At 42.4% G+C, this 72,089-nt stretch overlaps 1 protein-coding gene across 1 annotated transcript; it reads left to right on the top strand.

Moving 5' to 3' along the window:
• Positions 1-20,014: 20,014 nt before the first annotated feature.
• On the top strand, positions 20,015-53,272 carry LOC119721322 (homeobox protein unc-4 homolog). The gene is made up of 3 exons (XM_038191346.1): positions 20,015-20,910; positions 38,578-38,747; positions 50,075-53,272. Exons 1-3 carry the CDS (start codon positions 20,670-20,672, stop codon positions 50,978-50,980), a joined length of 1,317 nt encoding a protein of 438 aa, XP_038047274.1. The 5' UTR covers positions 20,015-20,669; the 3' UTR covers positions 50,981-53,272.
• The last annotated feature ends 18,817 nt before the right edge of the window (positions 53,273-72,089 follow it).

The raw sequence follows: 72,089 nt of genomic DNA on the forward strand, positions 1-72,089 counted from the left end.
TTTGAAAGTTGTGATTAAACATATCCTACTTTTAAACATATCCTACAACAAAAATTGAAAATTAGGCTTGGAACGCCTCCAATCATAAATAGTCTGGCACCATAGCATTCAACAGTTTCCAATTTATAAAATAGATTCAGGGAACACGATGGAAAATGGCTTCATCTTGAATGAAGTCTATTTGAAACGAAATGAACAAATTCTCGGTAATTAATATTATAAAACTTCAGTGTGTAAATACAACGATTAAAGCATACTCCCGTTTTCGAGATATCAACAGCGAGCAATGGTTTAATCAAGCTGGAGGCAACCACCCTCGCGAAGGCAAAAGCACCAACGCATTTTGACGCATAATTAGATGTATCTTTAAAATACATGATTACTTTAAGCCCAGGTCTGCACTGTCAGTCTAGGTCAACCTCGTTTCCTGGGATGGGTCCGAGCACCCTGGGGACGAGTCGCCCCGTCAGAGTTCGCTTCACCGCTGGCGAGCAAAAAGCAGCAAGCCGTGGTATAATTAAAACTTGCCGAAGCCGCCTTGTCAGCTTTAAAGCTGCCACAGCCCGTGCGCTGTTACTTTTTTTCTGCAACCCGGTATAGTTGCTAACTATAATGCGCATGCGTCAGCTGTGGTTTGTGGACTTTACTTCAGTTAACTTACAATAGTTGGTATCAGACCAATTTGGTCTAAGGGGGCCGTCTAACTATTTATCCGAGTCATTTTAGGGAGGGGTGCAATGCGAGGCTTATATATGTCTTATTTAAAAGTGACAGTCAGTCAGTCAGTCAGTGAGGTAGGTACAAAAAGGATTGAAGGCTTGCCTTTGGGACCAGCCAAGTCAGATTTTGGGCCAGGGGAGACTTATACGAGTCTAATTCACAAGTGACAGTCAGTCAGTGAGATAATGTACGATGAGGACTGTATAGGCTAGCCTGGCCTCGCGGGTCAGCAAAACTCCTCCAGAGCCGTGAATAAGGAAATGAATGTGTGCTTGATCGGTTTTAAACACTAATTGTTTGAGACTGGAGTCTGGATGCTGATAATGATCCAAACCGAAGGCTCGAGAGTAATTATTAGCATCCAGTCAACAGGTCTTAAACATAGTGTTTAAAACCGGCCAGTCACATATTTATTCCTATTCATAAATACCTTTTCTGACAAACAGTCAAAACAAGTCAACAATATACATTTCGAACAATTTTGTGCAAAAAGTTTACTTCAATTTTTCTTAAACACCACTGTATCTAAGTTATGGTGTGTGCCTCTCGCAAGAAGTCGTAAACAACTTCTTATATGGAGATTGGCGCGCGCGTTGCGCGTACTGCGCGATGTGACGCAGAACGCAGCTGTGCATTTCTAGTGTGAATTTAGGACTACGAAATACGTACTCATTTGGTAGTATTGCGCATGTCTAACCGAGGATTGTGAACGTTCAACCAATAAAAGGGTAAAAGGGACCGTTTTTCATAGGAGTCCAAATTTCATGTGACACTGGAAAAGTAGTTAAGACCAGTCAGCCGATGTTTTATCGACCGTTTAAGGCCGGCCACATGACGGGCTCTCGACCAATAGGAAAGGGTGAACTGACTGAGGTATTTATGAATAATTGGGGTTTTTTTGTCTTCCAGAAAAATACATAGAACACGGAGTTGCCTCGACTTGATTTGAATTCTAAACCTCTCAAAGCATGTGATATAATTGTTCCAATCACTGTTTCACACATGCGTCTTAGGGTAGGTGACTATACTTGGTTGCAGAAGAAAAATTCGGAGGAATTGCAGCACGACTTGGCTCCGTTCTCGATGTGGCGCGCTGGCTCGCTGATGTGGGTTTAGGGAATTACTGTTTGTGTATTAACATTAATAACGGTCTTGGTAGGGTTCCACACGTCACATGGCATCGCCAAGGCCGTTCTGTACTGCTGCCTCTACCACCGATGACAGTGCACCGTGACAGCTGATAGGGCTTAAAACAATAATTGCGAGACGGCCCACGTTAATTAATGGAATTCCCAAAGCCTTAATGGTTTCATTGTTTAGGCCTTTCGGGTACTTTGGGACTAATTAGAAAACGCGGATCGCAGGTTGCCCGTGTGCAGGTGATTAAAACATCCCTCTTCCTAATTTGCTGTTTAAAAAAATTATACTTTAGAAATAATTCATTTTCTTGAGGAGATGACACAAGAGTCAAGGTTGCTGATGTATGAGTAAGTCTGTTGTGTTTTGGACTTAATATTTAGGAAATACATGTATATATCTTTATTGGGTGGACACATTATTGTTCGTCGTTATTGGTCAAATGTAAGGGGAAAAAATATGTGCATTTGGCTAGGTTTATACCTTTTGTTGGTGATGTCTGTGGATGTCTGTGATTCTGAAATAGGGCGTGTTACTCAGACAAGTCGGCTTTTCTGTTTTAAATTATTTATTTTTTAATCGCATGAATTCACGGTTGAAACCTAGAAGTGGTATTAGAACAGCTAGATGGTAAAATCCAAAATCTTTCAGCAGTCCATGAGGCGCCCACGATGACTTCATTTTCAACCGAATATCGAGTCACTCCATTGGTTACTTCCTGATCTCGTGACACCCTGTGGGCGTGTCTCCTCGTTTGTCATGCAAATGAGTGGAGGTTATGCAAGCTCCTATTGACGGCTCCTGATCAATTTATGCAAACGGATGCCCGTCGTTGGTCAGTATTAAATGATCTTTCGATCCTCGCGGGTTGCTCTCTCCTCTCTCCCCTGACCCATGAAGCCGTCGGTAGATCCCGCCGACATTTCACAAGACGTGTCAGCGAGAATTAATTTTCGGGCTCAAATTATGACTTTTCGCCGGCCTCGTTTCGGCGTTCGGCTCCGGTGACCAGAGCCCATCAAAGGACCCCACTGCCACCCCGAATCCTTCGGGGGGAACCTGCGCCCCGCGCCCCGCCAAGCGTTTCCCTGCCGGCGCCTGTCCTGATGGCCAATTCTCATTTCTTTCTTTTTTAACTCGGGGGGAAAAAATGAAAGCCAAAAAAAAAAATCATGAAAACTTGAGCAAGAACAGTGGATGCCGTAATACGCTGGAATCCTAATAGCTCTCACGGGGTGCAGCCGCGCCGGGCTTGCTCGGCAATTTATCCCTTCTACTCATTTGGTTTATTGCTAGTTTTGTTGGGGTCCACTGGAGTGCGCCGTAAAAATCCATTCAATTATTGAGAAGTCGGGCTCATTATGACGAGTTTCCATTTCTGGCTATAGGTTTTATTTTGAAGTCCTATTATTTTTAAGTGCTCCCTCGGCTACTTTATTTGTCGTTATCTGTGCACCATTACCGTAAAAGGCTATTTAAGTGATGGGTTTAGGTTCAGGCTGACCGGGTGACCATTTAACTGGAAGGAGAAAAAAAAGTGTTTTCGTCTCTATTTGGAATTCATTGCCTTTATGTAACGGATGATCCGGGGGAAAATAAAGCAGCAATGTCATCGGTTTGGGAAATGCCTCACCTGCCATCCCAGTGTATATCTCAGTTATTGCCGCTCACCCCAAAAAGTAAATGTCGGTCAACTTTCATCTTACACAACGTTTGTAACAGTCCCTCTGCCTTTGGGGAAGTTCCTCCCCAAAGACAAAAAAATGTTGCCCAACAACTGAGATACAGTCTACCAAATTTCGGGTAGAATGGCAGTTACCTCTTCAGTAGGTATTTTGTGACACAAGACCCTCAATTTGTATGTTACTCAACAATAAGTGTGTAAAACAATACCCACGATCTTACTTTGCAGTTTAAAATCCCGATGTCCATTGTGAAATCCATTGAGACAATTCCAGGAGAAATAGGAAAAAAAATAAGATATTTGGCACTCTGAGATCAAAGCAGATTAGACTATGTGCTACTCATTATATTTTAAAACCCTGACTACGCAGAACAGTAATTATTTAGTGGCTCGTCATGTCATGCATGAGCCGATGCAGCGCGCAGTCATTAAGAGCGATTTCATGTGCTGCGTTCAATGACGCATTCAGTCGCCATTTTGGAGATCAAACAAAATTGGCTCCTTCGTTCCGATGCTAGCTCGGGATGTTTTCGAAACCCTGGTTTCGTCTAGGACTGTGGCTGCGGGAGGTTTCATTCACGAAATTCACATCGCATGGGCGTCAATCGGTGGGGAACCGGGGGTGGGGACATGCCCCCGTTCGTTTTAAAGTGGGTGATACCGTATCACATGCCCCCACACCCCCCCCCCCCCCCCAAAAAGAATTGGGCTATATTTGATTCAGGTTGCTTCATTTGCCGTTTCAATACTGCAGTTTAACGAAAATAACTCTCATCAAAAAATTTAAGGGGCCTAATACCTCAGCCCTATAGCAAGGCCTTCTTTAGAGGAAAAAATGTTTAAATTCTCTCAAAAGATATTTTAACGATGATCGAAACATCTGTGCTGAAGACCCACATTCAATGCCGAGGTCCAAAAGCTTTAAATTAATATTACTGATTGTTCTGTCGGCGTCATTCGGAAGGGGGACGGGGGAGCTTCCCCCCCCCCCCGAGAAGCGATCGACACCCATATCGAACCGTAATATGAGCCCAATAGACCTTTATCATACTGCCACCATTTCAGTCATGTTCCCTGTATCCAATAACACTATTGAATGATAATGTTTTTTTGTGCAAGAAGGAACCAGACTATTTTTCCTTCCAGCCTCGCTCAGGTTACGGTGATTTGAATGGGGGGAAATCAAGATGGCTGCAACATGATAATGGTCTATAGCTGGAATATTTCCATTTGATTTTGGCTTCTAATATTAGAAAGCCAGGGATGAGGCACAAGCTGGAGACGAGTGCGAGTTTGGCTTTGTTTTAATATCCGTAACAGCGCCCCTATTGAATCCCGTTGTCTCATGTTTTGAGACAATGATCACATATTTTTAACCCTTAAAGACCCCCCCCCCAAAAAAAAAAAACCCATCAATTATTGTCTGGCCCATTTTTGGACATGATTATAGTTCGTGTGAACTGTTAGAATTTTCGAACGCAAGACGTCATGAAATGTTAACCCTTTAAAATGTGAACCTTGGTTTGCAAATGCACACCGTTTACAAATGGACATCGATTCAAGGAACGATACAATTAATCTGAAGCTGAAAACCAACCTGTCGAAATTTCAGCTCAATAGACGCAAAGCATAAGTTTCCATAAAAGTTATACCCTCAAAATATTCTATATTAGAGAGTTTTGAGAGCCATAAAATTTGGGAATTTGAAGAGATATGGTAATGAACCTCTGGCCCGGACTTGGGGCTTCCAATTCTGAGCATTTTGGATGCTATTGGGCTCGAAAGTGGCGCTATTTTGCAATGTTTTGGAGGGATCGTTTTTCAAGATGGCAACTTTTCCGCTTTGGGGAAAAAAAGGGTCGTCTTCTTTGGGTGAGAATATCTCGAAAAGTCAATGGTCAGCCGACCAAAAATTTAAAAGAAAACGAAAGATGACATGTTGTTGATCATCATTTTTCTGTGCAGCTTGAATACCTGCGAGAGTTCTGAATATTTTTAAAAGAATTTTGAAGTATGCGCACTTAGCACTAGTATCTATGGGAATATTATTGCAGGTTGCAACTCTTGGTGTAGTCCTAACCATCGAAGGGAAATGATGGTAATTCGTCTTTTTCTCGAAAATGACAGCATACTAGGTGCAATGAATTCACAGGATGCATGATTTTATTTACTTACAATCAATTAGGATATGTCATGATGTAAAGTTTTTTTTTTTGAATGTTAGCAAACGGTGTCCATTGCCTTTAATTGACAGTGCAAAAAAGTGCTTATTTACGGACAAGCGTGTGAATTATTGATGGCAGTAATCGCAAATCCCAGCTTCGGTTGGATTGAATTTCTTTTAATTAAACATTGGGTTTTTTGTATGCTACCATTTTTCATTGGATGGCTGAGGGGAACAAATCCAAAGTCAGCGGTTGTGTAAAGTTATATAACTCTTTTAGAAATTAATCTAATTAACCTCGGAAGCTGCGGGCCAACGAATTCGTGTTCATGCATGAGTCACGTGATTGTGCCATGTAATTTCTGGAAGGAGTAGTGTTTTGAGTTTCAAAACAAAATCAGGCTTTTAACCCAAGTGACCCCATGATGACCTTTGACCCCAGTTTGGTCATGTGACATGTTGGGGCTGTGCTACTGATACTTTTGACAAGCTTAGGTTTGGTTGAAATCGGTTAAAATATTTAGGAACACTTGTTACTAACTAATGGACAAACGGAGAGACATGATAGTTTGTTGTGCTACTATCCCGCTGCTAAAATGTTGTGATGACTCAATAAGATAATTGATTTCTCTCTCTTTTTCCTTTTTTAATCTTCGTTAGCCTGATTGTGTGCACCTGAATTACCCCCCCCCCCCCCCCCAGCGGAACCACGGTTGGCTCAAGAGAACTTAAAAAAGTAACTGGATACAGCCTTCAATATCTGTGAGTATATTCCAATTGTTGCTTGTTACTTAATTAATTAAATATTTCACTGACTGGGACGCATGCAACGATTGCGCACAACTTGTAAATACTCTAGGGATTTTTGCGCCTAGTTGGTTTGGTAACAGCGCCCTCTAGTGATAAGCATATTCAGAGTGAGGTCGCGTCCAAATGGCCAGGTCTTAGCTGAGCTAACAGTAAACGTAGTCGTTGCTGTCAACACTCGGGTGTAAAAAAAAACCATATCCCACATCACAGCAGTCAACATTTCTAAAAGTATACGTGATGCAACACCTTATTTCCAGTGGCGTAGCCAGGAAATTTTCAGTTGGGGGGGGGGGGGGCTGGAACATTTCATGGGGGCGTCATGTAGATCAATGATAATTTTTTTAAAACTCAAAATCTCAGTGGGGGGCGACTGGGGGGCGACAAGGTTTTATGGGGCTGTCGCCCCCCCCCCCCCCCCCCCCCCCGTGGCTACGCCACTGCTTTTTTCTATAAGTGTCCGGATATAGAGTACACTTGTCGAAACGTTCATCCAATCAGCTTGTCAAACCTCGGGGCCAATATGTCTTTCTAAAAAAAAGGGGGGGGGGGTGCCTCTTCGCCTTTCAGTTCCCAAATCCCGTCTCTTCTCGCGTACATCTTCACCGTTTTGACTATTTTCTCCCTGGCCCCGTACTTTGCCTTTGTCCGTAATCTGACAGTTTCACTTCAGCCAGCGTCTTGATTCCCTCTAGGCCTACTCATCTGCATTATACTCCCCCCCCCCCCCCCCCCCTGCCTCACCCGTTCCATCATTCCAGCTTCACCCTTTGGACAATGAAACCTTAACTATAACCCACACATGTCGATTTCGTTAATACGCTATCTCCGTCAGAACGCCCATCTCCATTACGCGATGCTTTTTGGTTTTTAAGGCCCCGCACGGATCGTCTAATTCAATCAAAAACGCATTTACCGGTCCACATTTTCAATAATACAATCAACCGCGGGCTTCTCGCGATACTTATCCTTTTTTTTACATTTAGGAAATCCAAACCGAATTTTCTCCGTAATTTTTTGTTGTTCCTGTTCCCCCGACTTAACTCGCGTTAATTCCTCGGTGGACTGGAAACACCGGCGAACGCGGGTGGGTTTCTCCAATCTTTGAATAATAATATAACAAAATATTTTTATTATTCGTAACTTGCTCGAAACGGCGCTCAGATACAATGAAATACCGTCTGTTTTTGTCTGCAGTTTTTGACATTCATGTAATTTTAACATCTGGAAAACGGGGAGTTTTTTTTTTTGGACTTTCATCATTGTTTGTGGCACGTGACCGTTGCACGTGACTTCCATTATTCCACCGCGAAATGATGCGTTGACATGACCATGAAAACACGTCGCATTGTGATTGTGAACTGTGCAATCATATGTGGCAACAATGACATGACAACAATGAATGCAGAGTGTGTCAAACGGTCGATGATTAAAACAAAAGGTCTCCAAATGAAATGTTTTCCCAATGATTATTGCCCTTGATATTCCACCGTGACCAGCGCACTGCACAATGCATGCCCGGGTCGTTAAAATATAGGTCACGCCCTTCAGACGGACGGCCACGGACTACACCAATAACAGCGTTCGGTAGTCTGGTAACTTCATGTGCACTTTGTGACACTCTTGGCCAAAACACAGTCACGGCCGGTCCCCTTTGTTTCGTATTAAACTTGTCGAAACGTTCACCCAATCAGCTTGTCATACCTCAGGGCCAATATTTCTTTCCAGAAGATCAAAAAAGGGGGGATTGCCTACAACAATAACAACGTTCAGTAGTCTGGTAACTTCATGCGCACTTTGTGACAGTCTTGGCAAAATACAGTCAAGTCATTGTCCCCTTTGTTTCGTGTTAAACCGATTCCCCTGTTCACGATCAGTTGATGAGAAGGTGAAATCCGATTTGCGTTGTAAATTTGGGGTCAATTTTGCAACATTTTCAACTTGTTGTAAATGTTAGGCCTATACGTCTTTCATACAGGAAGGTGCATTATGGCATGTAGTTAAGACGTGCCGAGCAGTTTCAAAAAAGAGAATATCCCTCCCTCCCCCAAAAACCAGCAACAACAACAACAACAACAACAACAACATCAATATTGCACCCTCATCCAGCAATCTCTTCAATGTGCAGAAAAGTTCTCTCAACATCTCGCCGTCTTTTTAAAGTCCGCCAACAAGATTGATTGAAGTCAAGCATCTTTGTCTCAGATAGCACGGCTATTTTTTGGCAGAAAAAAAAGGATACAACTTGACCGTCAACAATTCTCCTTTCTGATTCATCATAATTACTGCACATATCGAAACATGCATTTGTTTTATCTAATTGTATTGTTATATTCTTAAATGTGCAAATGAAAACAAGATTTCTGTATATTTATGATGCGGACAATAACATAATGCAGCGCAGGGCCCATTGTATAAGGCGAAACATTGTTAAAATAATGCGACAACCATTCAATACTATCCGGAAACCAGTCATGCCAAATGTTTGTACGCGCATCATTCAAAAATAACAAATCTATATAATGTCACCTCTCAGTACAAAAACAACAATGCTGGGGGAACCATTGCAAGAAAGAGTGGCGCTGTTTTTAGCTTTTGTGTCTCACACGATTATTGTTCGAGCTTTCAGCGCGTATGAACATGAATACAAGGGGAAAAAACGGCTAGTCATTCATTAGGCCTACATGCTCGGCTAAACCCACCAGATAATAATTGCGCCGATGAATTTTGGCGCGCGCTGCATTTGCTCCCAGACCTCCGAAATGGTTTTTGTTCTGGGGGAAAAAAAAGTAACACGGTCAGGTCGTCCAAAGAAAAGAAAAGAAAACCCATTTCAAGGGGGCATCGAGGCCAAGAGGGAGGGGAGCTGGGGAGGGCAGAATGTAATGTTGACGTTTCGCAGCGGTGCAAAACAAACAAGGTCCGACACAATAAACGCAAAATCAATGCGGTTTTGTCCCCCAATAAAAATAGATAAACAAAACCTATCAATCGGCTGTCAAGCTGGGCGCGCGAGCGTGTTGTTCTTATTTCCCTCACGGGTGACTGGCCGGGCGGGAGTGGCCGGCGTATCCGCTCAACACCACTCCGAGTTCGGGGGAGAATAAAAAAACGTTATTGTCCGTGTACGCAATAGCTGTCTCTGAAACTAATCATGGGAAAGACATCATTGCAAATATGAAACGTTCGGTCGACCGTGGTATTTGCATAAGGGAGGATTTTATTCTAATCTTCAATATGTGTGTTATAAACCATACAGGGTTTTTCGTTGGCCAAAAGTAATAATCTTTTACCACCCCAATTGGAACTGAAAACTATAAACATTTTTTTTTTACTCAATTAGGTTATTGATGCTCATGTGTGAAACTTACATCTAATTATAGACGTTCAAAAACAGTTGAATACACATTTGTATACATTGTACGAATTCATGCAATATTGCTTGAGAAACTAAATTGACCTATAGATTGTTTGCATTAGAATATAGTTGTGAATGACTTGAGACCGTTTCTACGAGAGCATGGATACAACTGGCATCAGTGTAATCAAATATAAACTCAAGTATCCTGTACTACTAAGTTTGCTGCAAAATAAAACCTAAACAATACTGACAAGTTGTAGGATTCAAGGGTATAATTTTATTATATTATTGAACAGTACAGGACCCGCCTGCCTGACCCTAACCACGAGCCGTCTCCCCGCTGGAAACTGTTTTCACTTCAGCGCGCCCATTTACAATTCTGACAGAAGGGAACATAAATAATGGAATTAAGTCCCAATAACTATGGAAAGTGACTCAAGAATGTCCGGATTATATGGCTTAGTGACGTCAGCGGTTGGGCAAAGCGCGAGCGATTTGCAAGCGGCTTTGCCGGTAATGACAGTGCCGACTGAGGCCCCGCGCGCACCGCGGACACTTTTGGTTGACTTTCCCCGCACGGTAATTGTATTGTGGGGGGAAAGCTCGTCCAAGCCTCGGTGCGCGGCATTGTCATGTACGCTCAGCTCTCCCCATCTCAACCCTCCCACGGGGCGAATCGGTGCAGACTAATGGGCCCATCTAATGCCATTCGCTTCGATTTCTTGTCAGTGATTTCTTGCTCATCCCCCCTCCCTCTGTCTTCCTTTCTCCAAACTCGAGTCCTTCCTCGGTATAAAGGATGAAGGAAGACGCACACACACAAAAAGAGAGAAGAGGAAAGCCTCAACCAAAGTGATGCCAGAACTGACAACGGCTTTGCGTGTAATGAAATTATCAAGGCAAGAAATCCGCGCGGTGATGAAATATTAATCAAATTTGGTAGCGATATCCGTGCCCGGGCACAATGGAGGGAGAGCCGCGGTGAATCACCGTGCCACGGCCGCTAAAGCCCCCCGTCCGCGCCGGGGGAGTGCTTGAAAAGAAAAATTCAATTTTAAAGGAAATGACATTTGTCCGGGCACCCTAATTGATATTAGCCCTTCTAAAGTGGATTTGAACGGCGCAGGTACGGTGTAATCAGGGGGAGAAAATGCGTAGCCCGCAGGCGAGCTGTAATTTTTTTTTTTTTTTTCGCGCTACGGCTGCTTCGTGATAAGCCGTGGACAGGGGCCGAGGGCGGTTCGCTTTATCTGTCCCGATGAGGACAAGGCGAAGTTATCTCCGCTCACTAACGGCCCGCGAGTCAGCCAGCAAAATCCATTAAATTACCAGAATGTCAGCATTTCGCGGCAAAAACACATGCCCGCTGAGAGTGATTTGATTTCGCTTTTCCCTCTTCTTTTTTTCCCTTCCTCGCACGGTAATAGTGTCCATGCGTGGAGCAGACGCATAGGCATCGCGATCGCATTGATGGCTCTCTGATCCGTTCACCACACGCGTGTTGCCCATCTATCTCGTTAGTTTTGAACCATTACTGGAGCAAGGACAAACCTGTCTCTGCCCAAACAATTCTTGTGGGGTTTACGATTTCTTGGCTTCGTCTCTGTAGTTCGGCTCCACGCTCACAGCGTCATTGTTTCAGTCCCCTACCTTGCAGACTCCAATACAGTATTGGTCGCTTTTCTGCTATAGCGACACCGAATTCTGTCACAAGAACAGTGGTTGGTATATTTCCACTGGGTTTAACGTAGCAGGTTTCTACTGATGAATCTTTGGTTGGAGACGAAGGCGAAGCCGGCAACGAACCCGGAATTTCGGAAACTGTCTCTTTCCGAAAGCGTCTGCGATGACAATGAAACAAATACAATTTAACCAGATTAGTTCACGACTTCTTTGTTTTGAAGTCGTATGAAATGCATTTAAGATCAAGGGGAAGTGCTAAGTTGGTTTACTCGTTCCCTGGCAACGTCACTTGAGTTGCCTAGCAACGGGCATATCTCTGTCAAGGCTGTAGTTGCACACTTTCACGGTGCAGCATCCGCGTGCAGTGACAAGATGCCATTTTGAATTTGTGTAGGTCAAAGGTATCGTAACTGTAAAATGAGAGAGATGGAGAATTTCGATTTATTGCAGGAATCAATAGATTAAAATTGAGTCTTTGGCCCTGTGATTCATCTCGTATTGTCATACATTTCCTTTAGTTTGCATCGAGGATGCTATCACTATAGGATCCTATCCTATATTGTCCTATTATAGACAAATGGACGCGGAACGCGCACAATCTGAGACAAACACAACTTAACGTACAAAATTCGATAGGGTTGTCTAAGGGGCGTGGCTAACTCGCCAACGGCGATACGTCAATTACAAAGAACATCGGAAATATTCAATATCGCGATCGGATCGCACTAGGCAACTCACGATATCGATACGACGCTAGCTTTGGTTTTCCTAATATATACAGACGTTCTTTATACAAATAAGAGGAAAGTAGCTCTTTTCCCATTGAATTTTAATATTGCATTTTGGAGAAAAAAAAATTGTTTGTAAGTTCAACATGATCTGAACACAATCCAAATAACCGATTCCATTTGATGCAGCTATTGGCACATGAATGGACCGTCGCATTTTGTTCGTAGCAAATCAGATGTCCAGTCCAACATTTCATATGATGTTAATTTACACTCGGTGATTGACGCCGGTTTACAGTGACTACGTCTCCTAGTTGCTTAGTTATGTGCCTTGAATACGAACGTCTCAACAGGATACTAAATGTGGCCAAGGGCAAGCGCAACACCATGCGAGGTGTCAGTGTGCGGCTTTCATAAAGTCAACATTACAGTTGGAAATCACATACGATTTCGTATGCATGCCATAGGAGCACTAAGAGTATCAGGCAAGCTACTCTTATGTGGGTAATTCCACGGTAAATCGCGTTACGTTTGGAGGGGATCTTCCGTCAACTCTGTGCTGGTGTATTCTATCAAGTCAGAGCATTTAGGGTGGATTTTTCTCACAGAAGATCCTTTGAACTTAAGGAACTAAAGTGCGACAACTAAAAAAGGCCGACGAAATAAACTATGTTGGTTTAGCTATACGTTTTTGTATTGGTAACTCACGTTACACAAAAAGAACATGGACACAAGTTAAATCACTTGCACTTGTAAGTTTTCGTCATTCTGTGCACGGATTGGAAAAATGTTTTCAGTGCCCATATTCATATCAGTCATATTCTACCATAACAAATTATGATTATAAAAAATAATCGTAAAATCTCTAGAGGATATTTTCCGTAACTCACGTTGCGGTAACTCACGTTACAGTTTGTTCGCCCATCTGCGGTACAAGTTTAAACATTTAAGAACCTAATAATCTAACAAAAAAACTCTTTTGGCATAAAATATGAATCTTTTTCTTTTCCATAAAAACAGACACTCACAACAACACTTGCAATTTGCCTGGTTTTTATGACAAATAAAATACGCTTAACACTATTCCATGTCACTGGTACATCATTTATATGAAAGGTCTTGTTGTCCTCTTAAATTAGATACCACATTTGAGGTCATGGTGCTTGTAATTTTGAAGATTTCATAATTTTTCCAGTTTTCGGCCATGTCCATATTCTCATGAATTCCCCATGCCATTACTACAATTTGTCACTGCCAGTGTCGAGTATAACTACATTTCCTTGTGCTCAGAATGTCATGCATTATTTTGTTCAGAATATGTAGAGCTGAAAATTGACATGAAGTTCTCATCAGCTAATGCAGAAAGACTTGATTATACTCAACAGTCGAAATGTACATTATCATAATATTTTTTTTTCTGCTTTAAATTTACGTCTGCATGGTTTAGTTCATTTCCTTTTTTTTTTATTCCAATATCTGTAAGTCTCAGTCTGGCTTCTTGCAGTCACAGCTTGAAAATGACAATAAAGACGAAGGGTACGAAAAAGCGCAGCCGGTTTAATTGAATAAACACGACGGCATGCGGGCATGGGATGTGTAATTTGTTTCCACGGGATGGGGAATTAAGTAAGCTGGGCGTGCACGCCTGATAAAACCGCCTTCAATCAGCCGTCAACGCGCACGCACGTCTGAGTGCGCTCAGCCTTATTGCAGGGGACCGAGGCTGACGCGTCGCTGCGTGGCAGGACGCAATGAGGCGTCAACCTCGCAACCCGTCGTCGAGGAAAAAGTACAGGTGATTGATACCCCGGTAATCTCCCCCCCCCCCTTACATCCCCGTTTCTGAAAACTAAAAACAACACACATGGCTAATTGGCTTGTCACATTATCATAATTGTGATGTAGAGGCGTTCGTTCGACTTCCTTTTAGATAGCATAAAGTTGATTGAATTTGGTCTGGGGCAATGCTTAAAACTCATTTCATCAATGATGTGTCTATTTAGTTTATCATTTACTGTGAATGGTTGTCGTAGCCCACGAACAAAATCCGAGCCTGAACTATTTCCTTTAAGACATTTTAAGTTGCATATTTATTTTTCTTCTACTTGAAGCAAATGTTGCCAAGTCTTGCCCGAATAACCAATTCGTCATTGTCAAGTGTCTTCTCTGTAAATATCTCACTGACTGATTGACCACCAACGACTGACAGTCACTTATGATCCGGGCAGTGCTATCATATAGGATTATCATATACACCTTACCGCCAGTGAATGGGCTAAATTCGGCCCATTGTACAGACTAGAATGTACGAAAAGACTTCGGATTGATATAGGCCTAATCATGTGCACTCTGGGACCAGCTTTACTGATTTTTATTTATTTAATTTATTTATTTGTTTGTTTAATTCTTTCTGGTAATGAAACCAAGCATTCCTCAAAAGTACCCTTAGCACTGTAGCTCGAAAGCCTGAAGAAACCTGTGGAGAGAAGACAATGAGAAGAAATTACAGTTTTAGAGGTGGGAGGAAAGGCCCAGAAGAATATTCTGGGGAAAACCCACGGAATCAGGTAGGGACTGAAAACCCAATCCACATATTGGCCCGGGCGGGATTCGAACCCGGGTCACAGCGGTGGAAGGCGAGGAAAGAACCGCTACGCCAACCTGACTCCCCTACTAAAGGGGAGTCAGACCCCTTTAAAGACATTCTTCACTTGACTCTCAACTGATGTAAAAAAAACATACTCTTCATTTGCTGTTATTATTTATCATCTGGATTTACAATTTAATTGCATTACTCAGTGTAACCGCCTGTGTGAATATCACTTAAAACACAAAAAATCAATTCATATTCAGTTTAATTCATTCGTTCACCATATCAAAACGGTTCCTGTTGTCAAAGAAAGGTCAGATACCTTAGAATATAATAAGGAATAGAAAACAATAAAGTCGGTTTCCTGTTTCGATAATTCTAAGATGAATTTATTCAATTAAAACATGATTCATCGCTAAGCCTCCGCACAATCTCGTTAGCCCAGTTGTTTTTTGTTGGTGGTTAGTTCCCGCTCGATATATAACTCCCTAAGCTGGGAAAGATTAGAGACGAGAAAGACCACCGTTCAGCCGCTGTATACGTAAACCATTCATCAATTTATTTGTGAATTGTCAATCGTGTAGCATTATGATATTGTCGTATTAGCGGTGGCCCTCTTATGCAAATCGGGGTGTTTTTAGTGCGCAGTTTGGACTATCATAAATAAAAGTCTGGTTTCTGCTGCATGTCCCATGCGTATACGTTTAGGCGGCACTCAAAAAAACAATATCCAAGCCAGGACTTTAAACTAATGCATGTTGGTACGCCATGCCAGATTAAACCGAAATATAATCCTACTGGATTTGCATTGCTTATAGAGGGGGAAAACTCGCCTCAGATTTGGCGCGCATATTCCCCTTAATCCTCAGGATAGACTTTCCCGCCAAATCCAAGTCATGTTATGAATCACTCCCGATACTAATACCCCACTTGAATTTGAAAAGTAGGCCTATAATACTTTAAGACTCGCGTATAATGTATTCTCCTCAAACTTCACAATATATAGATTTCAAGGGGCTTTACTTTTGTGTAAGGTCGCATAGGGAGGGTTTGGGGTACCTTGGGGCGAGGTGGGTACAAGGGGCTTTACTTTTGTTGGTTAGAGGAGGGGTTTTGGGTACTGTGGGGTGAGGTTGGTACAAGGGGCTTTACTTTTGTTAATTAAGGCTGACGATAAGGAGTTTGGGGTACCGTGGGTGGGGTGGGTACAAAAAAATGTTTTTACTTTTGTGGTTTAAGGCTGTAGAGGAGGAATTTGGGGTACCATGGGGTGGAGTGGGTACAAGGGTTTTTCACTTTTGTTGTTTTAAGGCTGAAGGGGAGGAGTTTGGGGTACCGTGGGGTGACGTGGGTACAAGGGGCTTTACTTTTGTTAATTAAGGCTGAGGATGAGGAGTTTGGGGTACCATGGGGTGAGGTGTGTACTATAGGGGCTTTACTTTTGTTATTTGAGGCTGTAGAGGAGGAGTTTGGGATACCATGGGGTGGAGTGGGTACAAGGGTTTTTACTTTTGTTGTTTTAAGGCTGAAGGGGAGGAGTTTGGGGTACCGTGGGGTGGAGTGGGTATAAGGGTTTTTACTTTTGTGGTTTAAGGCTAAAGGGGAGGAGTTTGTGGCCCCGTCGGGTGAGGTGGCTATAAGGGGACTTTAGTTTTGTTATTTAAGGCTGAAGAGGAGTTTGTGGTACCGCGGGGTAAGGTGGGTACAGGGAGCTTTACTTTTTTGTTAATTAAGGCTGAAGATGAGGAGTTTGGGGTACCTTGGGGTGAGATGGGTACAAGGGTTTTTACTTTTGTTGTTTAAGGCTGAAGGGGAGGAGTTTTTGGTCCCGTATGGTGAGGTAGCTATAAGGGGACTTACTTTTGTTATTTAAGGTTGAAGGGGAGGAGTTTGTAGTACCGCGGGGTTAGGTGGGTACAGGGGGCTTTACTTTTCTTAATTAAGGCTGAAGATGAGGAGTTCGGGGTACCATGGGGTGAGGTGGGTACAAGGGTTTTTACTTTTGTGGTTTAAGGCTGAAGGGGAGGGGTTTGGGGAACCGTGGGTTGAGATGGGTACAAGGGTTTCTACTTTTGTTGTTTAGGGCTGAAGGGGAGGAGTTTAGGGTACCGTGGGATGAGGTGGGTACAAGGGGCTTTACTGTTGTTGTTTAAGGCTGAAGGGGAGGATTGTGTGGTCCCATTGGGTGAGGTGGCTACAAGCGGACCTACTTTTGTTATTGAAGGCTGAAGAGGAGGTTGTGGTACCGCGGGGTAAGATGGGTACAAGGCGATTTACTATCTTTACTTTGGGCTGAAGAAGAGGCGTACGGGAGTACCGTGGGGTAAGGTGGGTACCTCCCCAAGTCTTCAACCACTTGTTTGGCGCACCAACACTTAGGACAAGTTTTGTCATTTAAGTTCAGTGGCAATGAAACTGCAAGACGTCAAATCATGCGTTTCACAGAGGAGCAAAGACCTGCTCACAGATATGACGTCAGATGCAACAGATCTATACATTTAACCTGGGATATATTTGCAATTTCGACCGATCAGTTCTTCCTATTGCCTCTTCATTTAATATTGACTGGCGAAAGTCGATCTGGCCCTTCAGTGTGACGTCATTCCATCACAATCCACGCCCACTTTGCAGGGACTAGTTCCACATTATGCAGATCAGTGTTGTTGTAGTCATACTCGTACTCGTACACTCGATCGTACGCAAGTTTATTTTTTGTTACTCGTACTCGTTCTCATGAAAATGTACTCGTATTCGTACTCGCAAGACAAAAAATACCCGTACTCGCACTCGTACTCGTACTCATGACAAAGTACTCGTACTCATGACAAAGTACTCGTACTCATACTCATGCAAATGTTCTCCCACCGGCAAGAATTAAAAACTTTTTAAGAGCTACATGCAGGAAAAGATCCAGTTTTCTCATGTCTGAGAGGCTTCTGCTTTTGTTTAATGCCTAGTTTGACTGTCAAAAAGCCCCTGAAAACACGTGACACATTGTTATTTGTTCCTTTTTGCAGACTGACATGACTCGTGACTCGGGTCCCATTTTCAATGAATCGGACTCGGACTCGTACTGGTACTCGTATACTGCTACTCGTACTCGAGTACATTTTTTGGTACTCGTACTCGTACTAATGGAAACAAATTGCCTTGTACTCGTAAATACTCATGACAAAGCACTTGTTCTGATGGAAATATACTCGACGTACAACAACGATACGATTAAAACGTACTCTTCATCAATTCTGTACGTCAAATTGGAAAGGAAAACCACGACTTGCAGCAGTTTTAAGAAAAAGCACCTTTCGTTAGTTGAGAAAGTGATAGGAACCGTGATGAACTGCTCCTCAAAATAATTCTATGCAAAAATCCGTTATATCAGACTGCTTGGTTTGAGTGCACCTGTATGGGTGGACAGAGTTGCATTAGTGATTGTAAGGCGAGATTTAATATACTTTGCTTTGCACACACACATACTGAAATTTGTATCCTTGTGGAGTCATTTCTTTGTTCTCGTGTACTAAAGTTTTCGAGTTTGAAAGTGAACTTTCAAAATGCTCCTATTTTAACCAGAATTAATTTCCTGGGCTGAAATTCGGACTTAATATTAATCCCTTACATAAAATATTTCAATTTGCGACGGATCAACATACCTTGGAAATTCCTAGTTTTTGAGTAAAATCTATGTATCTATTTCGTGATAAACTTGTGGAGACGTATACAATATTTTGTTCCCTATTGTGCACATGTCTCCACAGAGTACCGTGTAACAGATCACATCAGCCAGCAGTTATTAGGTTGTCACCTTTGTCGGATAGTGCCAATTTCCTTATTACGGCAATAAGGAAGTCGTAGCAGTGATTGACCGTCCACATCAGTCTCGAATCACATCCTATGATCAATTAAAAGGCATTGTTCCTCCAAAGATATCAAGAGGGCGTCCTAAATATTGTGAACTTTGACCTACCAGACCGGAAGTGTTTGCTAACGTGATATTGCATTGTGTAATAAGTCTTGTGATTGGACTGCACGTACCAGACCGCTTTATGAGGTGATCTAAGCTAAATAGGCAATGTAATTCGCTCGTACCACCGCCTTATCCAGTCTGTGATGCTTGTAGTGGAAAGATTATGGCCCGGGGTCAACTTTTGCGCCTGCGCACGGAACGCACATGCGTTGATCAATGGTGGTAAGTTACCCACAATTCTTTGCGTTTGTGAAAGAGGTCATTAGCCAACGCCATTTGGAACAGCGAAGTTCGGTGTTATCCGTCAGGTCGAGAGAGGGCGTCTTAATGACTATCACTTGCACCTAATGGAAGAAAGACTAAAGTATAATAATCATGTAGGTCTACAGCTTTCAAACGCATGCGTTGTTGTGCCGCGCCTACGCATTATTGCTATTTTCCATGCTATATTTGTTGGAGGGCCGCTGTGTCTAGTCTGGTTCCCTGACTTGGCGATTCCTGACTAGACCGTAGGACAAGTACTGAGCCGTGACTTGAAAAAAAAATAAGAACATGACGTAGCAATGCAAGGGAAGCCCAGCAGTCGTCCGAACTTGATGCGAACTTGATGCACAACGCCAACAGGACTTAAAGACGCAGATAATGTGCAATACTCAGATCTGTATCATGAAAAAAAGTACAGGGCCTCCCCTGCCGTTCGTGACCTTTGACATAATACCGTGACGTCTTGCCGAATCAGAGCGGGTAAAGTTGAACATGTGTTTAACCACCACACGTATACACATTTGCGTACTGCTTAGCCTGCGTCTGCACTGTGCACAATGCATCTGCATTGTACATGTACACTACAAGTTATAAGATTCATAGTCCATCTTTCTCGGGCCAAAATTATGATCGGTGCGATTTGTAAGTGTCACTATTTATGATAGGACGCTTTGCAGAGAGCAGAAATTATAGAGAGCATGTTTTGAGTATGATTTTTGACTGGTAAATTACATTCATAATGATAAATGGATTGATGCTGTGCTCACACGCGCAGATGGAAATAAGGAGTGTCATTTTGGCCCATCAGCAGTTCTCAATTTCAAATGGAGTTTGTCTGCGTTTATTGTTGCATGAGTACCGTGAGCCATGCGCGATGCCCCGAAGACAAGAAGACGCACGCGTGCCCGGTACGGATCAGCCCCCGAGGTCCGTCATTGGCTAAGCGTGAATTGGATGTCACTCCCCCTCGGGAACAACACCGCGGCGGCGCTGTTACAATATCACCGCTACGTTCGCTGCGCCCGCCGTGGCCGTACCGCATACCGTCTGTATAGTAACGTGCGCACGTCCATGCGCCCCGTCAAAACGTGCAACTGCACAACAAACGATGTTTTTTTGGCGTGTATTAAACTGTGTTTGGTCACCGCGCCACGTTTCAATCAGCCGGGCAATTAAACCCTTAACAAAAGCAAGCAAGGACCCACCGCAGACCAGCAAGTAGTTATGTAGCAGTGGACCTTTTTTGTCAAGGGGTTGTACTGCATATGACCAGAAGAGTGCAAGACTATATGAAAAAAATTGCCAGCAACTGCTATTAAGGTGCGATAATATTCAACGCAGTGTTAAATTGGACCTGATGCCACACTGAGCGGTGGTACTCACAAGAGCAGATATTTTGCAGCATCACTGCTGATGCCTGCAATTTTGAACCACCGAGTCTTGAGCTAAAAACTCCTAAAGTCAGAAATAAATGTGTTGCTAAAAAATTCAACTGCGAGATAAACGCGGCATCGCAGGAGTTAGAGTTCACACAGACGGGGTTATCGGAGCTGCAAGCCCCGCTATGGATTCGTCTCTCGTCGGCGGACAGTTACCGCACTCGCTGGGACCGCTCGGACTGTACGCCTTCGGCTCGCCGGGGCTGGGGTTCCCAGGCTCCCGCGCCTTCGACTTCGGCCTGCCGGTCTCGGCCGCGTCGTCCGGGGCCTTTTCGCCAGACAGTTTCTTGGGCAAGAGCGATGTGTCGTCTTGTGGGTCCAGCATGTCCAAGGCCAAAGCCAGTCCCGGTGGAGATTCGATGCTTGGTGAGTGTGCAATCTTTCCCTCCTGTTAATAATTCTATTAGTATTCTCTTACTATTTTTATATTCTTTTTAGTATCATGCTAGTATATTTCTGTATTACAATGGTCTCCTGTTAGCATTTCTGTCTTTCCATTTCACTAGGCTTAATGGAGAAAACGCATGGGTTCAATCTGAGCTGAGCGAAGCGATTCTCCTGCAAGGTGTTTATCAAAAATGATTTATAATTCATATTCCGATAGAGAACCTCGACTTCGGTGCACAAGACAGTGTGAAATCGTAGGCCTATAGGATTCACATTGTAAACCCTTCGACAAAGGATTGGGAGATTGAAGACACATTTGATATAACGACAGAAATCAACAATTTAGTATCCTTATACACATTCTTTACAACAAGTATCGATGTGTTTGTATTAGTGGAAAAGAAAATATTTGGGAATATATTTTGGGTATTTTTAGAGGTATTTTCGAGCGAACGTGTGTCAGTCACCGACTGACTAGTCCAAACTATTTCAGCTATATATAGTCACAATAGAAGGAAGCAACTCGAGCGCAGAATAGTGATAAAATACGAGAAGAATAATTTGAAAATCGAAGACGCTCTACAGTTTGATATGGCGATGTTTTTTTCGCCGTCTTACGTCTTCATTTTCTTTGCTCCATAGTCGAAATCGGTAGTAGTTATAATCTCAGGCTTCTGCCGTGATATTCGTCTGACTTTCTTTAAGATTTATCACTCGCTGATATTTAATATAGCATTTTCAATTTTTCATGACAGTGACGCTATTTTATATCGTCCAAAAGTGCTAGTGAATCTTTTTTTATAAAAACAAAAAAAAATCACCACATTGAGGGAGAGTTTCCATGACGAAATTGGAGATATTTCTCAGAGTCACAACTGTTGTCTTAAGAAATGTTGTCGTCCGCAACCATTTTTGTCCAAGGCATGATGTCATGACAGTGACTCAACCTCTTCCCAGGCACCCTAAATCCTCTTAGTCTTACAAACAAAATCGTCTTAATCCCTTCTTTAGTTGAAATGCAAGTGCAGCGTATCAGTCTAATTAGTTAATAGCGGTTAATTCGGCTGTCTTTTTTGTGTGGAGCAAACTGCACCGCCCTGTGCGACCCTTGCAAATGATTGGCGCCTCCGGGATTCTTAAAACGGAGATCAATCGTAATTGGACCGACTGCAATCTCATGATTCCTTATCTCGCAATTGTCAGGATCTTTTTCGAGATCCTCCTTGAATATAATCACAGCTTAAAACCATTACAATGCCTGGTGTAAATTGAGTGATTTCCACCGCTTTGTGACCAAAGCGACAAATCAAAAAGTCGCGATGTGAGAGAGGGGACTAATGCACGCGTGAGAGCAGTGGTAAAAAGAAAAGATGTTTTAAACGATGGTTCGTACACTGCAAAAACTGCAGTGTTAAATTTACACCATTGGTATCTATATAGGACCATCTGGTGTTAAATTTTACTGGTGTTGTCCTATATAGATACCGAATGGTGTTAAATTAACACTACAGTTTTTGCAGTGTATAGCATTAAACAAAATCACTGGCTTATTGAAAATGCCTTGACACTGCATGTGTAAATTGAGTATAATATGTATTGACATGTAGTCATTGTGTACGAGATGTCTACGTTGGCAGGTAGCGAATGGATTTTAAAATAATAACAGTCGCCTGCCGTACTGAGCATGTCCTTCATGCCTTAAAGGCATATAGGATAATTTGCTTTTCATGCATTTTGTTCGTTTCCAATAATTACACCACTCAAAATCCAAAGCAGAGTTATCCAAACCTAACCTGTTGAAGTTTCAGCTCAGTGGATATTACAAGTTTTCAAGAAAACAGTGTAAAACCATGCACAACCTTTTGATCACGAAACGCGATTTCGTCAATAGTCCTCTTGATTTCCAAAAATCAGTGAGCTGACTGATCGTTGGAAATCACCTACATTTCTTGATTTCTTGTAAATGACAGCAAGCCAGACGGAATAATTTCACGGGGTGTTTAGTACCAGTTCGATCTTTCATTCAAGCAGGCCTAAGGATTTCATTATTCGGTAGGTTACGTTTGAGATAAATGCAAATGATCCCATACACATTTAAACACATTTTTTTAGTTACCAGTGTTTTAAGTTCTCATTTGCACAATGTAACTAAGCCAGAATTGGAGGAAACGACGTAATTAACGCTCCTAATGAATTTATTGTTAAGGAAACGGTTAAACCAATACAATTATCCTTGGACTTTGCTCCCCTGAGATAGCTTGTTGTTTAAAGTGTCAACTAGGTGTTGTCTAATTAGGCGGTCATCACACGCCTCTTTGTGTCAGCTTATTTAATTTAATTGGATTTAATGCGGTCGTGCCTCTTTAATGATCGGTTCTCCTGCTGGGATTTCTCTGCATGTTGACCGTGCGATGACGAGGACTGAACATGCATGCTATATTCAGACCAAGGAGATTTGAATCGGCTACGCAACGCTAAGTCTGTGGTTCAATTATAGCTAAACCTGTGTAATGTAGGCATAATGGCATAGGTTCGACTCCCGACCCATGGGTTTCTATAATACTACTACTAATAATTTGAACAACAATACAGAAAATGTATAATGCGCCAGATCCATCGAAATGAGATGCTCAAGGCGCAGATAAACAATAACTAAGAACAACACAAAATGGATCATCAATTCATCATGGAACAATTAGATGCACACACATAGAGTACGTAAAGATGATACAACAATACAGCGTGAGGATCAAACGAAGGATTTATTAGAATGCCGCTTGACAAAAAAAACCCAGAATCACACACGCTCAATCGTCTCCAAGTGCCAGGCTTGTGTGTTTGTTGCACAGAAAGGTAGATTAGACACATGCACTTGCAAGCTGAATGGCCTGGGTTCAAATCCCCACTGAGCTGCATGTTATTTACCGATACGCGACGCAGCTGGCGTCCCGGCAAATTGGCAAGCGGTTACAGGTGATCGCTTCATGTTGATTTCAACAATTGTGGAGATAGGCCTGTGGTAACTCCAACATGAAAGAAGAAGAAACAAAAACAGTTTCGTTTCGTTTAGTCTGCGTTTCGCTCCGTAACCTTTCGTTAAAGTAATTACGTGATTATGAACATGGGGCTTCTATCACCGTTATTTTTTTCGGGGAGTTTTCGTTTCAGATCTCATTCCAAAACCGATTTGCACCAAAACTGATTTGATACCGGACCCATTTCCCCACTAGCTAACCCATCCACTGACTTCTTCTCCACGAACTGCTGTCCCAGACAGACAGCCAGAGACGAAGCTGCAAGCCAGAAGTCATATGACAGGCCCAGCTAATTGCGTCCCGTCTAGCGTTCCTCAAGATTCTTTTTAACCAAGTTCTTCCCCCCGCAAGGAAGAACTGTCCAGGCAGAGTCGACGGCAGGCGGTACAACCGATGACATCCCCGTGCGCAATACACACACACACGCTTACAGATAAACACAAAGCCCGCCATCAACCTACAAAAAAAACCCAGAGACGGTTAAAAAAAAAAGGTAGCAGAAAAAGAGAGTCAGTAAGAGAGAAAAAGGACTTGTTTCCCCGGAAATTAATAGAAAAATCTGCCCGCAGGTCTGTTAGAGAACCTCTCGCCTTCCACCGTCAAGCTCGCACTGACGAAGGCAAGGAATTGTCATATTAATTGAACCAAATCTGTTGCTTTCTGATACAATTTGTTTACTTTGGCCGCGGGGGGTGAGGGCAATTTTCCGCCGTCGACAGCCGGATAGCAATACCGCGCCAACATCGGAAAACAAGAAAAAAATCCCAGTAACGGTGAATGTCTACCAGCAACCCCCCCCCCCCCCTTCCTCCTTAAACCTGTTTTAAGATTCTCATGGACTTGTTATCACTGTCGCGTATATATGCACGGTTGTCTGAGATGCGTATACTGCTCGAAGCCTCTGTGTGTTAAGCACATCTATGAGCGAGAGTCTGGTGATCAGGGAAAGCTACAGTGTCTGTGGTTTTCTGTGGCCATATGTCGTCAGTGGGGACCAGGGCTCTGAATGAAATCCCCCTAGCGGGCAACTCTCTCTCTCACACACTCTGTCTGTCTCTCTTTCCGTCTTTCCTCTCGCTCTGATAGCTTGTATACCGAGCGGCTGCCAGACGATCTAGCTCTCCTCAGATGCATATATTCCGAGGAGATTGCGGCCTGAGTCCTCCGTTTGTGGTCGCAGGAGATAGAGAGGGGGGCCCGAGCCCCTCACCCGAGGGGACGGCCCGGGGGACACGAAGCCATTCAGAACCCCGGTGATGAAAATGCATGAGGGGGGAGAAGGTGGACAAAAAAAATGTTCCCTGTCTCCGTCACCGTGTCGAGGAAGTTGCCTCGGAATCGTCGAGTATCCAATTTAGAGCGCGAGGCAGAGGCGCTAGAAAGATGAGAGCCAGTCCGTTTGCATTCAATCATCCACTTTCAACCCCGGCAATGATTAGACGATTACTGCTCAAATTCCCAAACCAAAAAAAAAGGAACTCAGAGAGAGAGAAAAAAAAAGAATACCAAGAAAAAAAAAACCTCACATGTCAGAAGAATTATGAACAATGGAATTCAATCTGCCTTCCTCTCCTAACAAGTCGGCTTAATAATCCAAAATTGGATTTAGCGGGGAGCTTGTGTCAGGTAAATTTATCATTTAAGGCTCACTTGACGGAGATTAGGCGGGGAATATTCCGGCGGACTGTCAGCGGTTTATTACGCCGCCCCCGGGCGGGTAAACCATCCTAGGCGCGCGCCGCGCGTACATAGATACTGAACAAAGAAGTACATGTATGGCCCACGGCCATCGGGCTTTTTTTCTCTTCTTCCCCTCATTTTCCGTGTTTTTTTGCATCGGTGGTCGTTGCTCCCTTTCAACTAGGAATTGAAAGAAGGTAGTGGATTCGGTCGAATTCTCTATTTCAGTCAAATTCGCTATTCTCGTCACATCCAAAAGATGTTTTCCCCTATTTTATAATTGCTTGCATTTTTTTGTATCAAGCCTAAATTTTGCACTCTTTATGATTATGTCTATAGGGCCTACTCGTATCTGTATAGGATGTTATGGTTTTAAAAGGATGGGACTCATGGTTTTAAAAACGAATGCCTTTTGGGTAGCGCATTTCGGCCGTCATTCTGACTTGAGCTTTTTTACCACGCTTGCATAAGTCGGTTGAACAATTTCTTGACAATGATTGAAGTTTTCACTGCATTTTGTTTCATCAAGCCTGACTTTTGCACTCTTCATGATTATGTATAACTCGTAATATTTATATAGGATGTGAGAACTCATGGTTAAAAAAAAAAAAAATTCGCATTTCGATCGTCATTCTGACTTCAGATTTTCACCACGCTTGCATATTATAGGTGCTCTCGGTTAAACAATTCTTGACAACGATTGAAGTTTTCACTGGCCTGACTTGTTGGAGATTGTTTGAATTTAAAAAGACGCATAAAATGGGTAACCACTCTCAATGACAAAGTAAAGGTTGTTCTCCATTCACATTTGTTAAACTATCTAGGCCTATATAATAGTGTAAAATGTAGCCTATGTCAGTTTGCATGTTTTAATGTTTTTGTTTTTGTAACTTGCAAACTGTTTTTGTAACTTGCACGTTCGAGCATGCCCACGTAAGGTAAAACACAAGGGAAAGGAAACCATTACACATAAAATCGTATAAACAAGTTTTAATTGATAATATCTGACGATTTTAAGATCCACATTTTGTTCTAAAATTTCATGGGACGTAATGTATTCTAATCTTGAAACCCAAATCTACAGCATTACATTTCTTACCACCGCGTCCCTTTAAGGTGCCATATCGCACTGCGACCCGGCTAGCAAAAATATTACTTGTATCAATAAAAACCCGTGTCCACATAGAAAAAAAAATGCCTAATTCCGCGTTTAAGGTTTCTCATGTAACCTCATACCCTGGGATCAGTGCCGTCGAGCGCGTCTACTCGCCCGCACGGCTCGCCCCGGCTTAGCCGCTAAATCTCCCCGCGTCACCCTTACGTGACATGCAAGCCAAAAGCCCCTTCCGTCCCTTCCACCTTGATATTGAAATGCACCTAAAATGCGTCTTACAGTCAACAAAGTACATATTTCTGTACTCCAGGAAGCATGCTTTAGGGCCTTTTTCAACTTTCACTTTTTGTTAGTTTTGTTTTAAAGATTGCTGAGCCTCATGTTTTACTGTCAGTGGCGATAATCTTTGACCTAATTGTATTACTGGATTCTGATTACTCCCACGTTCCCATATTAATTTATCCCATCACTATCGGCCTCTGGGGCTGTACTTTTCCTCAAGTACGATTTAAGTTGTAAAATTACAGAGGCTTTTTTTCCGCTCGAAGAAGATAATTTAACTAGTCTGAAGCAGTAGATTTACTGATATATAATACTGATAAATTGCATTAAGGGAAACACATTTGAAATTAGGTTGTATGCCTCATGTTTCATAGGCCTGCCATAGCTTATCTTGCATGTTCGCCTAAATTCTAAGGATTCAAAAATGCAAAAAGAGAGCAGCGTCTATAACTTGCTAAAAAAATTTTGTCTCATCTGTGTTTTCCTGAGTAGCAAGTCCAGGACGTCTGTCGAACTCAATTAAGCATTCATTAAATATGCATCAAATTACAATTTCAGATAATCTTGAAACAAAGTACCATTTTCATAATGTATCTCTTTCGATTGACTTTTTTTTTAAACTACCGATGAGGCACTTAAATGGCTTTTTTTTGTTTCACAGACATTTGTCATATAGGCGTGGACGCCAAAATGGCATTGGAATGAATAAATGATTCCACCTCAGATGAGTTGAAATATTAAATTAGTTCAATTATTGTCGAGTAATTGCGCCCTTGGTCGGTTCACGGTCGGCCCATAAAGTGCAGTTGTACCGACAGGTTCTCCGTCTTTGTCTAACCCGCGACCTTGTTGATTCTATACCAAAAGTTGCCGAGCCCAGCGGTCTGCAAGATGTCCTCACAATTCCTGAGGAAAAAAAGACATTCGTCGATGTGTTCTGCTCGCCCTAACAACTGTATAGTTTCATGATGCTGACCAATACCCTTTGTGTCTTTCTTGCATGTAACTGCGGCGTTTGGGCTGTGACACTTGCGTTTTTTTCCTGATTCTTTGCACCTATAGTCAGCCCCACTGTGTGGTGTATGTCATTTTTCATTTGGACTTACATAACGAAAGCGCCGATGCATCGAGAATGCCACAAGTTTTAGTGACGATGCAGCAAAACCGATGCAGACTTCACTGAAGCTGGCGAAATAGCTGGCTTATACCTCTGCGGTTAAAAAGAGAATAATGTAATTTTTGATATAACGGTAGGGGCACATAACTCAGTTATTTCTGATAATGGCTGTAATCGGGTCGACTTTAGAAGGGGAAAAAATCGGCTCAAACTGAAACCGGAAAAGTGAGATGCTTTTATTTCAGTAGCCATCAAAATGACATACTACAAGGTATAAATATTCACGAATTCATTTTACAATTTTGTTTTTCAAAACTTCTATATTACAGTGTCAAAAATGATATGATTCAAGCGTAGCAAGATAGCGAAAGTAAGCATTGGTTAAAACACTAACACTGTAATCGTCTGGGGAAAAAAACTCAAGAGTAACCAAATGAAGTCTGTATAGCAATTGAAAATACCTTAGCTAGAAGTAACTATAGTCAAAACTATACAAACCATTTGAAATACCTCTGCTTACAGGAAGATGGAGGTAATTCTATACTATGCATGATAGTGACCAAGTCAAGTCTGCAAACCATACTTCAGCTAGTTGACTAATAACCAAGTATAATCTGCCGCCCAGTAGCCAAAAGTTACTAAAGTCAAAGCTATAAACCATATAGGAAATACCTCAGTATAATAATAACAAAGCCAAGTCTTATCTAGTCATAACCAAGTCAAGTCTGCAAACCATACTTACCTTTAGTAATAACCAAGTCAACTCTGCAAACCATACTCATCTAGTAATAGCCAAGTCAAGTCTGCAGACCACTGGATAAACAAATATTAGCATAGTCAAGCCTTAAACCCTTGGCAATAGTAACGAATTAAAGCTAGCAGATCATTCAAAATACTTCAACCATTAGCAACCAAGTCAAGTCTGCAGATCATTGACAACACAATTAGGTTTGCATAGCTTAGTCAAGGTTCACCTCATTAAATGTATCGTATTCCCACACAAGGTGATTAGACAGAAGTTCCCGCACACTTTACTCTTTTTTTTTTCATAAAAAATTTAACGACCATAGAGGGACTCTTTCAAAAAGAAAGAAAGATACGTGCTCTTCTGAAATATACAGCAGCAATTAGAGGATCTCTGGGGCCAAAGTAGACATAGATAGAGTGCACCTAGTTTTTTAATCACTTACGCTAGTGTCATAATGCAGGCATTTAATGTACCTCTGCATAATTAATTCCAAATGGGGCAAATTGTTTTGCCCGCTAGCCAAGGAGGCCTGAGGCACTTACAGCACCGCGGCAGTGTCACGGCCTCGTGCATAATTCATGAGGAGGCGATTAATTATGCAAGGATGCGCGGGGATAATAACGAAATTAGCCGTGCAATGAAAAGCGAGGCTTGTGAATAATTCAGCGACATCGTTATAGCCCCCTGCCTCGTAATGAATACAGTGCGCGCCAGGTTCCAAACATAACAAAATTAAGTATGAAGTTGCCGCAGCGATAGCTTTTAAGTTACACAACAATTTATAGCTTTAAAGTTATCTTTAAAGTCTTTAAAGATTAAACTTAACATGAATTATTTGAGATTTCAAATTTTCTTGTCATGTCATGTATATCAAAATAAAACACTATGGTACCGGTCTTAAGATCCAACAAGTGTGAAAATCACATTATAATTTTTTTTAAATACAAATTACCGCTAGACTTCATTTCGTACGATCGGTTCACCAGTGGTTGTCGCATTTTGACATTTCTGGCTTTTTAGAACCGAAAATTCCGGTCCAGTGAAAGATGCATCGCGTGTGTTTGTTTAAAGGGAACGTAACCGATCCCACTTACAACTCCGCCCGTTATGGTCTCCGCCGAAATGGCAAGTGGATTCATTGTGAGGTCTCATTAACGGTGCTTTGCGAAAAATACGACTTTTTGGTCATTCAGATCTGTGGCGCCAAATAACTGCGTTGATATTGTACTGAAGTTAAGTGTGGGCAGTGAATGTGCACCTATATTGTGCTGAGATACTTTCTTCTCCATCAAAATGAAACCGAAATCTGTACTCTTTGATTATGTTTTATAGTCTCCATCGTTGAGTTTAATCACATGTGATGTAGCTTGTCTGTGTTGTAGGCTATACTAAATGGCGTTTTATAGTGGATTTTAGATGTATTTTCTTGTACAATTTATAAATGCAAAACAGTTTGTGATTTGTAGTTGTGGTTCTCTCCCAAACTGTATGTTCTTCAAGCGTCCATCTCCGACCACCATACATACTTTTGATGTCGCGTCTTCATTTCTTCAAATCATGCTCAGGGAGGGAGACAAAATAATTGATTACTACATTGTTTACTAGGCACAGAGGAGACAAAGGTAGTTAGGAGGAGGCAACCTTCGCGGGGACTAGATTGTCATTGTTGTCAGACGACACAGATAAACACAGGCACTGCTTTTGTCTTGTTTATTTTTTGTTTCTTCTTCTTTTTTCTGCCTTCGTGCGAGCTTCATTACCGAAACACGAGACTAGCTTGTAAGGGGAATAATGGAGGACATCGCGCACGCTTGATTGTCTAGATGGATGACCCTAATCAGTGTGGCCACAAAAAAAGCAACAAGGCGTGACCGTTGTCCAAATGATTCCCCGTCCTACACGGCACATTAAGTACAATTAATGGCCCATTCCTCCCTTCCTCCACCCCGCGCACTCGCGTGTATACCAATTCTCACGCCCCTTTGCCAGCTGCCCTGGTCGTACGCCTCTCCACCACGCGCTTACCGAACCCCCCTTCCAAAAGAAAAAGTGTCAAAAATAATTACCCGCCTAAAAACAAGTAAAAGCTTTGGACATGGCCAGCTACGCGTATACGCGCGCGTCGACCTTGACTGCAGAGCGATGTGATTGGTGGACGCGCAGGCAGGCGGTGGTAGCAATTAACGCCACTGATTAATAGTAAATCATCTCCATTGTGCTGGGCTTTGTGCTCCAAGTTTCGCTCCGTTGGGTTTTTCAGATTCGAAGGGCGGAACTTTTTTCTGTTTTTTTTTTTAAACAAAATAAACGAGGGACATGGGGCGTATTGGCAACTGTTTCCGCGCAGGAACCTATCGTCTTTGTGTATAACTGATTTATTTTTTTGTCGTTGGTATTGTTTTGAGTGCAGGTTTCATGCAAAAATCATTGCAGGCAAAGACCTTTGTTGTTTACAACACGAAACGTTCTTCGATTTTTATCCAGCCATCTTTTGAATTTCTTTGCCCAAAAATGAATGAACAAGAATAACCAAGCGAATCCAAGTTGAAAATTACCTTTGCCGCCCGTTTTGCTCGTGTAAACGCATACAATCGAACTGTAGAAGCATCACGACTGCAGTACGTGTCATTGCCTTGTGACACGTGTTAAAGTCAGGGAGCTAGACTGCACCGCGGTATCGTTTCGAATCATACTTCAATTTCTCTACTTTATGAATCTTTAATCGTCGCTTGATTATTAACAAGGCTTAAGTATTAATGAGGTACTGATGACAAGCAAAGGCCACTATCATAGACACTGAACCGCATCAGCCAAGTAACAGTAATATAAGTCTTGTTTGCGGTCTTTTTCTTGTCGTGTGTTGTTGGCATCGTCAACTGAGGTAATTTTAAGTCAATATTCAGTCCTTTTTAATTAAGAAAATGAGAAAACAAACTGAATTTAATTGAGAATTCGAGCACAAGGGTATCAATATACTAATTCGTGAAACAAAACGTTCAGATGAATGAATACTATTAATTACTGATAAAATAATATAGTAATAAAATTTCTGTCCCCCAAAAAAGAAAAACGTTTTGCAATAGTCAACACTGTGAAATAACATTCCACAACAGTATCATAATATCTCTTTGAAAGCACAAACAGTGTCTGACTCTCTTCTACTTTTCTTTCAAGTTCATAGTGTGTAGATACATTTCAGTTTGTCGTCTGTCTTCTGTTTTAACGGAGCATGTTAATGCCAAAATTATGCAAATGAGATGCGCGGACAAGTTTTGGCCCCGACCCCGGCACACTTTCACATCTTTCACCCTTCAAAAGAGTAAATGGACCGAGAAGGTTTCCCGTGAGCTGATGACGATAAACCCCGGTAGTCCCTCGACATGATGTCTGCCCAGGAAAACTTAAAGGTTCAGACCCGCCATATGGCCATACAAAAATGAAATCATCACGATGGGTGATACATGGTTTCTTTTCGGATACTTTTTAATCAATAATTTAAATTAATGGCTATATTTGTGGTTGGGGTTGGAGATGACTGTTTTTAGCGGAATTTAAATAGAATGATTTAAATAGGCATGATTACCAACGATTCAGTCGTGAATATAAAACCATCACCTAGGCCTGTATACGGTTTTTGTTTCGGATACTTTTTAAATAATAAAATCTGGTTTCTGTTTCGGATACTTTTTATATCATAAAATCTGCTATATCAGTACCTATTCGTGTTCGGCGAAATTACCACCGTAGGCTTGGAAAAGTAAGGTAGCATTTAAGTGACTGACAAGAATACAAGTTTGCATAAGCTTTCGTAGTTACAACTTCATCAGATGCCACGAAAACATAATGATCCAGAAATGATTTTGGCTATGAATGAGAAAAAGTCCCGTCCGCACGTAGGCCTATTCTGCTTCTTGTTCGCTGTATAAATCAGAGTTTGCAAAAAAAAGCTGTGCCTATGTTTTCTGTGTCCAGCGGAATTTCCATTGAATGCTATTTTAGTTAAATCAGCCGCTGTGAGTTACACAACCAGTTGTGTTAGTGCGCGGAGCACTTCTGCTATTTTCCTGCCGTTTCAACTTTGACACTGCGTGTGACCACTACATCAGAGTCTTCGATTTTCCTTCTCAAAAAAATGGCTCAACTAGGACGGGGTTGTTATTGTAAAATAATGGAAAGGGGAAAACATAGCTTTAAGTATTCTATATATAAGCTTTCGAGTCAAAACTAGATCTGTCAGTAAAGGCATGCAGATCACATCTGTCAATAAATCAGGTTGATGAACATTTCCGACCTTGCGCTTGGAAGACCATTGAAACTGTAAATGTAAGACGGAAATACCTGATGGACTTGGAGACATCGCATGTCGTGGAGGCTGGAGCTTGTGTGAATCTCATGACTCAGTTCAGCTGCAACCAGTAATGGACACAGTGAAACCCGACGTTTCGAGGCAGTGTGCCAGAATCGTCTCCATAAGAAAGTCAGTTGTGGCACAGTGGTACTTTCCCAAGGCCCTTTCGCACTAACCAAAACCTTCTTGTTGGACCCGTGGCCAGCACGGAGATTTCGAGAACACCTTTCACACCAGCAAGAATCCAACACGGTTCCTACACGGGTACGGCACTCTATACCCTGGGTAAATTCCAACCCTGGTCGTGTTGATTGAGAGGCATTACACGGGTAAGAAAATCCAAAATCTTCGGCCGACCCGGGTACAACCCGGTTAGGTGTGAACATACTCCGGTATGCCTTACCTATCTGTGTTCGATTGGAACCGGTTGTGCTATGGTAGACCCGTGTTGATTTCAACACGGGTAGATGAGACGAGAGTGTGAAAAGGCCCAATGCCTCCAAACTGTGCCAACCGGGTTCGAGCCCGACCCAGGCCTACACAATTATGTAGGTGTTTTTACCCCAGAATATCATCTCAGTGTTTTCACCACAACTCCATATAAGATATGTTAATCGTCTTCTCCCGCTACATATAAAGACCATGTTACGATTTGTTTACAAAATTGGGCTTCTGTGGTCACGTGATGCCAATTTTCAGCAAATTGTTCTCCTCTGCACTGCATGTATATCTCTTCAAATGTGAGGCAAAATAACATGCAGAGGATGAGCCACTGTTAGGGTTGCCTGTTGGTTGCTCTTCGGTATGACGTCAGAGGTATTCTTACGAAACAGGCTTATGAGCTACAATAAGTGTTCACATTTCAGGAGCCTTAGGTGACTTTTATAGTAGAGCTCAGCACTGTGGAGAAAAAAAAATGACAGGCAGAATTTCTGGCGACAACTTTAAGAAATCGTGATCGAACTGCATCTTTAATCTGAACTTTGCTAAAGGTCCCGGTTCTTGCGGGTGGTCTGCGCCAGTCATTGATGCATCGGCAGTCCCACTGACACATTCGATATTGTCCGCCGCGATTCACACATAGGTTACGGTTGAGGGAGGCAAACAGAGGGAACCATATCAATACAAGGTGGCAAATATAATCAGAGAGTCGCCTGCTTTACGAGCTCAGTGCAAATTGATTATGAATAATAGTTTCTCATTATAGAGTTCCTGAAATCGGGAAGTCTGTTTGTTTTCTAATTGGAATGCAAGATTAATTCGTAATCTGATCCGTCTGCGATAGCTCTTCTAAAACGATTTTGAAAAAAAAAATGAAATGGTATAATCACACTATTGAACATTTTAATTTGTTTTTGGAGGATCCAAGGGGTGCCGTTAAGACATGTTTGGACTTGTTTTTCATTTCATTTCATTTTGGACGGTGTTTTTGTGATTTCTTGAGCCAGGCGATGAGGCGTTTTAATTAAACCCTGCTGGAGCCAAATTAAATTGACATTAGCTTTATGAAATGTTCTGGTTAGTTTATTTATAGGTCCTATGGGGATACAAAGTCAAGAATCGAGACTATTAATAATCCTGGTTTTTTTTGAGAAGGTTTATTTGCCACTTTTTAGATCTTGTCTGAAACAGCTTGTGATTCTTGCCCGTGTAGACATTTTGATTAGTGTATAGAACTTAAGCCGCTTTGATTGAACTCATGTAATTTTCATACCGAGCGGTGCTAATTTCCGGCGCAAGATGTCCTGTTATTTCACAGCGCAAATTATACCCCAAAAATGTCGTCAGTATATTTTGTTGGTCTTGCGACATACTGTCGAGGTTGTGCAGGTTGGTTGTGTAATGTACACCACCTACATGATGTCGTAAAAGGAATACGGGATCATTTGCTTTTCATGCATTTTGTTCGTTTCCAAAAACAACATCAAACGAAATCCAGAGATGAGTGTTCAAATCCTGTAACCTGTTGACGTTTCAGCTCAGTGGATATTACACTTTTCAGGGAAACATTGCAAAACCATGCACAACCTTATTGATCACGAAACACGATACGATTTCGTCTGTAGAACTCTTTATATCAAAAAAAAAAATCAGTCAATAATTGACAGATCGTTGGAAATCACCTACATTTCTTGATTTCTTCTTAATGACAGCAAGCCAGACGGAATCATTTCACCGGGTGTTTTGAAAGTACAAGTACGATTTTTAAAGGGAATATACAACATTTGCTTTTGCTGCAATTTTCAGAAATAAATGGATTCGGAGAATTAGTGTGCTTTAGAAAATATTGTTAAACTAGCTTGTTTCACGTTTTAGGTTCGGAGATGCTGGAAAATCTAAGAAAACCAACCATGTTCTTGTAGTCCTTTTTTTTTACTTTACTTAAGATGAGACGTTGTAATTTATAGACTTGGGGAATTATAAGGTAAGAGAGTCAGTCTAGCAGGCTTGTACCCCTACACAGATGTGTCATCAATTGCAAAGAAAATGCGGAATGACTAAATATGAACAATTCGGAGCAGTTTTTGAAAAAAGCCAGTTTTCTCCAACGATGGTCGGCCGACCAGCGTTGGAAAACTACAAGTTTTCTTAAAAGTGTTAGTACACCAGGAACTACGATTTTACAGGATGATTTAGACTGTCATTCCCGAACAATCCAGCAAGGCATTTCGTTATAATTTGATCATTTCGTTTTTTGATGTTTGCAAATGTTGTATCTTCCCTTTAATCCAAGTAAGCTTTTTGACAATATTTCAGTAGGTTACTTTGGTATAAATGCAAATGATCGTATATGCCTTTAAGCATGATTTTGGACCGACCTTGCAGCCGATCGTGCGTTGCGGATGTAGTATCTTGGCAGCCATCGACCCGCCTTATATTATTTATTCCCCTGCAGCTCCGCTGCAGGAAATGCGAACTAATTCAATCAGAAGTAGCCTTAATGTTCCCCCACTTAGAAGTCAATTTGCCTCTCTACCTGAATCAATGGGGATAATGCCTTGCAGGTAGTTTATTGATACAGTGTACCTACATCGCCCAAGTTAATTAATCAATTATAGTGTCAGGGTTGTTCTAATAATAGGCTATCTATATCAAGGCATGGCTATCTGTTGCTTCAAGTTAATTTAAAAGGCTGAGGGAACACAATAAAACAAGTTGAAAGCGCTGTAATTTGATGCATGATGATATAGCTACATACTTGACAATATTTCAGGTGCACTGCAAAATAAAATATCTAATGAAACAAAGATTTACGCGTAGGGTTAATTTAAAACTGCAGATTTTGCAATGTTGAATTAATCTGAATATTGTTTCCAAAGAAATTTAATACTGAGATAAAACATGAATGCTTGTTTTACCCTTATAGGTATATTATTTATTATAATTAGCCTTCTTAATCGGATTTAGATTGTTATTTTGGCTGCGATTCCCGAGCTACTTGGCAGCATCACATGCCTGTAGCCCAGAAAAATACCACATACATTTTTGGTAAAGTACATAGACCTACCAAGAGCCAAACCTGTTCGGTGTGGTCTATCTGCTGCGTGTTGACCTCGGATCGTATTTGCAGATTACCCGAAATACTATAGTTGTACATTTTGTCTGACACTACTAATAACTCATATTATAGTCCGGCACATTGGTGCAAAATATGATAGAGTTGCTCATTTGATGATAAAAGCACGAAAGTTGGCACACAGTAAGAACATGCCCTAGAGAAACCTTTTAGCTATGGGGCCTTCACAGATTTGTGCTTTGAAAAAAAATATAGAATATCAAGCAATTTTCAAAATGTTCACCATGGCTGCCATTGCTTGTTATTCTACCTATATATTTTTTGCAAAGGACAAATCTGCAATAGCTCTATAGCCAAATATCTTTCTCATGACATACCTGTATTCTGACTGTGTGTCAAATTCCATGCTTGTATCATCAAAGGCACAATCCCATCACCTATCTGCCGTACTATTAGGCCTACCATTCTACAGTGTTTTATATTCAGCAAGAGTCAAACAGATTTCATTTTATTCTGCTTTGTATATTAGTAAGACTTAGATTTAATATAGTTTAGGCCTAAACCTAAGAGCAAACTGTCAAAAAAAATGCCTATTTTATTTTTAATTTTAATGAAGTGTTCTTTCTGGTACATTTTTGTTCACACAGTATAAACCAAAATAAGCCATATTTTCGTTTCCCATTATTTCACATGGTACAAACCTTACGTCAAAACGTAATGCAAAAGTTGCTGACAACTTACCTTACTGTGTCCATTTTAATGATCCTGTGCGCGTAAATAAAATATTGTTGTTTGCCGTCCATAATAGAATCATTGTCGAAAAAAATATATACGTCATTGTCTGCAGCCGTATATTTTAATTGGCAGGCTTTGTTACATGTAAATGACTTCTAGCCTTTCACTTGAGTAAACAGTATATCTTAAATCACTTCACTTTGTCGTTTCATTCTCTGTCCTTCTAAACTCAAGGAATTAAACGCCGAGTCCGATATTGTAATCAACACGACCCTGCTTTCGCCAAAAAAACCAAGCGCTTTCACCTCCATTTATGTCCCGACTATAGAAAACCCAGCTCCATTCACTAGTATTTGTACGACTTTTACGTGTATAAATAGTTTTAAAAGGTTGGGAGATGCACACAAAGTAAAAAAAGAAGTATAGTAGCGGTGTAGTGAGCAAGAGAGTCAAAACACCGGACTGGGTTTTTTTCTGTGATTGAAAGCCCGCGTGTGTGCGGGGCTGGCCCCGGCCAGCACAGTCCCTTTCGTACACCGTCTACCCTCTCTCTCTCCGCTCGAGCGAGGAACGGCGCGGGTGTATTATCGACCGGGCCGGGCCCAGCTACTTCTCCTCAAATTTCATTGCAAAGAGCGGGTTGTCACTCATCTTGCAACTCGCTACAATGCAGCCGACATTATTGATGGCACGGCGCGTCATTTTGGAGCATGTAATAGGGAGGGCATTTCCAGTCATCAAGATTTGAGAACGATGAAGAAGGGGGGAAAGAAAAAAATATCAAGACTTCTCAAGGAAGAAGAAAAAGTATCCGATTTTATAATGTGGGACATTCATGGGTCCTCGTGTTTAAAGTGGATCGCTAGACCATTCGGTAGGTGGTGATAAACAACGCCACCAGTCCTCGGTCTAGAAGGACCGATAAATCCCACACCTCCCGTGTAACAAATCTCCCCCTCGCCTCTCAAGAAACTCAGAGCGAAGAGTTACCCTCGAGAGGTAAAGGTAAAAATTCCAGGCAATTAATCATTCTACTTTCTTCCACCTTGCTCTATTTCTCTTGTATACAGACGGGGAGGGGAAGGATGGAAGCGGGTCCAAGAGGCGCCGTAGCCGGACCAACTTCAACGGCTGGCAGCTGGAGGAGTTGGAGAGGGCCTTCAATGAGAGCCATTACCCGGACATCTTCACGCGAGAGGCGCTGGCCATGAGGCTGGACCTGGTGGAATCTCGAGTTCAGGTGAGGTGGACTTCCTTTCTAAATCCTCCATATTGGTTGTGTTCCGCGTCTACTTGGTCGCTGTCACAATAATACACCGTATCGGTACCAGTCAGACATATTGGCGATGATTCCATTGCAAAGCATGCCATAGGCAATCACGTCTTCGAACTAGCCCAGGGCTATAACATGGCTCTTCCAAAAGAATAGTGCCGAGCACGTGCACTAAACTTTAGGTAACCATGCCAAAACCATGGTATATGATACATATTGCCATTGACTCTTTCTGATTCTCATTTTTTTCTGATCCTTGATCGCCGTTTGACTATTATGAAGTTGTTATATTGGTACCTACTGTCGCGAAGGCTTGGTAATTCATGCTTCAGTTGCAAATCAGGCCCAACTTCATTTTACAGCACAAGGTCAAGTCCGTGCCACAATTGTTGTTGTTGTTTCCCCCTTTCTTGCACGTTCATGGGTGAATAGGGAAAAAAATGGGCTATTTTTTTGGGTCTTCTTCCCTGACTGCTCCGCAAGTCGATGTTAAAATGCACCAAATGTCACCGGTGCATCATTTTGTTAAAGTTGTGTGTTAAAAATCGAGATGACCAAATTGATATTGGGTTATACCATTCTCCACATGTCGTAAATTTGAAACTTGAAGACCATGTCGCGAGAGATATGTCATTTATGATGTTTACTGCGGTATGAATCCTGAGCACCCGACTAATAATTATACATTGCAGTATACAGTTGATGTCATATAGAATTGAATACATTTGACTTTTAATGTCGTCATTAAGCACACTAAGTACCATTACTTTTCTGGAAAGCGAGTCACATTCCATTTTCTTGCCAATTTACGGAACTTGAAATTTTACTTGTCGACACTTACCCGTCATGTAGAAAGCATTGTTTGTCTCCCTGAAAACAGACCTCGCGTCGAATTATCAATTTTCGGAACAAACGTGTTCACCATTAGGCCTAACAGTACTTTTCCGCGAAAGTGCCATTTGTATATTGTATTAGGGGCGCTTAAAAATTGTCCTCCTGTTAACAAGATATCATTGTTTATAGCGATTTATTTGATAGATATTTACGACAAACTTAGCGCGGAGTGTATTCAAGTAATGGCTACTCAGAGGCGCACATTCAATTTACTTTAGTCTAAAAGCATTCCTGGTTTGAAATTGATTCAATAATGTGTTGTCGCGGTAACTTTCTTTATTTTACCAAAATGCTCCCTCAATCACTTTAAGGATTTCTAACGGTAATCCGAGAATACACCCATTTGTCGGAAATGTCCTCATTAATGTGGCTGTCTACGCCGTGTGTGGATTTGGACAGTGAACTGTATACAGCGTTATAGCTCGTCCGTCATGATTTTGTGGCGCAATTTACAATCCGCACTTGAAAGCCCCCAAACCACTCGGCGGCATAAATCCCAAATTCTGTGATAGATTCCCCCGCCATAATTCTGTCACCGTCCGGAAAACACACAGTTACAAAACGGCAATTACTTCGATCAGCGCCCGGCTTGTTTTTACAACCCTTCTATTTGCCAATATGGTGAAGAAGGAGAGGAAGAAGAAAAAAAAACCTTCGCAGTTACCGGGCACATCTCTTCGAGCGCGACGGGCCGGCCGTGTCGGCCGGCCGGCCCCAGATGAAGTATGGATCGTGGAACCGCTGGGCCGTTACATTGACAAGAGGGTTAAAGGAGAGAATGACAAGCACAAATATATGCATAATATTTGCCAGTTGGCTGGGCCGGAGGGGAAATTAATTGACATGCGGACTAAATTTTAGCCCCGGGAAAAGTCAAGGATATAGCGTTACCGCGCGCGGGCCGGCCATCGCGCGTGACGCGCGGCATGGACCAATAGAAACCAAGGAAGAGAGGGGAGATGATATTAAAAACATCGGGAAGTCAAAGGAGATCTCCAGATCGCATCAAACAATAATCGTATTTGGCGAACCTGATGTATCAGCGCTATCTCGAGCGGCAAACATTATGCCTTACACGCGTGCGCCTACTAAATGCTCGGCAGTCATTGCGGGGACCAACCCCGAGAGATAACATATGACAAATCACGCCCGCTAGTCCCCTTTCTAATTTAATAAAAATGTAATTTCAATATAACACAGGAAGCTGAACTGAGAAAGTCTCATATTTTCCCCTGTATAAAGATCAACATTACACACATGAGAACCATCAACGTGAAATAAGCGCTCGCTCTAAAAAAAAAAAAAAAAAAAGGTAAATAAAAACAAATGACGAGCATCGATTTTTAACTTAAAACCACATTAGCTAAAACTCTTAACACACCTTCACTAAGTTGCACTCATAAGCCAGCCTCTTTGCGTATATTTACACCGTTGCGTCACAGTGAATCTTCGTCACTTCCACCAATTCAATCATCCTCTCTCATTATGTGCACGGTAAACATCCCCGAAATTAATTTACTTCAAGGGCTTAAAAGCTACATCATCCGTTTCTCTCCTCCCCCCTATCTCCGCGACAGAAACATACCCACGGATGATATGACAGACGTTCGGGAGTGCATGTGAATATTCTATAAACTCTATGTAAACTCTCTAATTGTCTCATTGTGTTAACACAAAGCTGTTAATGTAACGCCTCCCGGTCCTTTGTTGCGTGAAACAGCCGTTTGGGTTGTTCTTTCTCCCGTAATTGCCTCGGTTGGCCTCTCGTGGGAACCGTACAGGGCAAATACGTCGCGTGTTTGCCAAATCCAGGGCTTAATTCTCCACAAACACTTGCATGGATGGACAGGGTTATATTGTATTCGAAACACTCCAGAACTTTTGATTTTGGACGATGCTGCTATTTTTGCGCACTTGCTGAAACCAACGCACTCCCACCAAAACACACAGGTCGGTGTATGGTATGCACTGAGGACAGGTCATTGTTCTTCTGGCGACTTCTTTTGTCTGGACAAGCTTTTTTTGCAACTGCTCTCATAGGTTTTGTACGCAATTTCTAATTCGTGGTCGTCCTCAGATGGATGCCCCCAATTACCATAATGAAACTTAACACGTATGTCCCCGTTTGAACATAAACATGCACATCGAACTCTACACGTGCCAAATAAAATAAAAGTTCGTGTTTTGATTGTCACAGAGGGCCACCCTTGTGCCCTTTGTACCTTCTCTCTGAAATGAGTGTAACTTGTGAATTAGCCTGGCACCAGTTTTACCATAGGCTTGCCGTGTCTTGCTTCATCTTGTACAGTCGTCTTGAAAGCCACCCACCCTTGATATTGGACAGTTTTTACGTTGTATACCAAGCGAATAGTAACCAGTTGTCCATCCCCCAAGATCGTGTTTGCTTTGCCCACTTCCCGGACGCAGCGCGTCTTTTCACCGCCGGCATGAATGTTTCTAATCTCCTAACACACGGTGGCCACTTTGCACCCTCTCTTTAATCTAAAGTCAACTTGGGGGCACCGTTATGAGACCTTTTGTTGACCGATTTGCCCACTTCGCCGTGTATACAATCCCTTTCTTGTAAACCTGTTTTCCTGGGCATCGCTGAATAAGAAGGTTGAAGTAGGTCCGAAGCCATTGACTCGTTAACTCGATACCCACTTAAGGTGCCAGAGGCGGCCATTTTATTAAGCTACTCAGCACACACTTTTGCAATACTTTACAAACTTAGAACAGTTGACTTATCCATGACGTTTTTGCAGCAATTAATAAAAAGGTGGTGGTTTTTTTAGGACGGCGGGTCTGGGTTGCTCTCTGAAATTGATTTAAAGAAGATGTCTATTAGGGCGCTATATTGACAATGCGCATCGGTGCTTCATGTCTCAATCAGACAAATCGGGTCGAAATCCCTTACTTTTCCCCGATGTGTTTTCTCCGCGGGTCCTTCAACCTGCATTGATCCAGTGCACGGGGCCTGCCAACTGACAGTGCTGTATTCGAGGTACTTGTGATCGATCACGGGTCGTCACAAGTCAGTCACAAGTCAGTCACAAGTCAACTCATAAGCTTTTCAAAATGTGAATACGTTCCCTTGTGTTCATCTCACGTCACTCGTGACCGGACTTGTGAATTGCCTTGTGATTGCCTTGTGATCGGACTTGTGATCGGACTTGTGATCCATCACGATATACCTCGTCCAACACTGTCACTCAACGTCTCCTTCGAAATATGTGACCCATTATAATCGTAGTAAGGAAGTCGTTCATGCCGCAGGTTATATACACTGACCTCATCATAATAACTACGAAAGTACATTTGGTATGGCTTTTCAATAAATAGACCATTATCATGTTGCAGCCATTTGATTTTTTCCCATTCAGATCAATGTAACCAAAGCGAGGCTGGAAGGGAAAAATAGTCTGGTTCCTTTTTGCACAAAACATTATCATTCAATACTGTTATTGGATACAGGGAATGTGACAAAATTGGTGGAAGCATGATAAAGGTCGAAACTGCATAAGTTGGAGATTGTGCCGCCAGCTCGTTTACTCGGCTTTGGTATTGTTCAGCACAGCATTATCTGCTTTGCTATCCGAAGCAACTGCTCTTAACAAGATGGTACCTCCATCACACAGGGACAATCTATGAGTGTACATACCTCACCATAAGGCCATTAACGGTGACACCTCGGAGAATGCGTAGTTTACGTTTCAGCTCAACTCCGACACAAAGGACCGGGGAAAGAGCAAGAGCGAACCAGTAGCCGGGCGGCCTCTGATGGAATCACAGCCCGGTGTTAGCTCAGGGAACACCGGCCTTCTAATTTAAATAAACAGCCTGATTGCCTTGGCCCTAGTTGTTTGGAGAAATAAGTCAAAAACTTCAGAAGCCCACTCTTTTTTCAACTCGTGTTTAAACACTATAGGATGGAAACATTCACACGGTCGTGTTTACCTTTCCGTTCGGTAATACCATTGTTGTTTTTGCGTCTTTCTTGTGGGGATTTCTATACACAGTTTGGAGGACGGACGGATTTAGAGAGATGATCCACAAAATTGGTTTCCTTAAGGGAATTTGCTGCGTAATGCAATTTCCCATTTATTACATCAAGTGTGGGGCATAACACTCTGGCAAAATGGGTTTAATATTTGATTGTTCCCACTCTGTATCCCCTTTCACCGAATAATTTACTTGGCTTGATGTCTTAACTTCATCCAGTATTGACACTGCCCGGTAAACTCACAAGGAAAATATTTTTCTCACCGATGGGTGCCAGACTACTCTCAGCACGTTTTGTGTGTATATCGCTTATTGGTGCCCTGTCCGAGCGAAGCTGTTACAGTTAACTCAGCTGACAAATTTACAACCCTGGTGCATTCTGAGATATTTCTTGACGGAACTTATAACGTCCCCATAAAAGCTTGAGTATTACATGTTCAGCATTGTAACCTTGTATACGATTGATTTTTATTGATTTAAATCCTAACCCTCCTCAATCCTACAAACTCCTCCAGGCGCTTTTGATGGATTTTGGAGGATTGAGGCTGAATGGCAAAAAGTGTCGGTTGATTTTGGAGAATGCATTGTGTCGAGTTCGTAGGCTGTACCCAGCATTGTTTATGTTCAATCAGTCATGCATAATAGAACCCTGCATTATGCTTGTTATCATCCGCACTGCTTCTGAATGACATCGGCACTGCCTCAACCCAGCAACAGTGATTGTTGGAGGATTTTGAAGGATTGAGACAATGGTCGTCCCTCCACTGAACAAATTCAAGAAATAACGGGTGATTTTGGAGGATTGAGGCTGAATCCAATTTTTACATGGTAGCCAAACTTATTGAAAGGATTTTGCAGGAATGAGGATGGTTCCTATAGCCAAAAGGGCCTGGGAGTAGGCCTACGTAGGCTTCTCTATCATTCCCAATTTCTGTAAAGAAGAACATGCGTTTGATATGTTCAGATGTTGTTTCAAGTTTGACTTCGGAGTAATTTTGATGTGGTCTGTTAAAAAACTGACATGTCAGGGTCCTTTCAAATCTGATCGGTCATAACTGTGGGGTGCACATTCAGGTTTTGTAATGTCATGGGGGTTTTTTTGGGTGGGGGAAGAGATTTGAGTAGAGATTGCATGTTAGATTGGTTGAAGGTTTGTTGTATTGTCATCCAAATTTTCCATGAGTATTTGAATATCAACGAGAAAACCAAGACATATTATACCCCTCCTGTGATCTATAGGTGTACCATCTCTTTGGTATCTCATATTTGAAGTTGATATGGAGTTTGAATTTCGAGTAAAATTGACTTGGATTGTTGATGAAGCGACAACTGTCATTCCTTGCAAATCTAAGCCTTCTGATTTCTTAATCACAAACCGTTGCAAATAAACTGTATCGCATTGTATCCGTTTGTCTATAACTATAGTGTGGCCAATTTGGGGAGGACAGAAAATCAATAGAGACGAGTATATTCGAATGTGTACGGGCAAGGAAATGACACCAGTGAAAACGTGTGGATTCGGTGATATCGGCGCAATTGGAAGTTTTGGCACGGAGCTCACGGGCGAGCGAAGGCCCTACCGGCTGGGTCCATTTGCCGGGCAAAGCTATCGGATCATGTTTGTGTAGGCATCGACGCTACGGATTGTGTACCTTGGTGCGGGGCTAGTGCAGGCCAGAACAAACCAACTACGACCGTTACAATATCACGGAGCAGCAAGAGAGAGGGTATGGAGGGAGAGCAAGCAACGGGTTGTATATTCTGCGCGCAGGCCGGCTATCATATTGAATTAAGCTGCCATGTAACATTATAAGTTGCTCCTTCCCGCGTTAAGTGCTCTAGTGTTGTATTTGGTAATTGTCACAACGAGCTGGTAATTTAATAAAGGAAGTAAGAACATTAGCGAAATTGTATTTCATTTCATTCGAGGAGGGAGCGACTTGGCGCTGGGTAGTGGGTAATGGATCCCCGCAATGTACGGGCGGGTGGTGGTGGTTGGGTGTGTGTGTGTTTGTCCTTCGCGCCAAAATAGACAAGGGAACACGCAGCGTGGACGAGTGTTGCGCGTGCACACGGCGCGCGCAGCCCTACCGCATCGGTTGTATCGGGAAGACCTGTCGCTGTGAGTTTATCACACAACCTCGGCGATTTGATGACATTACAAGAGACACAGTGGTGTAGGTTTCAGTCGAACACACACACAAAAAGTGGTTACAAAAATCACCGACCCTGCCTCGCACTCACTGTGTTTCTCACCGGGGCTCATGTTGGAGGCGGTGACTAGACCGCGGGCTTCCTTTGTCTGAGCACTCGCCGATAACATTTAGAGGAGTGGATGATTTAAAATCTCTAGTCGTGACTACAACCGATACAGTGTGGCGTGTGAGAAGTGATCATTCAAAAACGCGGACATGTTTGCGTTTCCATACCGTACTTCAATCAATCCCGCGTTTCGATTTTATAATGGATAGTTCGGTTATACGTATAGCCTTGTCTTCGTGTCGCCCTATCGGCGGCGGCATAACCTATCCCTAGGACAATTAAAAACGATTACAGACGCGGTTGCAGAGGCTCTCTTGTAACTGCAATATAACCCGATGAGTATGAAATGAATATAATGATCTCGTCACTTGCTGTGCCTACAGGCGACAGCCGATGTGTAAACACTGGCCTGTGATACGGGAATTAAAACCCGTGTAAGCCATGATTAAAACTTGCAACAGCCGTTGAATTTACAATTGGCCACTTGTTATTGCAGCCGGGATATAGAAGCTATATAGAACTGTATCCGAAACATTGTTTTAAAATATTGCGACCATTTGCCTTGACTTATGAAGTTTGTAAAGGTTGATATTACTTGATTAAGTGGGTTATTTGCAATTTTATGTTGACAATGAGCTGAAGTGACATTTGATTTGAAATTGTTTCTGGGGTTCTACACAAAATACTGACCGCTCAACTTTGATCATTGTTGTACCGGTAGTTCAGTCCTAAATATAAAAAATGTCCATCTTTCTGAAGCCTACACCATGATCTGATGGCTTGATTTTGGCGCGCTTCTAATTGGCAGACTTCCACAATTCAACACGGCGTAGATAATGTCTGAACCCAAAAAAATGAGCAGCAGATGCCCAACCGATAGAAACAATCGGATCCATTCATGGATCTTTGAAGATGATTTGTGAGACAGACACCAAACGTGAGTTGTTGTATGACCGAAGTGGAAAAGCAACGCCACACAAAACATTCATCATGGGTGTGTCTGTGTGTGTATATGGGAGAAGACCCAACAATAACGGCTATGCGTGGTGGTCTGTCAGACCTTTTCACATAGCCCCTCCTCTCTGAGTAGTATTTTTTTCAGTGCAAAATGATGAATGAACTCGCATGCATTGCACTTAGCTCTGCACTCTGTAGCAGAGAGTTTTTGGAAGCTCCCTATAATATTATTGTCAAAACAGTATTTTCCACACTCTCAAAAGACCCGGGTCAGATTTGACCCGGAATTTGGGTCCTATGGGGCCTGACACTTTTCCGGGTCGAAATGACACTTTTCCGGGTCAAAAAGACACTTTTCCTGGGTCAAAATGACACTTCTATGACTCACCTTCCAGGTCATTTTCGGACCCGGTAAAGTGTCATTTGGACCCGGAAAGTGTCATTTGGACCCGGAAAAGTATCATTTGGACCCGAAAAAGTGTCAGGCCCCATATAGGACCCGTATTCCGGGTCAAGTCTGACCCAAACGTTTTAGAGTGGCGTTGTTTGAAAGCCATTTGTTCCTCACTTATACTTTGGTAAAAAAGATAAAGGGAAATAACTGTTAACCTACCAAAACAAGCTCTGTCCCTTCCCCCCCCCATCAAACAGCTGGGAGTTAATTCTCTGAGCATGACTGGAAATATTCCCATTTTTCTCTGATTGGTTGAAAGAAGCGTGACGTAGACGGGCTTGCTCCCTGATTAGTTATTGCCAACTTCGTGTTTTCACAGTGTAACTGTTGTTGTTTCTTTGGGGTGTTTGTTTGCTCGCTTGAGTCAGCTTTAACTATACACTTCGAATGGCCATGTACAGCAGTTGTATGTATCTTTTTCTTTGCCCTTTGGGGCAACGTGTATGATTGGCCAAATATTGAAGGACGCGATTAGCTACCTATGTATTCAACCCGACGGCTTTTTGCTGAACTGTTAATTAACTTTGCTGAGAGCATTTCATGTTTAGAAAGGGGAAAAAACAGGCAACGTTGCGAAGAGTCATTTTCTTCTATGCAGGGATCGCAAGGTTTCGAGGGACACTGTGATACACAAAACTATTTTGGCACTTGTTCCTTCACTACTTTGTTTTTGTGGCTTTGGCATTTGAGTCGATTCCCTCAATATCAATTCCACCATTGTGCAAGACAGGTCTCCATTTTTTTATTTTTTTTTTGTACAGCCTGAATGAAAAAAAAAAGTGTTGAGCGCTTTTGGGGAGCTCGGGGGCAGAATTTTGATACGGCGTTCCATAATCAACAAGCCATTTTTAGTGTCCACAATCTATGCCTCCTTTCAATTGGGGGACCTGATTAAAAAGTCCAAATCGTGTTGTTATCCGGGAGTCTGTTGTCGAGGGGCTGCGCGCGGGAGAGGGCCCGGCGGGCTCGGCGACGGACGAGCGGGCCAGGGCCCGGAGATAGTTAGATCACAGCGTGTCACCCGATAGGTCACTCACCTACTTGCCAGTTACGCCGGGGATCCAGCGAGTAATACCTTGTGATTGCTAGTGTATCAAATGCACTGGCAGACCTCGGTCAGTATAAAAAAAATATTAGTTGGATCCCGGGCACATATTGCTCACGCGCGCATCACGCGCGCGCTGTCTTCCATTCACCGCGGGGGGCCACGCGCTGCCCTCGCCCTGCGGACAACACCCGAGAACACTCGGATTATTTGACGAGCTGGAAATACTCCCCCATGTATCAAAATTCATTGGCTTTTCAATCTGTGCTAGATTGACATTTCAGATCAAAAATAATAACGTGGACGGGGCAACAATGACTGTTTTCGCAACGCCAGCGCGCACCCGACCCCTTCCAAGTGATCTTTGAGAAATCCCAGTGCGCGCCAGAGAGTAAATCATTGTTATTTTTCCATTATGGTCTCCAGAGAAATCCGGTACGAAAATCTGAAAGGCCCCTGAACTTACTCAAGTTTTTTTTTTCACTCTCTGTCTCTCATCTACTCTCCCTCTTCTTATTCAGATCGTGTGGGGCTTTATGTGTTGTGTTTGGATAACCGCATGCCAGCCCCATTACGCCAACGCAATCCCGTTTTGTATCCGGGGTCCCCGGCTGACGGTAGGGGGAAATCAAACGGCAAAATGACATTGTGCCGAGGCGGAATTGGCCCCGGCCTCGGCCGGTCTCTCGGCGGAGCTGCGCGCGGGAAAAGTGCAAATTAAGAGGAATCTGCATTCAGAGGTGCATTGAGTCACAAGCAATCAACGGAAGTCTCTGGCGGATCGCCTTTGTCAGGCGAACAGGGGGGCCATCTCACGTCCGGTGAAAGAATTCTCAGTTCGCAATAATAAAAAAAAGAAGAAGAGAAGACGAAACACATCATCATCCTATTCATATGACATTCTTTTCAGCTCCAAGCTTCTATCTTCTGTCCTGTCCTACATCGCCCATTGTGTAGACGGTCCCTGTTGCAATTGAATAACATCAGTTTTGACCCAATATTTTATATATCTTTTCTTCTCCCTTATGAGACTCTGTCGTTTCTTATTCTGATTGCCCAGCAGGAGGCCCCGTGGACATGACCAAATGTGAAGCTCTTAGTCTAATAACAGTTACCTGAAAAGTTGAAATAAGGAACTGTATGAGAAAGTTATATCGGTATAAGAATCTGACTTGATACGTTGGCTATCAGAACGTTCATTTTTGGTAAAATAGTGACTTAATGCCCGTTATGACTTGTAGGGCCATTAAAAAAAAATGAACTCCAGACTTATAATTGCCTTTTTTTTTCCTTAAAAAGGGTACACTAGTCTTGCTTGAAATCGGTTTTTCAGAGGACAATGCGACTGCATGGCTTAGCCCACATACCTCACGGGAACGTTTGGAATCTTACGTATTATTCTTGATTCGTCTTTTGTTTGTGTTTCTTTTTACAATCTCTGCCCCAAGTTACCATGGTTCGCCTGAAAAAAAAAATGAGGTAATAGTTAGACAACAGTTTTAAAGTTGACCAGTGAAGAGTCTGATAATAAACAGGGACTCGTGAAATTTGACTGGTTGCCTGATCTGATATTATGTGCATGGATCAACTGCGATATCAAAATGGCAACTTTGTGCATATTGGCAGACATTTTGTTAAATTGAAGTTTCCTTGTCTTTTTTTTTTTGGTGCTGGCATTAGGTGTGGTTCCAAAACCGGAGGGCGAAGTGGCGCAAGAAGGAGAACACGAAGAAAGGTCCTGGTAGGCCGGCCCACAATGCCCAGCTCATCACCTGCAGCGGCGACCCGATTCCCCCTGAGGAAGTGGAACGGCGAGAGAGGCTCCGCATGGAAAAGAAGAAGCTGAAACAGCGGGAGAAAGCCGAGAGAACCCTGATCAAGACCAAGAAGCAAGGCGCCACGGACGCAGGGGCGAAGAAGGATGGGGAGGAGGAGGGCTCGGGTGAAAAAGAGTGGGGAGACGGATCTCCTGAGGAAGGGGGCGCCACCAAGTGTTCGCTACCACTGCTGTCCCCGGGAACGGATACCAAACAGGACACTGCGGCTGGTGTGTTCTTCACCGACAAGAAACTCAAAACTCCGGCCGGTCACAAGTCGGCCAAGAGCGAGAAGACGCGACGGGAGGGCAAGCAGAGTCGCAAGCTACCACACCACTGCGCTGCCGATTCGGCCAACTCGGCCTTCCGCAGTTCCTTCAGCATCGACTGTTTGCTCTCACCGCGGCCCAACGATGTTGGCGGCCGCGGGTTCGGACTCCTAGCCGGACACTACGCCGCGGCGGCTAGCCTGGCAGCTGCCTCCCCGTATGCCGCGGCCTTCTCCCCCTTCGCTTGGAACTCTCTGTCCGCGGCCCTTGCTGCGGGCGTGCCCCAGCCCCTCGGGTTCCTGGTAGAGAGGTTTCTGCCGCCTAAACCTCACAATCTCCCCCTTATGGCGCATCCCCACCCCATAACGGACGTCTTTGAGGAACAGAAAACTCTCAGCGTGGAGAGACTCCGGAAAAAAGCCGAGGAACACAAGAGCAAAGTTGCTGTTCAGAAAGAGAGCTGCAGCGACACAGAATCAACCAAGATGGAAATGACATGACAATCTGGAGAGTTTGTTTTCCGGACACTTGAAAATGATTTCAACGCGTTGGAACAAACGATTAACTCTTGAGCCCCCCAAAATATTTCTTTCAGTATTATCGATGCGATTGAACTGTTCAAACGGTTAAGCAACGGCCTGACTTCAATACTTTCTTAGCAAATGTGAATGTTTGAAAAGCAAGTCTTTCTCTCTATTGAAAGAGAGCACTATTTTAACTTCTTGCATAAACAAAATGTGAACAAGCACCTGTGAAATCTGCAACATGTTACCGATCCACGAAGCTTCGCCCTTTGACCTCTGGACCAATCATAACCGTGCTTTATGTCCGACATGCGTGGGCCATGCGTGGCTTTGCGTGCAATAAATGACGCACGCGTCTAGCTCATGCAATGTGCATAGATTTATACAATATTTATGGCAATGTGGCATTGAAGAGGCGCACGTGTTTCTGCCCACGTGGGTAGTGGGCGGGGCTAATGGGTTGGTCTGTATAAATTACTCCGTTCTTTGAGTAAAAATGAAGATTTTTTCTACAGGGCGCTGTGGAAAAGTTTTTAAAAAATCAAGAACTCAAGTTGGCTCAAACTGTACCAAGAGAAGCGTTCAAAAGCCGGTGCATACTAGCGCGAAATCTTGTGCAAAGCGAAATTCATGTCGTCAACAATGGTGGACGCGCTTCGAATGTATTGTTGACGTCACGAATTTCGCTTCGCTTTCGCTTTCGCGTGAAGTATGAACCCGGGCTTCACTCTGGCAAATTTCGCACGCAGCGAATGTTTGGTGACGTCAAATTCGCATCACATTCGCATTCAGGTGAAGTTTAAAGACACAAATGACGCACAAATTCGCGTTCGCTTTCGCGCTTGGTTTTGAACCGGCCTTGAATCGGTCTTACTCTTAACGTGTCCAGGCCTTCGAGTGTTCTCTATTCCAAGAGGATTTGGTGGGGTTTCTAACGCGTGTGAATAGTCTAAATTTATATATTGCTCTTTACGTTTTTAACTCGCGTGGCCTTTCTCTCAGGACTGTATGAAACAAAATCTTTGTACATAAATAATAATATCATCTTTTCTTTTTCTTTTCCTTGTCGTCTGTGTTGACGAGTGAAATAGTGCGGTTTGCATGATATTTTGCATAAATTTGACTATTCTATAGGGTTTGTTTAAAAATGTGCTAAATTGTCATTGTTTTTCGTCCTTATTCACCCTGTGATTTGAGATACAACAGAAGTATTCCGATTGGTCAGATACGGTATTGGTAGCGCACAGCTGTGTAGTCAGCAAGTGTATGGACTATTTCCACTCGATGTGTACGCGAAAGGTGCGAGAACATCAGGCCTTACAATTTCCTTTCCTGATAATCTGTCGCAGCAGCATCGTGTCACGACGTCTGGTACAAAACTCAAATTTTGGCATGGCTTTGTCATCGAGAGATGACTTCGTGTGAGTCGTGTCGTTTAACTGGTAGCCATGCCATGACTCGTAGCGGCTTGCACAACCAAATTTGGGACCAGTCAGATCACGCATTATTATTATCCTGTTTTTTTAAGACGCCATTAGTGAAGGGGTACCAATTCCCATGCGAAGATCTAAATAAGAGGACGTTACTGATTTGTAGAACGCGTACAGCATGCAAGGGAGCGAGATTCCACATTAAACAAAACCGGCTCTTTACTTTGTTCGCCGAATTAGTCTATTCTTGATACACCCTTAACTAATGATAGGTGTGCCAAATGATGCACATGCGTCTCAACTTTCAGAATGCGCGCAAAACTTGCGCTGGAGCCTTGTACCTACCGTACCTAGGCGAGGCTAGAGAGATAGCTTTAATTAGTCAAAATGTGGGCCTGCCTAACTGCTTGCTACCATCTAGACTGATTTTCGTTGGCAGTTGTTCTTTGGTTTATCACCGTATCAAAGCATGCATCGCTGACCACTCATGCATCATCGTGTATCGACCAATTATTAATGTCCTACTTTAGCCACAAGATACACGTTGGTTGACATTTCCCCAAACCTTGGTTTCGTCTCCGATCTGGCATCGGGCTCCAATTATTGTATGATTTCTATTAAATTCATTGTGGTGCGATCGAACGGGCTCAGTATTTGGGTCCATACTGCGCTTCGTTTGAACGTCAAAGTAAAATATTACAAGGCTAAGATGTATTAGTTTCATTTGCTTCGAACATTGTGGACTCCTCGAGTATCCGGAGCTGGAGATGAACCCGAGTTTTTGGAAATTTATCTGTACTTAATAATAATTCCACGTGTTACCGCAACTGTTGTGATTCAAGAAGGCTGCCGAACTGGCAAGCTTCATTTAATGAAATAGACTTTCCGAAGACAGCTGCTTCGCAACGATATCTGTACATCCTTGCGCCGTTGTGTGGTAGGGCCTACATAATCCTAATGTATGATTTTGTTTGAATTCAAAAACAGGGTCTGTTCTCACTATGCAGTTTAAGATAGGTAATGTGACCGTTCAAAATCTCTCAATGTGCGTCGTATTTTCGATACAAATGCTTTCAATTTTGGTACAGTTGTAGAAAACAAATGTTTCGCCCTTTTCTCTCATTTTGGATCAAGATTCTTTTTATTTGTCTCAATAATAACTGAAATATTTGATTTATTTGTATAATTTGTCGACACCGAATGCACGAGATTTGTACGTTCACTACAGCACAGCAGTATTAATATTTTCACGATGGAGAGAATGGTTATTATTGTCAGCGTTAATTACATTATTATTAAATGCAACATTTTGTTCCAATGGGAGAATAAAATTTTAAAAAAACTGTTGTTTGTTGAAAAACAATTACCGTATTCATCGTCGAGCCACGTAGGATCATTTGCAAATTACTCGGAAACATAGTTTCCGATGACAGAAACATTGCTCAAAGTGATTATAATAGACTGGTATCAAATACCCTGTGAAATTATTCCACCTAAAATGGTATCGTTTGGAAGACGAGGGCGGATCCAGAACACAATTTTTGGGGGCCCCCAAAAAATTTGGTCCCCCAAAAAGTGGGCCCCGTTTTTTTTTTTTTTTGGATTCTAAATGTTCTGTGGTGCAATCTGAGGCAATTTCTGACCACTTTGACCAATTTTTTTTGGAGGAAAAGATGGTGGTGTTCGCAGTGCCTGCCTTTATAGCGACTTTTTTGGGGGGGGGCATGGCCCCCTTTGGCCCCTACCCCTGGATCCGCCCTTGTAGGAAGAAAACTAACAATTGAAAGTGGTTTCAAAATAGGGTACCGTGGGCACGCATTTTTACATGCGTATATCCACTGAGCTGAAACTTAAAGCTATAGTCCGTCATTTGCAGCAATCCGAAAAGTAACTGGCGTAATTATTGTTGAAAAAATACTTGGTTGAAAGATAGTAAGTGGACTAAACTCCCTGTGAAATTATTCTTTCTGGCAAGCTATCATTTTGAAGTAATCAACGAAGGAAGGCCTTTCCAACGGTGCGTCTTATAGTCAGGTGGCTTAGATCAAATTTTCGTCAAGATCGTGACCGACTGGTCCAAAGCACCAAACTTGGCAGATAGATTCTTATAGACCTAGAGAAGATATTTAGAAGGGGTGACACCCGAAATTCGTTTGGGAAGGGTGCCTAATTTGCATAAATCGTTAATCCCTGCCGTGTAATATATTTATTCCCATATTTGGGTATATTTTTATTTTTTTGTATTGTTTTGAAAAGTGTATTTTGGGGATTCTACTTACATATCTTTACTTAAATAACATTTTCCAAAGCATATAAGTGACTGAATAATTATGAGGACATAGTAACGATCCAAAATGGCTACTATTATGCCCCAAAATTGCGCGCCTTTACCTTGTCCCCAGATATCATCAATTAGTCTTGCCAAACATCAGCATTGATGAACTTCAAATTCACCACGTAGCTTACTGGTACAGTTACCCTATTGAAACAATGAGAACATTGTGTTATTAAGCCCAGAAAACAAAAACTGGGGAAAAAACGAGGTGTCCATAAATTGGGCTAACAAGTAAGGTGAAGGGTTGCCTAACATGGAAGACTGGAACAAGTTCAAGGAAATTCCCAAAATTATTGTTGAGAAAACGTTTTGGCGTAGACAAAATTATTGTAAACAACAATAATCTCTAATTTGGGGGGATTTTGTTGAACTCGTTCAAGTCCCCACGTTACCCTTCCCGTAGTAGCCCAATTTACGGACACCACATTTTCTCCCCTTTTTTGGGCCAAACATCAAGATGATATCAATTTTCACATGATTTCCCACTTATTTTTGTTAGGTTAACTATGTCAGTAAGTACCTTTGTGAATTTGAAGCTCATCAATACCAACGTTTGGCGAGACTAGTTGATGATATCTGAGGAAAAGGTAAATGCGCGTAACTTTAGGGTAAAATAGTAGCCGTTTTGGTGATTTACTATGTCCTCTTAATTATTCAGTCACTTACATGCTTTACAAAATGTTATTGAAGTAAGAATATGCAAGTAGAATCACCAAAATACACTTTTCAAAAAAATTAAAAAATAAAAATATACCCAAATATGGGGAAAATATATTACACGGCAGGGATTAACGATTTATGCAAATTAGGCACCCTTCCCAAAAGAATTTCAGGTGTCACCCCTTCTAAATATCTTCTCTAGGTCTATAAGAATCTATCTGCCAAGTTTGGTGCTTTGGACCAGTCGGTCACGATTCCGACCATATGCCACCTGACTATTAGGAAAATTTTAATTAGTAGTTCGTTTTGTTATTCGGCGAAGCGCGCGCAAGCATTGGCACGACGCACACGCACGCGCGGTTGCTATAATTCGTCGGATCAGTGCGCGACATCGCGTAGCTGCAATCGGCTCAGTGAGAACGTGTCTCAGACGCTGAATTCAGGCCAATTCAAAACATGATTCAGCAACTTTTGATTTGAAATTGAGATCCTAGAATGCTGTTTTTCTCGGAATATACAGCTGAAGCTGAGCTGAAACTTCATCAGGTTAGTTGTTCAGTATCCTTCATTAGATTTTGAACACTTTTGTTGCTTCAAACGAACAAAATGCACAAATTACAAAATGATGGACTATATCTTTAAACAGGTTAGTAGTCCTGCACCCTGATTTGGAGCAGTCTCGTGGCCTCAAATGGAAAATATAATGCACAGGAAAACAAATGATCCTATGTACCTTTAATTGTGGGTGTACATCGAATTGAAGAAACGCAAGATAAGGTTTACTTTTGCCGCTTGGTATGATACCTTCATATTGACATCACAAGGTGGCGTTTACAGGGTACAAGACTGGAATTAAATAAGGCCGTGTCCGGTCCGAAGCCAGTATTTAATTGATGGCTGCGGCTTTGGTTTTTGCCGTGGAGAGCCGTGTAAACAACCTTAGCCGGTTCAGACACGGCTTAGTGAATATAATATTTCGGCTCTGCGGCTGCAGACCAAATGGAGTTTAGGGTAGTGGGGATTTTTCTGAAGTCAGAACCTACAATTATCAAGTATCCCACCCGTGCTAACTAATTAGAGTGGCCCGCAAGAAACCCACTAGTGGCAGGTTTTCTACCTTCTCGTAAAAAAATGTACTTTTTCAAGGAATCGACGACTGTTCAATAACGAACGTAATATATACACAACGCCCTATCTTAATGTAAGAAACACTCAAAAGATTACATTTATAATATATTACTGTATTGTAAAATCAGGTATGTACCATTATTCAGTAGTGTAGACAAATAAATCCGCTCAGAGAAAAAGTAACTTTTTGGAAAAACGTGAAAGTCGATTATTCCACGTGTGTTGTCAATTTGCCAATTAAGGTAAGAACATTCAGTCAAACTCCGGTTTCCCGACCAATGGCGTAACTAAGGGGTGCATGGGGCACACCCGCCCCCACCCCCAAATTTGGGGAAATAAAAATGACAATTTTCTGTAATGCTAAAAACCTCTTGAGTGCCCCCCTCGAGAAAATTAGTCACGCCCCGTACCCCCCCCCCCCCCCCCCTCCTGCAAATTGAACGCCATACAACATTGCTCCCACCCAACACTATTTTGTGTATTTGGAGCCACTTGGCTCTGGTCGTTAATTTTCGGGGAAAATAGTTTGTGATTGTCCCTGTTCAAGGTTGGGTTCTTATTTTTTATAGTTCTCTCTCTCGACCCAGCCTACATCCGGGCACCGGAAAGTCCGCGTCGCCATTGCAGTAGGCAAACAGGCACCGCGCAGTATAGGTAGTAGGCAAGCCTTCAAAGCTATGATGGGTGGCAAAAACTGTGAGAAAAACGCGGAGCCAACACCCAGTGTTGGGTCAGCACGATTATGACAACCGCACACTACACGGTGCAGGTATAGTGCCCATTATTCCATTTGATAAATAATTCACGTTTATTGTACGTGAAAATAAGCCCTATTAAGTTTACAGCACACGACGTTGTTGCCGTTGCTTGCCTGCTGCAGTTGTGGTCGAGCGACAAGGAAACCGGTTGGTCACATGATATTTTGACGCCATACGATCAAAACCTAAAGAGAGTTGACTGGCAAGCTTCGGCCACTTAAATAGGGTAAATAACAACCGAGCAAGCTACCTTATAACGACGCGAAAGGCTCTGTTATTCTTAAGTGCAGCCTCGCCCTATACCCGTACCCACCACTGCGCATATAGCGATATTTCTGCTTTGAAAACATTTGCCATCACTAACTGAGGCAAATGGGTATTTAAAGAATTGCATGATAGCACATGCCAGTGTATCTTCGGGCTCTAGTTTGCATTTTTTGTGCTAATCAGACGTTAGTGTGGGAAATCTCTGCACTGCATTATTCAAATGGTGACGTAAAGGCATTCTTAGTTCATCATGACTGTTAGTCGAGGGTTGTTCAACCGATCGGCCATCTTTGTTTGACCTAAATTGAAGTCCGCGAGATCACAGTTTGGCTGCGTCAGAATGACATGGCTATGGCCGGGGGGCAATAGCACATGCGCTTATGACAGAGGCCGAAGCCACTTCCATAGACGTATTTGAACGCAGGCTTTTAATAGGCTTCGAGGGAGGGTTATACACAGTCTGGCAGCAATTATCCTTGTTTTGATTTTCATGCATTTTGACATAATGATATTTGGAAGCAGACTCAAAATGGCTGCTGTTATTGTGTATTATGGGTCTACACAGCGAGTTTGTATAATTATTTTGTTCTCCTATGCATCATGACTTGTGAAGTTCACCCGTGTCACTTCATCTCTCTGAATCCTTCGGAGGGGTGAGAATCGTTTACAGTGTCGCCGTGGCGGTGTGTGGCGCAGCGAGCGAGCGAGCGATTGGGAGCCACGGTGCCGAGCCGAGTGTGTGTCACGAGCCTCGAACCCGTACGGAGCAACGTGGTTCCAGGTGCGCCAGTGACTCGTTATCCTGCCCGCAGTAATTGATTGTGACAAGTTAACGCCAATCCAACTCGCCGGGGAGTCGGCGGTATTCGCCCGTACCTGTGAACAATAACCCGGCTAATGGCTCAGCAGAAATTGAAAATAGGTGTGCTGACGGCCCAGGCATGCTGATGCCACGGTAATAAAATAATATCTCATCGGTGTGATCACCGCATTATTTGGACCGAACAGCACGCTGCCGCTATTCTTTATTTTAATAGGCATGAGCCATTTAAAGAGCGGGTGGTGGCTGCGCACAGTGGGGAATCTTGACAACAAAATGGCGACCGACTTATTGTCGACCCCACAAAACACAGAGTGGTCCACACGACGTCAAAGATCGCTCAAGTGTGCTCGAAATTAAAGTTGACAGTGTGTTAATTAAAGCTAACTGGGTGTCATTGAGATTGAACGTTAAGTGGTACATGTACTCAAACCTTTGTTTTGCCATTAAAAACATAGCTTTCTGAGCTGCTAGCCCATACTCGATGCTGACGCCACTGTTGACTGCGCGAAATTGCTGCAGATTTGTCCTCATGCATACGTTGTTGGATTATTATGATAATCATACAAAGACGATAACAAAAACAGGATGAGTAAACCTTGTCACAGATAACACAAAATTGTTCCATTGGTTCAGAATGGCTTTTTAGCTATTCACTGGAAGTCTTTTCATGCATCTGGTCTACGCAATGCGCCGGATTCATTCAATGGCGTTATGGGGTATTCCTATATGATAGCACTGCCCGACTAAGTGACAGCCAATCGTTGAGATAGTTTCAAAGAGAACACTAGACTGATGACCCTCTCGGTGACCGGCAGAAAAATGTACAGCATTGGCCTCATGGGTTCCCTATACTGCAGAGACTCCCATGTACCGAAATACTTGAAGATTACATTCTGCTTCATCGAGTATTTGACTTCAAGAAATGACAATCGAAAATGTCACGTCGAGTGCACCTTTAAAGCCGAGGCTGCACGTTGCAGTACTTAATGACGCTGAATTTGGCGCTCAGTGAAGAGTCAGCAAATTATCTTCTCTTGATAGAAAATTAACCTGACACCTCTTTTCCCGCGCAAAGTGCAGGCTGCCGGGTTCATGTTCTACGACGCAGTATGACGGGCCAAGATGACAGGCTGGCATAAGAGAACGTTGACTTCTACTCCAGCCGATCGACTGCACCGAGCAAGTCTCGCGACTCCACGTTCACTCGTGCATGTGAACGTCTTGGTGCCAGACACGGACTAGTCTTGCCGCGGACTCCCTTGCTGTCTTTCCTCCATAGCAAAGTGTATGATTGTCTGATAATAAAGTTCTCTAAGTTCTATTTTCACGTCGTTGAAAAACGTGGTGTTCGTTTTTTACAACCCTTTTGTAGCAAAATCTTGATTTTGGAAATAATTCAGACCTATAATTTGCGTTGCGCGGGATGATATGTGAAACGGATGAATGAAATTGATATCACTGGTTCTGATATGTGTTTGTCTTCATAAACAATTTATAGGTTTGCGTGTTTAATATTACTTTTTTAATGATACAAATGTTCTTTTTTCACTGGACTTGTCAAATTGTTTACATGGATTCATATAAAGGCTTATAATCTGGCATTGGCTATAAAGGTTTAATGGTATCAAAATGAATATTGTATCTTGTAAAATTTTGATTTCGTGGTGAATTATAGCAACGTGCTGTCACTTTAACCAGTTAGGTTATTTAAGTTTCGATTATGTGACATCAAGGCACTTAGGCACCAAGTGATCATCCGGGTTCCCAGTGATCAGCCACCATTGCAGTAGGCAACCGTTTGGTAAGCAGCTACGCCGCCGTGTGTTGTAAACTAGACAGTAGGCCCCTACATGGCTTAGGCCTATTTTCACGTAAAATAACCGCGAATTCTTTAACAAATGGCATAATGGTCACTTCTTGTGCCGTGTACAGTTGTCATAATCGTGCCGACTCAGCACTGGCTGTTGGCTCCGCGTTTTCCCCATGAGCACGGCTTTCAAGGCTTGCATACTATCTACTGCGCGGTGCACTGTACGATCTGCGCCTACTACAATGGCGACGCTGACTCTCCGGTACCTGGATGTAGGCTTGGTCGTGAGAGAGCCCTACACAGCCCAACTGTTGACCAATTAAGACCAGATTTACAGCTGTGTATCACGGAGCCTCACATGTCAAAGTTACTTGAGGCCGCTCCAAAGTCCTGCAAACTTGTAATCGCTTGAACTTTGTGACGGTTATCGAAGTGTCTCAATTAATTCGCCAATTACATTCACAACGCTGATCCAAAATTCATAGAGTAAAAGCACAACATCGGCGTTTATCTATTTCAAAAATCCACTCAAGTCCTTTGTGTTATACAAGTTGAAAACACTATGCAACTCTCGTAGGTCCCCGTTGTATTTTCTTTCTAAATATGTGCAAACACAGGACTCATCAGGCAGAGATAATATGGTAACGGGACAAAAATGTTTTTTGTCGACTCCCCAGCGAAATGACCGGCAGCGTTTGGCAAAGTATCGGTAGCCCGATGAATTTCAAATGACAGTGTCAACGTCGGGCAGGATAATCCCAAAATCGAATTCCGGTTTACCCGCTCAAACCTCGCAGGAAATCATCTCTAAACGTATTCAATCCCTCATGTTTGCGTAAATCCCGTGCTCCATGCATTCCAAACTTTCGAACTCATCAGAATGTGTGCAGTGTGTTTTGCCAAACTTTCATGACTCGAATATAATTGAAGTTCTTGCGTTGGTTCAGCTTTGATAACCGGCTTGGTGCATCGCAAAAAAAAATGGCATTAGGGAATCGATTTGCACTGAGCCGTTGGATGTCGTTAACGATTCATTGCTTTCCTCATTTGCAGTTAACATTTCCATCCTGAACTCCCAATTTCTCTCCGTTTTGCTAATCTAATACTGACAACCAGGAATTGCCATGGACGTTGATCCCAACTTGCAGCTCGTAATAAAATCGATGAGCATTTTCATTGTTCATCACTTCTCTATGAGCACTTACTTTTATCGGTGAAGGGGCATGCTTGACAGGTTAATGACTTTGTAAGTTTTGATTCTAAAGACCAGACGTGAAACCTGATATCTTGAAATTGATACGAGGCGAGTCAAAAAAAAGCGGATCCCAAAAATAAAGAAATGTATTTCATGTTAAAATAAAACTATGCAGCACCAAAATTGATTATGACTTGGAAGCCCATTTATTAAACTACTTTTTTAAGTGAGAACATTATTTCAATTGCTCTATACGTTAAAATTGTATCACTATTTAAACGAAGTAACCCTAAAATCAGTTTCGTCAAAAAAGCAATTTAAAGTGTGTTCTGACGTCTGGAACAAGAAAGAATATTTGATTCACCAACTGTAGTACACAATATCTTTATTAACAACCCTGCTTTGGCTAACAATAGGATTTATAAAATCCACTTGTTGAAAATTTTTAACTTTTAAACTAAGGTTTTACACTGCAAAACATGCTCGGTAAATGAAAGGTAGGTAACTTCATTTCGGCATTTGTTGGGAAATTTCACGGCAACAAATGGATAACATTTTCAGTTGGGTAAAATAGCATGTTGACCATCATTGGTCAAATCATAATTTCTATGATTTGGGCATGTCCATTTATTGGGTATGGGCCTATATTTGATGGTTTGATGAACTTACTAACATGTTGAGCAAAATAACTCTTTTCCCCCAAATGTTGGGATTTTTACCCGAGAGAGGGCACTTTTTGCTAACTTTGCAGTGCAGTATTATCGCTGGTGATGTTTGAAAACAATTGTAACGACAACTCTTGAAATCGCATTTTTGGACGAAACAGATTTTAGAGTCATTTTGTTTAAATGGTGACATAATTTGAACGGATTGAGCAATTAATTTGAACGGATTGAGCAATTGAAGTATTTTTTCATCTAAATGTACTTTATTAGATTGGCATACCAGTCATAATTATTTTTGGTGCAACATATATTTTTTTAAATATGAAATATATTTCTTTGGGTTTGGATTCCGTTGTTACTTTTTACTCACCTTGTACAAGAGAGCGTGGCTTTGGTGGATTATGCATCAATGGGTTTACGTTATAAGGGCTAATAATTGTTTGTTATCCACACGTTTTACAAGTTTTGGTTCGACCCAATAGAGCCGGTTTGTACCGAGCATGTTTCGGATGTATTATTTAGTGTCTTTAGGTCATTTATTTTGTAATATTTAAAGATTATTTTTGTTCATCTTTTGGTGTTTTATAGAATACAAATTCCTGGGTTTTTTTTTTTTTGGCGAAGTAATGCGAATGTTTCACTACCCCTTGTCTTTGATTCAATTGAACACTCACTTCGGAACCATCTTCTTGAAGACTTCTCTTTTCCTGCTGAGACCTTCTGGGAGTATACCTGTCATACACATAATGTGTATTTATACACATCTACGGCGCTATACTTGGTTCCCGTTCACTGCCCCTTGCTTTGATTCAATTGAACACTCGCTTCGGATCACTTGTCCATAAACCTGACGTCTGTACGAGCCAATACCTAAAAAGCTCCTCTCTTTTTCCATTAATCGTCTGCCATTAAAAGGGTAGGAATCGAAGAGAGGGAGGAGGAAAAGTCGCCTTCGAGAAAACAACTGACGTGCCTCTCCAGTCCTCGATCGCGCCAGAGTGATTCATCCAGAAAGGCGAATTGCGTGAAACATAAACACAGAACAACCTCCGTTACGAATTATTCTCTTTGCTCAGCCGTGAAAAAGTCGGGGGGCTTGTTAGTTGGTCAGGCGTCGCTGACAGAGTCCACCGGAACAGGCGAGAGAATTAGAGAGAGAGAGAAAAAACCGCAGGAAAAGACTGAAGTAAAAACTGAAAACTACGGACGGCCGAGATCAGCGTAGCGAACGGGCCGTCATTCGGAAGACATGGACGGTTTAAATCGATGGGGAAGGCGGGTCATGTCCATTATCTTTCCCATCCATCCAGCCATCCGATTGATGACATTTTACGTGGCCTGTTGCTGCTTGTCACTTCGCGCACCGTAGAACCAGGATACTTTTTTTCCTTCCTTGCACAAAGCCACGAGAATCTCCAGATCAAAGAGAGTTTTTTTTAAAGAGAGCTCCTGTACTGCTGTTTAATCTCTTAATGTCTACCAAGAAGTCAACTAATGCGAAACGTTGAAACCGAAATTGAATTGATCGTGAAAGACGACGTCACCAAAATAAGAGAGTTGAACTAAAAACAGGCTGAAGCTAGACTAACTTTCCTCTCTCAAGATGTGTGGGTTTGACATTAAAACTATACCTATGAAATAATCGTACAATGCAGTTCCAAGTAGAAGGTGTTTTTTCCCCTCCTGTTCTCATGGTATAGCAGGAAATGCTTACATGATATTTTAGCCTTTTTGTTTTCCCACATTGGTAGGCCAAGTTTCTTTAAAAATCCTGGACATGTATAAACTATATTACTCAATGTTGATTAATTTGGTTATAGAACAGCAAAATTGCCAGGCACCAATTAGAACCATCAAGTAAAAGTCGGGCTGGTATAAGCTGTTATTGTTAAGAATTGCAGTTCACAACTGTGTCTTATTGTTTCTTAACTTCCTTAAATCAAGCTTAGTGCATTGAAATCAAACTTCAAGACATGATTTTATTGTGCTAAACAAATTTGCTATGCAGCTTAGGTCTAGACAAGTTTACAGGGCCAGTCAAAAAGAAAATGACCCTGGTTATGATGATTTTATTCCCTTAAAAAGCAATTAAATTTGATACACCAATGAAGCAAGTATTAAACGAGCATGTTCTTCCACTCATGTGGGTAAAAAAAAATCAGAAATTGATCCATGCTATCGGAAGTTATGCACGTTTTACTAAAAGAACCCATTTTTATAGCTGTCAGTGGAATACTAAATGTTTTGAAGCTTTTCATCTGAGGGAGTACACATGGGCATTCAGTACAAATGAGATTTTAATAATTTCAGTCAAGACTGAGAAATTATTTCCACGTCATATTTTGTGTTTTGTATAATTACGAGGAACAAATCAAGTCTTTTTCTGAAATGATGATGGTGATTTTTCTCCGCTTTCCTTTGCAAGTTTCGTTCATTCACGGAGATACGAAAATCTGCACGTGGTTCATTGCATTGAAAGATATTCGCCAATGCGTATCAGTAAATGATCAGTGGCGCATGGACAGCTGAAGTTTGTGGTATTCCTATAAAAACAGAGATAAACTGTGATTAGAAGATCCAAATTACGTGAAATTGTAACAGTATAATAATAACGTGTACTTTATTTCCATGTTATTTTTACTGGATTGATCGTGCCACATTTTTTGGTTATATTTTTGTCTAACTCGGTCGATTTCTTTTGGACTCACCTTTTATACCTAAAGGATGTCAGCATGAAGTATTTGATACCAGCAACTGATCATTCAGTCAGGCCTATCTCCAGCTTTGGGCATTGGGGGGCAGTGTACAAATTAGTGGGGGGCACACTACAAGAAAAAAACACACTTGAATATAATTTTTACACTAAGTCTTATGGTTTTTGCCCATGGGGCAGTTGATCGTCAGGGGGCGGTCCCCCTGCCCCCCCCCCCCCCCCCCATTGGCGACGGACCTGCATTCAGTTCATCCATTAGACGTTGTCTATGTACCTAATTTGCATACTGGTCACGCGGCTAGCGTGAACTTCACAGGGTTCGTAAAAGGTAATGGATACCATTTGCAAAGAAGATGTGTTTTGCTGATCCACGGAACAACAATACAATAAATCTGAAGCAGGCTATTAAAAACTACAGTCACAATTTCAGCTCAGTAGATAGCATACTATTTAAAAAAAAAAAACTGCGAAAATGCATGTTCATTTTCTCGACGCAAAGTGTGGGTTTCCCTTGACAGCGCGATGGTTTGGTCCTTACCATCACGAGGAAATGATGCATGTTTCTCTTTTCTCGAAAATGACGGCATAATGATTTCATAGGATGCTTGATCCTAGTTGTTTACCAATACAATCAAGTGTGGATGTTTCATGATGTTTTGACAGTTTCATTTTTAAATGTTTGCAAATATCTGTCCATCACATTTAAGGTCATGTCCGACTTCATGTTCCATCTACTCTTCCCGCTTATTCTGTAAGCGATCGAAGAACTGTTAAATGGCCTTGTCATAATCACTTGCTTACGCCGCATGCTCTTTGTTGTTGACAGGTTGTGGTATAACTCAAACATCTCGTGTGTCTTGTACACAATTTCGCGTTGGAGCAAACGCGTTCGGCTTGGAATAGGCATGTCGAAAAAATTGTCCGCGGTGGCCATCGTTGTTTGCAATCTGAGAGTGTTAACGCTTGGTTGTATTGGACTTCAAATCAAAGGACTCACTGCAGTCAAACGGTCATTGGGCAAAGGACAGCAAAATATCAGTTCTGCTTTGCGTTCAGAGCGTAGAAAAGCAGCGGAGAAAGTGCAAAGCCCCCTGCGTCTTTAGTCACGAGACGATCAGCGTCATTACAGCGCACCAGCGGAAAGCGCCAGCCCGAACGCGAATGAGCACCGAGGATTTTATGAGCAATTACAGGTGAATTGTGACTGGATCTTACTAAGGTGAGAATTGACATCCAGAAAACCCCCAATTACCCCACATACTGGATCGGAAAGCTCGACGATCTTTGGCGGTACACTGCCCTCAGATGCGTACTCATCAGTCCGGTCTGTCACCTTCTGTTTTATTTTTTATTTGATTGATCTAAATTAATGCTCTGCATCGCGGTGATCTCGTAAAGGCGCGAACTCGCGGAGTGATATCCCGCGAAAGATAGTGACCGCGCGCGTGCTTGGGATTCCGTGATGGCGGCGGAGCGATACACCGTTAGTGACGCGTCCTCGTAAAATCAATGGTTCAACAGATTTCCAGGGTTATACTCTCTTTATTGTAAATTACAACTTCTCCCACCTTCATGTTTTAATTCAAATCCCCAACTTATGATCAGGAATATGATTTTTCAAATAATGATCATATACATGAGAAATGCAGGATCATTATTTTATGAGAAATTCTATGGAACGGCAAGTGCGAGTGCACAATAAGCTCTTGCCATCTTGCATGAAAGTCTTGCATGAAATCTATCAAAATGATCCCTGCCAGAGCTAAAAAAATGCGACGCCGAAAAATGCGACGCCAATGGCACATATGGAACACTATACTTAAGATGTATACCTATATTTATAGCAACTTGTAAAAAAAAAAGTACCACATGACTTAAACATACTGCACATATTTTGCCTCCATTTACAAACTTTTCATAAACAGCTTTCCCAATTGTTACAAACAATTTTGTTAAGTAATTAATTTATTTCGTTTGCCTTTTTTTTTGAAAATTACAATTTGGCAGTTAAATTGTTGTGGGAAACTCATGGGGCCATATTTTGGTCAATTTTCCGGGGACAGACCGACCGACCACTACGTGACATGTAGAAGCTCCTGCCAGAGCTTAAAAAACACCCGCGAATACATTTGATTTGTAAACAAGTTTTGAAGTTTTGATGATTTTTTTTTTGCAGTTCTTGTTGCCTTTATTGTTTTATTTGTACCTTTAAAGCTTAAGTCCATCATTTGCAGCTATCCAAAATGTAACTGACGAAATTATTGTTGGAAAACATACTTGGTTGAAAGATAGTAAGGGGACTAAACTCCCTGTGAAATTGTTCTTTCTTGCAAGCTGTCATTTTGAAGAAATCAACGAAAGAAGGCCTTTCCAACGGTGCGTCTTAAGACGCACCGTTGGAAATTTCCGTTAGTAGTTCGTTTTTTTTTGTTCGGCGAAAAACGCACAAGCGTTGGCACAACGCACACGCGCGCGGTTGCTATAATTCGTCGGATCAGTGCGCGACATCGCGTAGCTGCAATCGGCTCAGTGAGAACGTGTCTCGGACGCTGAATTCAGGCCCAGTTCAAAACATGATTCAGCAGCTTTGATTTGAAATCGAGATCATAGAATGTTGTTTTTCTCGAAATATACAGCTGAAGCTGAGCTGAAACTTCATCAGTTTAGTTGTTCAGCACCCTTCTTTAGATTTTGAGCAAGTTTGTTACTTCAAACGAACCAAAATGCCCAAATTACAAATGATGGACTGTACCTTTAAAGTCTCGATCTGGAAGTCTTTGAATTCGGCTCATGGGAATGTAAAGCATTGCATATTTGTGGACACAAATTACAGAGCACACTGCAGCAAAAAGCAAACCAAGTCCATAATTACTTCAGCCGAGATTGTGTTGACAGTATTTAAGGTGTCGCGTCCTGGGATATGCCCGTACTTTTTCTCCCCTGGAAAAATTATTCCGCTTAAACACTATTTCATGTGATATTTATCGCGATATTGTTTGAGATGTCGGTTTGTTTGAGAGGATAAAATACAAAAATTACCAACTTCGTTAACCTAGTCGGTTTTTCTCCTTCAAATAAAAGCTCTTATGTTTCATTTCCTAAGTTGATATGATTGACTTATGTATACGACAGGACAGATAACGTGTGGTCACATCTTGGTTAAACCAAATTAGGTAAGCCAAAATCTTACTGTTACATACGCAGAGGTCAATGACTGTTTATGACTTTAAGGTTATTTTGGGCATTGACGAAGATCGTTCTTTCACCCTCTATTGCTATATCTTCTCTAAAATCTTTCTGTTTGTGTAAGAAACTGTCTGCGGGTAAAGGAAATCGATCAAATTAACGCGATCAACTTTTTTGATCGATCCTGCAATGTTTTTATTTTTTCTCACAATTAGTAAAACAAAGGTACTGATAAACGAATGCGGCAATTGATGGGAAATTTACCAATGAACGGTAACTGTGGCTGACATTCGGGCAGGATCGTGCAACATGTGGATAATTCCATCTTATCAAATAAAGAAGTTTTTGGAAGATCAATGTGCAAATAATTGTGTTTTTAAGCAAGACTTTTGTAGACGTGGCCCATGCACATGATGGTGTGTAATAAAAAAAAAAGATTATTCCAGCTCTGAACAGGAATATGAACTTGTAGTTTTGAGAACTCTGGATGAGGTATAGGACCCTAAAGCCGCTGAGCAGTTTCTTGAAATGGAGAAGGGTTTTATTAAAGGAATAAACGTGTGCTTGGGAGGTTTTAAGCACTCTGTTTAAGACCGGTTGGAGTCTGGATGCTGACTACCCGAACTGGAGGCAAGGGTAATTATCAGCTTACCGGTCTTACACATAGTGTTTAATACCGACCAAGCACATATTTATTCCCATTCATAAATACCTTTTCGGTCAAAACATTCGGTCCAAAAGTCAAAACAAGTCAAAAATTAAAAATTTCCAAATTTTATTTTTCTCGAAACACCCGTCTAGCTATATAATGGAGTTTCCAACTCATAAGTAAGTCGTAAACAACGCCTTGGAGATTGGCGCGCGCGTCGCCCGTACTGTGCGATGTCGCGCAGAATGCAGCTGTGGCGGTGCGTTGTGAATTTAGGCCTATGAAATACTGACTCACTGGTAGTATTGCGCATGCCTACGTGAGGATTGTGAACGTTCCACCAATAAAACGGTAAAAGGCACTGGATTTCATACGGAGTCCAAATTTCATGTGACACAGGAAAGTGTTTAAGACCAGCCAGGCGGTCTGTATCATACATTTAAGACCGGTCACGTGACGGACTTTCGACCAATAGGAATGGGTAAACTGTTTTGAATACTACTTTCAGAGTTGATAATATTTAGAGGAAAACTATAAGTCAAGTCATATCATAACCCCTTGAAAAGTTAAACCTCAATGAAATGTGTAGAAAGCTATAAGTTGATTGGTGTACCGAACACATTGGACTGCAGTTCTTCAAATGGAAGGCAAAGAAAAAGTGAATATGAGAGTTTCGAGTACGGTTCATTATGCTTTGAAGTGAAGATATTAATCAATGTTGTCTATGTCAGTTTATTTACCAGACTGCAACATGAACAGCCAACATTTGCATGTATGGTGCGGTGCCCAACCGCCGCGTTTGGTTTATAAGCGGCACGGCAAGAACAGGCTGGCAACCCCTGACTGAGATCTATATCCGGACTTTTCATTCAGCCCCTAAGTCATCCCATCATTAATCGAATGTTTACAATAGAAAAGTGCACATGTCTGGAGCTACAGTGGGGCCGAAACTAAAATGGCACAAAGCGCGTTTTTCAAACACTCGACCAAATCATTTATCACGCAGCGCTATTAACTACAATAATAGATACGCATTTCTTTACACGACGATCTTACCTCTCGCTTCGCGTCATCGCAAATTAAGGCTCTGTAATGTTTCGGCATATTTTCATCTTGTTTACAAAGTCATTATTTTTAGGGGTGCTATATCCCACCATTTCCCGACCCTCCAAAAACAACAAAAAGTGTGGCCGATTGCACGCGAGCATCAGGCGTGTATGTCAAAGAGCTAATCATTTTCATGTGGATTACGATTCCTGACTGACATTTTTCTGCCGTTTTCTCATCGTGTGTTCTGTCATATCGCGCACCGTTTGAACCGTGTGACTCCAACAACATCGGTCATTCCGCGGGCCGCGTTCCCGCACCCTTTCGTCGTGGGGTAATTTGACAGAGAATCCGGTGCCCATTATACCCTCCGAGGCGTGCGAGAATAGATTATTTTGCTTACTCGCATTCTTACACGGTAAATCCATCCCTCTTTTTCTCAAGGCGGTACGATGATGAAGCCAAGATACACACTGAAGATTCGATTAAAGAATGTAATATATTAGCCTTTGTCAACACCGCTGATTAAAAGTGCATCACAGAGTGACGAAGAAATCGTCACTCGCTCAGTTCCTGTGCGACCACGGTTAGCAGAAAAAAATACCCAACCGGGAGAAAAATAATGGGGCCGCGTTATTGATGTACTCGGTCGTTTCTTTTCCTCATCTGACGGGCGGTGATTTTTGGGTGGTCGGGACGGATCTCGGGTCGAGACACCCAACGATTTCTCAATGTCCCGGCGCTAAATAGCGCGCATCGCGCTCCAGAAAGAAAACACTCATATATAAACCCTTCACCGAGTAAATACAGATTTACCTTTCTGCTTTCCAACCTCATTTTTTCAAACTAATTTCATCCCTCCATTTTCGAGCGACAAACGCTTCTGCTGTTTTGCGACTTTTCATTGCTGTCATTAAAGTGGCGTTGTCGAAGCCAAGGTTGAGACACAGTCGATTTTTTAGAGACATCAAATAGCCATCGATGACTTCTGATGATGTTCTCGTGAACCCGTCGCGGCAAACTTTGTTCATTATCCTATCTATTTCATGTGATGTATTGTAGTTCTGGGGGTTTTAATTTCACTGCATGGAAATGTGTGATTAGTAACCAATAGTGCGTTTCTGGTTACAGCAAATAGCGGTTTAATGAGCATCCCTCGTGGGACGATATGCAAACAAGTTGCCGCGGCATGCCGGTTCATTTTCTTGTGGATGCCTGAGCGCGCGCGGTGCGGACCGGCCTGTGTGTGTGCCTTTTGTGTGTACGCGCTCGGTCCTTGCTCGAGGACTAATATCAGTTTGTCGCGGCGTGCCAAAGATGATGAAGCGAGCGCGTCACGGTCCACATGACGGAGATCGTTTCGCTCCTCTATTAATACTTAATAACGAATCTTTTTTGCCCTGGACGGCACTGTACACGTACACACTGCTGGGTCTCGCTTCCACGATTTGAGCTCCTCGCGAGGATCAGTCTCGGCAAAATTAAAATGCTGGACTGAAAGGCAAGAATCAATCGGTCCTCTCGATACACTGAGGGGAAAATGGAGGCCTTAGACAATCGAGAGATACTGGCAAACACGAGGTTATGTCAATGAGTCAATCCACTGGAGATAAAAGGCTATCAGGCTGTGGCTAACCCGGGCTGGAATAGTGCAAAGGCCTCTAGTAAACCAGACAAGAAGACAGGGGGGGGGGGGTTGAGAGTGAAAGAGTGAGAGGACGAGCTAGGGTGTCGTCCACGCATGACTGGTGATAGATTTCAAGATGCGCGCACGGTGTACCGCACCGAAGCCGGGCCGAGTGCAGGGCGCCGCGAATCGGTCTTATTATCCCGTATCGTGGCTGATGAGGGGCACGGTGGTGTCAACAAGACCCAGGGCTGGGTGTGATGGTATAAGCCGCCCCTATTATTCCGAACGGATGATAGTAATTAATCAATCAGACTTGCCCCGGGTCCATAGCCCCCCATCTGTCAGGGGGAGAAGGAGACTAGAGAGACAGTGAACCGAAGAGGCAGGTCTGCCACACTGACAAAAATAATGAGTCGGTCACGAGAAAAGAGAATGAAATATGTATTTCATTGAGGCCGGGTGATCACACGTCGAGATGACTCGGTGTAGGGCCTCGGGATTACGGGGACAAATATCATTAGCGCGTTGATAGAAATCGGCCGGGCCGAGCACGGCTCGGTGTATTTGCGGGTCTGTGGCACACTCTCGTCCCCTCCGTGGGGATCAAGCTGTATAATACCCGGGTCAAGGCGACCTACTCTTCTTCTTCTTCTTTAAGTTCCGTACTCTGTTTGATGGTTGGATGGATTGGCTCGCCAATCGTCTCTGCTCCACGCTCTCCTCGCTGCTTCTGAGTATGACATGTTGACCCATTCGGTGATATTGTTGCACTAGTTTAGGTCTTCTTGG

This window comes from Patiria miniata, unplaced genomic scaffold (assembly GCF_015706575.1).
Source record: "Patiria miniata isolate m_02_andy unplaced genomic scaffold, ASM1570657v1 HiC_scaffold_13, whole genome shotgun sequence".
NCBI classification, from domain to species: domain Eukaryota; kingdom Metazoa; phylum Echinodermata; class Asteroidea; order Valvatida; family Asterinidae; genus Patiria; species Patiria miniata.

Bases quoted from the DNA above. Each gene is read 5' to 3' on its own strand.
- LOC119721322 (XM_038191346.1), top strand. From the start codon at position 20,670: ATGGATTCGTCTCTCGTCGGCGGACAGTTACCGCACTCGCTGGGACCG. The intron at 20,911-38,577 runs GTGAGTGTGCAA...TCTTGTATACAG, and splicing joins CGGTGGAGATTCGATGCTTG to ACGGGGAGGGGAAGGATGGA. The intron at 38,748-50,074 runs GTGAGGTGGACT...TGCTGGCATTAG, and splicing joins TGGTGGAATCTCGAGTTCAG to GTGTGGTTCCAAAACCGGAG.